Here is a 68,925-nt window from a genome sequence, read left to right as displayed (position 1 = left end):
AAAATAATGGCCAAGAATCCAGCATCCACTTGCCTTCTCTTGCCCATGGCAGAGCAATAAACCCAGTTAAGGCATTGCAGCGGGCGAGCACAAGGTTACCCAGCCCAGAGACGAGGCTGATGCTGCCCAGCACCCCAGGCTCCCTCCTGCCCTGCTTTTCTGCTTTTTTCGCCCCAGCTGGGCTGGCAGAGCAGCAGGAGCCTGCCCGTGACTAATGAGCTGTTTGTGCTGCTGCCCGCCGCTGGGGCTCTGAGAGCCGCACTGGTAAACCTAGTGCTGCTCCTGCTGCGGGCATGGCCCCCGCGCCCTCCTATCCAAAGGAGCTCTCCTGCAAGCACTGCTCCTCCTCTTCTATGCAAAAGCCTGCTCACTGCTGGGCTGGTGCTGAGGCAAGGCTGAGGGATGCTGAGGGGTTCTGAGTCTGAGTACTGTCTGAGGGCAAGGGCTGGTCTGCTGAGGCGGGTCTGTCTGCTAGGCGGCCTCCGAGGCCTGCTGGCAAATACCACAAGCAAGCCTCCGCCTTAAGTAATGAAAACAACTAAATTACAAAAGGCTATTGCACCACACCACGTCCAAGAAAAGGACCAGCTAGCATGGCAGAGCTCAGAAAATGCAAAAGGCTTAAGTCCTTTAACTCAGAGGTTCAAATCCTCTCCCTAACTTAACTCAAATCATCTCCCATGACTAACTACTCTCTCTTAATCAATCTTAATCAACCTCATCATAGCCCTCTCCTATGCCCTCCCAATCTTAATTGCAGGAGGCTGAGGGCCGGTCCTGCTGCCAACTGAGGGCTGGTCCCGCTGAGAGATGGTCCTGCTGCCCGGCAGTGTAAGATGGGGATGACAGAGTGTGGTAGTCCCGAGCACAGCCATGGGCTCCAGGAACCTTCTGACCACCCCTGTGCTGTACACATGACAGCCTGGTCAGAGAGCAAGAAAACAAGATAAGTTTTCCCAGAATCGGCCTGGGAGAATTTAGGGAGCTGGAGATAAACAATGTGTCCAATTATTAAAAACAACCTGCAAGTGTTGTTTTCCTAATGTCTGTTTTCTTGTTATTCTCATTGTTTCTAAATGGGCATCTTGTTAATTAGCCCATCAGGTGAAATGCATTGATTAAATGACCAACCAAGTCCACCTGTATTGGAGCAGCGTAATAAAAGAAGTGGTTCAAAGTAAAGACTTGTGCTTGTGCCACTCAGCCTTCTGATTGGCTTTTTGTCGTTTCTTACTAAACAGTGACACTGTTGGTGTGGCTGTCAGCTTCACAGAGAGGGTCTGAGCTTTGAGCTTGGGCTCTGGGAAATGCTGCAGGAGCAGCACCATCCCTCGGGGAGGCACATACCCCTCCTTTGGCTGTGAGAAGAGAACAAGCAGCTTGGAAGGATAGATTTTGTTGATGCTGCTGAACAGGAAAGGGAAGGGGGCTTTGGGAGCAGGACCTCGTGTCCCTCAGCCCCGTGTGGGGTGATGCCATCCCAGCAGGAGATCTGCAGGGCTGGGTTGGAGCAGCATGAACAGTGCAGAGGGCATGGGTGCCTGCCTCTGCCCCGTTATTTATTGTGCCATAAATCCGAGGCAAGGAGCAGCAGGGAGTGCTCTGAAGGGTTTCACACATCACACGTGTGAGTGTGATGGAGCAGATGCTCCTCCAAGCCCAGGGGCTCTGTGAGCAGGGGCTGCTGATGGATGAGGCAGCCTTCAGCTGCCTGTGCAGTGACATGGACCTGCTTCCCCATGAGCTGGGACAGCAGGGACCCTCCAGGAGCAGTGTCCCACCTGTGGGGGCACCTTCTGTGAGGGTGCTTTGTGGCTGATGCCATCCCAGGGAGGCAGGGACCACTGAGTGGTTTTCTTCGAGGAGCTGCTGTTGATTTTGTGTGTGTGCTCATCTGGGAGCCCCTGAGCCCCTCGGATGGTCCTGGCCGTGTGTGACAGCAGAGCTGTCACCGGTGCTGACAGTAGGTGCTCCTGCATGGAGCTGTTCCTGTGGGACATGCAGCCAGCTGGGAGAGGCTGGGTGACACCTCTGCAGGGGGACAGGCCAGCACACAAACCCCCAGGACGTGCAGGGATGAGTCTGATGTGTGTGGCCCACTCGTGGGTGAGAGGCTGAGCACGCACTGACAAGCTGGACATCAAACCTGGGTCAGCCAGGAGACATAAATCCTGGTATTTGGGATTAGTGCAGGTAATTTGTTTTAAAGACAGACAAATCCCTTTCCTGGAGGTGCCTGCCTGTCATGGAGATGTTCCTTGTCTCCAGAGGAGTTACTCCAGCTGAACAGCTCCTGCTCTTTCAAGGGCAATGGACTCTGGAGTTGCTAATCACTGGGCTGGAGGATTTTTTCCCCTAGCACTTGTTGGTGATTGCTTTCTCCTCCTCCCTTTTGTGTTTCTGCAACACCCCAGGCTTGGGAAGAACCATCTGCTGATTTGATTAATGGCCCTCTTCTGAAAAAGCAACAGAGACAAATGTCCTCCTGAACATGGCAGAGAGAAATGGAGAAACAGGCTGGCTAATTTTCAGCCATTATTTTGGAACCCAAACTCCTTCCCAGTATCAATTTAGCTATTATTTCAAAAACTAATTAATTTTCACTCAGGCAGCTCCAAGAGACCTCAATTTAGATAATTAAGAACCCATAGATTATGAAATTCCTGCTTTTGGATCCCACTGCAGTGCTTGCCTTCAACAACACTCCTGCCATCGTCCTGCTTACCAACTCCTTTCATCAATCCATCTCTTTTTTTTTTGACAATCAAGAGTAAATAATTAGCTATGATGGATTTTGCTGCTCTCTTGCAGCTCCATTCCATGTTTGTTTTTTTTTTTTTAGTCCTTAAAGGTTCTTCATCCAGGCAATTTTTGAGGTGGTTTTGCAGCTAATTACAGCCAAGCAGAGCAAATTGCTGCTGCTGCCTTGAAGAGCTGGGGAAAAGTTGGATTTGGCTTACAGAAAAGCTGGGAGATAAGGTATGAGAAAGTAGATCCTAGAAAGTTAGGGATGGGATATTTTTCTTCTCTTTTTCAGTGTTGCATGATGTAACCTGAATTTAAAACATGAATTGCTGGGCTGGGGCTGGGCCGACCTCCCCTGCTGGCCTCTTGCTGTCACAGCTCTGATCCTCTGGGACACCCAGTCCCCGGGAGATTTATCTCACCTTTCCAGAGTCAGAGTGATCGATTTCCCTGGAAGTGAGCCATAGGGAGAGGGCTTTGGGCGTGGGAAGGACAGGGAGGTGCTGGTGCAGCGAGGCTGTGAGGTGGGGATGCTTCTCCCACACCGGCCGGGGTTTATCTCTCCAGACCGCGGGTTTAACACGGCCCTGCCTAGGGAAGATCGCTAACGATTTCATTTCCAGCGAGCTGTGAATTAGGGGACAGCCTGCACAACAATGCCGAGCAGGAACAGGTTCGTCAGCTAATTACTGTCCCCGTGTCCCCGCAGTGCCACCGCTGCTGCCTGTCCTGGCTGCATTCCGCTGCTGGCTCATGCACGGCTCTTGCCTGGCTCTCAGCGGCGGCTGCTGCTCTCTCTGCCTCCCCCACCTCCCTAAAGTTTATTAATGAAAACCTTATCTGTCTGCGCAGATAATGCCGGGAATAATTAGTACTCAGTGAGCTCTATCGGGCTTCTCAGCTCTGCCGCTCCCTGCCCTCACCTCCTTCCTATTTGCAGTTTCCCACGTGCTTGGTTAGTGCTGGGGATGTTTTGGTTTGGGGTTTTTTTGGGGGAGGGGGGAGAAGGGGTTTAGATCTTCCTCACCCTGTGCAGTTTTCAGTCTTCCTGGCTGCATCCACAATCCCCATTTAAAATCTGTGACTGTGGGATTGGTGTCTGTGCTCTCCACCCAGTGCACCCTGAAGCAAAAGCAGTCCCGTGGTGGGCTGGGATCAGGTGATCCTTTCCAGCCCATTCCATGATTCTGTGGAAACCATCTGAGTTTTCCTTGCTCAGGGCGCACCTGGCGGATGTGGGGAGCTGCAGCCAGGGATTCTGGAAGGGTTCAGTCCCCAGAGACCCGGCTGGCTCACAGCTGCCCCCGGGTCCCATCCCTGCAGGGGAGCAAGGGACAGCCCCACCTCTGCATCAGTGACCCATCCCAGCTCTGCTCCAGCTCCTTTTTTTTTATTTTTGTGTTTATATTCGTTGTTTCTTGGCTCAAATCTTTCAGCCTGATAAAGGATGACAGCACTTCTTGAGTGCCTGGGATGGCATAAATAATTCTGGTGCTGAGAGCGAGATTTACAGTGATATAAATGTCAGGAGTGAGCCCACTTTGTATTAATGGCCTTATTAGTTATGTTGCTGTAAAATACTGATACTCCAGTTGTTAAGCAGCCATGGCTTTGCTCTGCAGCATTAATTCAATAAATTGGGCCTTTTTTGATATAAATCTTAGAGTCTGCTGAGCCCCATTAGAAAATCCTTCATGACGTGTGGGAGATCTTCAAATGGCTTTGGCTGAGGCACACCTGGGAATAAAAAAGCTGCTTGGTGTGCAAGTGTGCGGTGAAGACACTGGATCCTGTGCTTGGGTTGCAGCTCAGCTTCTCCTGTGTGCTGGGGACGTGGCACAGGGTGTCACACAAACACCTCAGGGGCAGCCCCTGGAGGTCTGGGGGTTTCCAGCCACCAGCTCCGTGTCCAGCTGTGTCTCAGAGGCCAGGCTGGGTGTCACCTGTCACCCAAAGCTTGACTCGGCTGCAAACCCAAGCTCTGGCTCACCCAGGCACCGAGAGCAGGTCCCTGGAGGAGAGAAGGGGCTGGGAGGGTGGCACTGGAGGGAGGAGACGCCCCTAGCCCTGCTCTCATCGCTCTTTGTGCCCTCCCCGCCGTGTCCCTGTCACCGCCTCTGCTCCGCTCGCTGCTGTCACCTCCTCCCCGTTAATCCGGAGGTGAGCTGACAGCCGGGACACCTCTCCTCGCCTGACCCCAGCCCCGGGGTGTCCCTCCCTCCTCCCTGCCCCAGCCGGGCTGCCAGCCTCCTCCCGGCCCTTGGGACAGGTGCCACTGCTGTCCCCATCTGTCCCTTCTCTGGAGCCGCCGCTCCTGCCAAGGCTCTTTTGTAACTCTGCAAACTTTCCACCAGCGAGAGGCGCAGGGACGGGGGAAAGCACCACGATAATTGAAAATAAATGATGCATTCTATGAAAGAAATGTTCTGGTGCAGCCAGCTTGCTGCAGAGGGGTAGTTATTTATTTATTTATTTATTTATTTAGTTAGTTAGTTAGTTAGTTAGTTTGTTTATGCTTCCTAGAGGTCAGAGGTGCCTGGGAAAAGGGGGCTTGGTAGGAAAGGAATGGCACTCCCTGAGGAATGGCACTCCCAGGCTGGTGGGGATTGGGTTTCCAGTTGGGGTTTGGGCTGTAGCCTGCAGTGGTGGCCTCTGGAGTGGGATGTGAGCCTCGGGTGGGAGTCCAGAGCAGGAAGGGCCTGGTTCTGAGCCATGGCAGAGGTGCCTGGGCTCAGTGCCCACATCAGGATGAGGCAATGGCCGTCCTTTCTCCTCCAGTCAGCATGTCCCAGGTCTGACACAGTGTCCCTGTATTTCACGTCCATCCTCAGGCCATGGCCAGGCCTCTGCTGAGCCTCCTGCCCCTGCAGCAGCTCTGACCCACCAGGAGCTGTTCTCCAACCCACTGGTGGGAATTTGGGGTGGCCCTCAGTGACCAGAGCTCTGCTGCTGCCCTGCCCAAGGTTAACACAGGTGAAGCACACAGCCCCTCTGCCCCAGGTGAATGTGGTTTGAAATGCTCCTCTGGTGAGGCTTGACTCTTGACACAGCTGTTTGTTATGGGAAGAGGCTGCATTTTCCTGGGAGATGTTGGATTTAACCAGGAACATGAAACTCTCTCCTGCCTTGGATCCTGCACATCACTGCTGACCATGTCGTGGTTCTTATGCCTTGGTAAGACTTATCCTGGATTATTATTTAGCTGCTAATTAATCTTGAGAGCGATGTAAAGGCTTTGAACTGCTGTTTGAAGATTTGAGTGGATGGTTTTTGCTCTTGTCAAGGAAGGAGGGATTTGGAGGTGAGATCCCAGCTCTGAATGACATTAAGTTGCTCTGCCCTGACAGGTGGGAACAGCTCCTGACTCCCTCCTGCCAGCACCTGCAGGGGCCCTGCAAGACAAATCCCCTTGGGAATCAGGAGCACAAAGGTGCCTGGGGAGGGATGGCAGCCGGGGTGACACTGCCTGGGGATGGGACACTCCCTGTCCAAAGAGTCAGTCAGCAACAGGAGCATCCGGGAGAGGTCTGGAGTTACCAGCCCAGCCCATTTCTTCTCCCACAGGCATTTCCCCTGCTATCTCTTGGTGCTGAAGGACAGCTCAGACGCCTCGTTAATCGCTGCTGATGACGGGGCTGTGGCACTCACACTTCCCCAGCCAGGGATGTTTTGCCGATGCTGCTCCCTGAAAACTCCAGCTGAAAACTGGGGGGAAAATTGCGTCCCCCTCAGAGTTGTAGCTTGTGGAAGATACTCCTACTCTGTTCCAGCCTCCAATTCCTGCCCATGGGGCACACAGTGAGTTGTGCCCTTGCAAACCTGCATCTTTTTACAATACATTTTTCCTTTCTCCGTGCTTGTCAGGATCGAGGGCAGCTCCATGGTGGGCTGATCTGCTGCTGCATTGATCCGGCAAAGGCTGGGGGTGAAAACCCCACAGCCTCCAGATGAGGCCATAGAGCTTTTAGGATGCAGTTTTCCTGAATCTGTCCATCACAAAGCAAACACACACCCGCAACCTGGAGGCAGCTGGCTCAGGGGCGAGCATCGATTGCTGGCTGCTGGGTGAGACCCACCAGAACCCCACTGGTGTCAGGAGGCAGCTCCAGCCCTCCCAGCTTCCAATCACAGGGCTGGGAAGGAAAGCCAGCCTGCTCAGGAATCAATCATTTGACATCTGCTGTCAGCCTTCTGACACCCAGCCCCGCCGGTGAGGACCCCAGCAGGAAGCCTGGTAGATCTCGGCTTGTTTTGGTCTTAATCTGACCTGGTTTTGTGATAATGTCATCATCCATCACTGCCTGGGCTTGTGGGGAGGGGAGGTTAAACTCCTCCCTCACACTCCACTGCTCCCCTGCCACTGCTTTATCTCTGCAGAAGCTGCATTCGAGTGCAATTCACTTTGTTATTAATTTCTTTTACACAGAGGCTTTTCAAGTGCCCGGCAGCGGGGCTGGTGTCAGGAAAGGCTGCACAGCCCAGCAGCTGCAGTGCTGGAGTGGATTTGAACAGGCAGCTCCTCCAAGGGCAGCAGGCAGAGAGCTGAGAGCCTGCTGGGGCAGCCCCTGACACCTGCATGGTGAAACTTCCCCAAGGAGACGGCTCTGGACTGCAGCAGTTCTTCCTCAGAGCTGGATCAGGATGGGATTGCATCACCCTGGCACCCATGGAGAGCTGCTGCCCCAAGGACAGTCCAGCTTCAGTGACAGGGGCACATCAGGGCTGGCTGGCCGTGGCCCGTGGGTGTCCCTTCAGCAGGTGACATGTCTCAGTGAGCCCAGTGCTAGAGGAGGGTCTGCAGTGCTGCTCAGCCCTTTCCCAGCTGCATGGATCCCCCTGCCTGCCATTCCCAGGGAACCCACCCACACAGGGCTGCACTCCCAGCTGCAGAAATTGCTGGAGGGCCAGCCTGGGTCCCTGTGTCCCCCCCAGGCCACCCTGGCATGGCTTGTGCTGCTCTGGGGACTGGGTGTGCTGGGACCCTTCCCGTGGGTTTGCTGTGAGTTTAATCTGGTAGTGAAACTATATTGCAAAATGTAATAAATGAGAGGTTTAATCAAACCCAGCCAGCCAGCACTGATGGAAACTTGGTGGCGGAAGAAAATATTGCATTTGTGTTTGTTTATCTCCCCCTGTGCTCCTGAGGCCATGTCCTGAGTCTGGTGGCGAGCTCCTCGTGCTTGGTGGCACCGGGGGGCACAGGCTGGATGTGGGGCCACTGCAGTGGGGTCGCTGCCAGCCACTGGCTCCCAGCCCACCAGCTCCCAGCAGTGGGATTTCCTCCTGCCACTGCCCTCCACAGCCCCTTTCTCTTCAGGAAGAGGGTCTCCCATTCCAGGAGCTGGTGTGGGGCTCAAGCCCTCCATCCCACATTTCCGATCTCCCATGAGGGCACCAGGATCTGATCTTAGGGTGTCTCCAGGTCTTGTCTGCCTAAATCTTGGGCATCACATGGGAAGGTTGAGCATCTCCCCACGGTGGGAACAGCCCTGCCAAGGGTGGGAGTGAGGATAAAACCACCAGGTTTCTCTGGCTCTGAACTGGGGACAAAACATCCCAATATACAGTCAGTCGACGTGGCTGGGAATGAGGAAAGACTCCGCATTTTCCCTGTGCATCACAGCCCTGGGAACGCAGCGGATCCCGGAGCTGCGGGGCCAGCTGCTCCCGGCGCCGCGGCTCCGCTGCCGCCTCTCTCCAGATGGCTTTTCTCAATGAAGCCTCTCCCAGAAATAGCTGAGCACCCGCTCTGCAAATAGCTCCTCTCCTGAGCAGGGGAGGCAGCGCGCTCGGAGCAGCGTCCTCTGTGTCCCTTGCACCCTCCGGAGTGCCTGACTCTGACTGCAATTCCCCTGCGGCCCCTCTGCCCCGGGGATGAGCTGGATCCTGCCTTTGAGGGGCGGGCAGGCTGCTCGCTGAGCCCCGGGCATCCCACAGCCCACGGGGAGGGATGGCTGGTGGCCTCCAGGGCAGGGGAGGTGGCCCTGGGGACACAGCACATGGCCCGTGTGCCCCTGGCCAGGCAGCATCACCCGCAGCTGCTGTGCTGCCTTACGGCCCTTTTTATGTGCTTATTGTGCCGGGGGGGAACACAATCTTCTCTGTAGGTTTAACCGATTTATTAATAGTCTGTGATGTCAGTAATAGCTCATCCATAAATCTGATCTTAAGAATTTATGGGGCAAATATTCCAGCGCCGTATTAAAGACACAATTCATAAATGCCTCTAAGTACCAGCTCGGCGGCAGCAGGAGAGACTTATCCTGGGGGAGGGAAAGGTGGTGAGCTCAGCGCACCACACAGAGCCTCCGCAGCCTTTGGGAAGAAAATGATGTGAGGGACTGTCCCCTCCAGCTGGAAGGTGCCTGTAGCCCCCGAGGATCCCATCCCTGCAGGCTCCCGGGGACCCCAGAATGTGCCATCACCCCGTGCCCAGCCCAGGGTGATGGTATTTACCCTGAAGTGTAATTGCTAATCAGCTGCAGGCAATCAATCCCGCTGCCGTCGCTGGGGAGGGGCTGCTTCCCTGCTGAAGGTGACTCCTGCGGGAATTCAGATTTAAAAATAAAGGCGATAGTCATCAGCAGTTCATTAAATTGGCATCAGGCTCATTTGCACTCAATGAGGGGATGAGGCAGAGGTGGCTCTGCCGCCTCCCCTGCCCTCCCTCTGGGCTGTCCGCAGGGATAAGGCTCCTGGGAGCCCTCTCTGATTTATTCCTGCTGTCCCGGTGTCGCTGCAGTCATGAGTCAACAGAACGGTGCATTTGGGTGCAGACCACCATTATCTCTCATTAAAAGCTCTGTCACCCCCCAGCCTGCACGGAGTGGGTCACGGTGCCACTCCAGTCCGGGGACACGCGGCATTCCCGGCCCTCCTGCACCGAGGGACGCGCCCCGGCCGGGCCGGTGCTGCGGGGGCTCTCCGGGTCAGGCGGTGACATCCGAGTGTCCCTTCGTGCTGGCCGCAGAGCGGGGAGGGCAGGTGCGGGCGAGCAGGCCTGGAGGGCAGGGGGTGCCGTGGAGCAGGAGGGGTGCGGGGATCGATGGTTCCTTAGCACCACACATGCCAAGGATGCTCGGGGGTGGGCTGAGATCCCGGAGCCGGTGGGGGCTGCAGGCCCTCTGTGGTCTCACAGCCCACCGTTCCCAAAGAGGGACCATCCCAGCAGGGCCCTGTTTCCAGCAGGGTTTCCCTTCCCTGAGAGCGGGCACAGGCAGAAGGGTGATGCCTCTCCAGCTGCCCCATGTCCTCCATCACCTGCCAGGCCCAAAACTGGCTGTGAAATCATCCCCCAGCATCGCTCCCTGCTCCACACCTGGGCCTGGGGTTCATGTTTTCTCTCTGTGAGCCCGACAGGATGCAGCCCCTGTGCTCTCACGGAATCCCAGCATGAGCAGAGCCGCTGTTTGCCTGTCACTCTTGGCGATTCTTGTCGGAGGAGGGAAGTGAGTGAGGCAGAGCAGCTTTGGAAGTGGTGTTGATTCACGGCTGGTTATTTAATTAAGAGAGAAACGAGATCAAAAGGGGACGGTGTTAAAAAATAAATCAGGTGAAGGGAGTGGAGTTCCTTCCTTTAATTAAAGCGTGGATTTGTAACAGAGAGAGGCTCAATCACAAAGGAAAGAAAAGGTGTCAAGTGGAGAGACACCTTCCCTGGGTTAATTACTGCTAACGGGGAGGGGATGGTTGGGCTGCGTGCTGGTGAGCTGGACATCCCCAGTGATGCTTACGGTGCCTGGGGGTGCAGCCGAGGATCCTCGGGGTGCTGGGCAGTGAAATGGGGGGGATAAGCTGAGAACTGTGGGGACAAACAGCTCCCAGCCGGGCCAGGCATGGCCTAGGGCAGCGGTGGCCAGGGCTGTCCTGGTTTTGGGGACCTCGGGCTGTGCCACCGGCAGCGCCATCAGGGACAGGGGCCGGGCTGTCAGCAGCCCGATTTGTGCAATAATTAATTCTCCTTTGATCATCTGCTGTGTAAATCATCAGTGGCCAGGAGTTAATCATGCATATGAAATGAATCCTTCTCCTGCCTTAATGAGCGCTGAATCGTGACCGGCATCTGTTTACTCCTGACACTTCCATCTCTTTGACAGTCTGAACAATCAGTTGTTTCCAATAATCTCCTTTTTATTCTATTCTATATATATATATATATACACACACACGTCTGAGAGCAAGCAAGCAGCCTTTTACTTCATACTCCTGCTCCCACCTTTGTCCCCCTAATCTTTGCTTTTTTAGGCAAGGATTTGTTTCTGGGAGCAGCGCTGGGGCTCTGCAGGCACCCAGCTCCTCGCTGCGCCACCGAGGATGATGCTGGTGGCAGGACTCCTTCCTCCCCAGCTCTTCGAGGCCGGGCTTGGCACAGTTAACCGCAAACAAGAAGCCAGTTTGAGCGTTTCCGCCTCCATCTACCTGGAACGAACCGCAATTAATCCACCGGTTGCGCCGCCAACGCAGTGTTGTAATTGGATTAATTAGAGCGGAGCTGGCGGCCGCACTGGGGAGGTTTGGCCTGGCTGCAGCTTCCAGAGCTGGGATCCTGGGGATCGATCCGTGGGATCCGAGCCTGCCGGGCGCTGGACCAGCAGCACCGGGGGATGCCGAGGCTCACCGGCCGCGGGTGATGGAGCTGCCTGAGGCTCAGCAACGACCGGCCCGCTAATTGGAGCTGATGAGGCGTGGCCTGGTTAACGGGGCTTGTTAGAGGCAGCAGGAGCAGAGGGGGCTGCGGGTGGCTCTGCTGTCACCCATCCCAGGTGGGTGTTAAGGCATGGGGGCACACAGTGACCTTCCCCAGCAGCCCCGGCTGTCTGAGGGGCAGTGGGTGGTGTTCCCTCTGCCCCAGGGGTTGGGGAGAGGCACGGAGGGAGATGAAAGGGGAGTGTGAGTCCTGCAGCAAGGCTGAGTAGGACAATCCTGGCCAGGCTGGGCCCTGCCGTGCTGCTCTGCTGCTCCTGTGCCAAGCCTGCCCATCTGCCTGGAGGAGAGGTAGGGGACAGATCTGCAGGGACATGGTGCTCCTAGGCACCAGGAGCATCCCTAAAGGCTGTGGGAGGATGTCAGCCCTGCTCTCCCTGAGCTGAATTGGGTCTAACCTGGCTCAGCTGGAAACCAGTGGCCACGGGGGATTGACAGCAATTGCCTAAATCAACTGGAAAAGCCCTTGGGAGAGCAGCAGTTCCTGTGCTGGGGGCTGCAGGAGCCCTGAGCTGGCTGCTGGTGCTTTTGAAACCCTCAGAGCAATCCTCAGCTAACCAGAGCAGTAAAAAGCACCCCCAAACTGCTGAGAACAGGCTCTGCACCCTAAAACATGCAGGACCCGAGGCTGTGGGACTCCATCCCTGCTGAGGGGAGCCAGGACCCAGCAGTGCAGCCAGCAGCTCTGGATGCTAGGGAGGTGATACCAGCAGGCAGAACACAGCCTCTAGGTATTCTATTCCTCAAAATGAGATGCTCTTTTCATTCTCCAGAATAATTAGATTTTTGGTTTTTTGGGTTTTTTTTTTCCTGAGGTGAATCAGCCTCCCCAGGAGGAAGCTGAGGTGAGGTGTGGGATGCAGCCTCAGCATTCACCAGGTAATTGGGGGCTGAGGAGATGTCCCAGGAAGGACATCAGGGCTGCTGCAAGGGGGAGTGGGGCTCTCTGGCCAAGCAGGAAGGGTTTGCTACAGCCCTGGGCTCATCCAAGCTCCCAACAACAGGGAAGAGGATCTTTCCAAGATCCAGGCACACCCAGATACCCCCAACAGCTCTGGAGCACTTCCCACCCTGGCTGCAAGATCCCATTGTCCTCAGGGATCCGCTGTGACCTTTGGGCAAGCTCCAGGAGCTGTCAGTTCTTGCCCCAGCCTGCAAAGCAGCCTGAACGGTGACAGCAAGGTCAGCAAGATTTGGGGCCCCTGGACATGTCCCTTGTCACATCAGTTCCTGCAGTTACTTGGCAGTAATTTAGCCTGGTTTAATTGTGCTTAAATTAGCCACAAATGGAACAGCACTGCAGCTGCTCTCAAAAATATATAAAATTACAGCACACTAAAACATTTTCACGTTTCATTAGTGCATCTTAATGGGAAGTGTCTGCTCCCCAAACTCTCTGTTTACCCTCCAGAGCAGTAAAAGTTTACACATTAGCAGTTGTGCTGCCCATTAACACTGCAAAATGCTCTGTGTGTTTTACAGGGGCAGTGCTGCTCTCCACACGGGTGGGAAACCTAAAATTTAGGGTTCTCCTGAGGCACCTCGGCATGGGTGGGAGGGAGCTGAGCAAGGAGCACCCTGAATGCCAGCTGGGAGCAATCCCACCCTCAGGAGAAGCACCAGAGCCCCTTTCCCACGATGGGGCTGCCTGTCCCCCTGGCTTTATCAGAGCTCCAGCTTTCTCCCAAGCAGGGTAATGCCTCCAATCCAAATCAGGGAGCTTTTTCAGTGGAAGCAGCATTTTAGCAGAAGCCTATTTAACGCTTAGGCTGACGCCCTCGAGTGCTTTATTTTAAAGCCTTTTTGTTCTTCTCCATTATCAGTAATAGTCTATAAAAGCCAAAATGCAGCACTTTGCTCCCTCCTGCTCCATCCCCCTGTGGTGTGGGCAGCCCTGCGTGGCAGGGGCTGAGGAGGCTCCTCTGTCCATTGCTCCCTCTGCCCCAGCACAGTAATCCAGAGGGGGAAAAATCCAGGGAAAAAACTCAGTAAGAGGTGATTGCATGGGATCAAACCACTTGTCCCATCAGTGTTCCCCAGGCAGATTTGGTTAAATACCTTTGGTCCTGGGCAGCATCTTCCTGGGGGCTCATGAAATGAGTTTTAAGATCTGAATCCCAAGTGACAGGGTGGGGATTTTGCCCCTTGTCTCTCTCCCACCTTACCCAGATCTCAGCTTTCCCAGGGAGATGGACTTTTGTGCAAGGGGTGGCCAAGGAAGGGTGAGCTCGAGCAGTTTGGGAAATTCAGACCTTCTCCTGCCCCTGGCTTGGTTCAGTGCAGGGAGATGATGGAAGAAGGGAGCTTGTGCTGAGCATCCCCAACCTCCAGCCAGACCCGAGCCGAGGCCGGGACCCGGCCGAGCTGCCAGCGATTCCTGCAACATCCAGCGGTGCTGTCCGTGCGATTGGAGGCTGCTAATTGCCAGCGGGGAGGGCACAGAGAGCCGAGCAGCCCCCCCAGCTCCGGGGAGAATCCTCGGCGCCCCGGGACCCTCTGCCCGCGCTCGGGGGCTGCCTGTGCCCCCGCAGCCCAGCGAGGAGCTCTGCAAAGCCGGGCCCTGTCTCTTGTGCTCGGACACATGTGGCTGCGGGCTCTGTCCCCTCGGGCCCCCTGTGCCAGCCCTGTCTGACCTCCCGGCGGTGGCGCTCGGGGAGCAGCGGCTGCGCAGCTTTGCCGCAAGGTCCCCGGGGCCGGCTCTCCTCCGCGGCCACTGCCACTCACAGGGGAACAATCATATCTTCAGCTCCAAGCCTCCATCCCCCTTTCCAGTCTGGAGCTTTTTTAGAGCCAAAGGGAAGAAAAGGACGTGGCCTGGCTTCTCTGCCTCCCTCTGCCCCTGCTCTTTCATTCCGTTCTTCCCGGCAGCTTTGCCTGGGAGTGCTCACAGCGCCTGTCCCTGCGCCCTTTTTTCTCCTTCTGCCTAAATATCTGGGCCGGGCGGCCTCGCTGGGTAAGCAGCAAGGGAAAAAGGCATTTTTTTGTGGGCAGGTGAGCTGCAGAGCCCCCTCCTGCCCACAGAGAAGCCAGCTGCTTCCACAGAGGCCAGCACAGAAAGCCAGGGTGGGACACACCTGGTCCTGGGGAGGGGGACACAGGCTTGGCAGGTCCCTGATGTCCACCTGGAGATGATGGAGAGGCATCCAGTGCCCGTCTGGAGATGATGGAGAGGTATCCTGAGATCCAGGGGCTGGCTGGGGGTGTCCCACCCTGGGCTGGTCCCACTCCCATCGTGGTTTCTCACACTCAGACCCCACAGGTTTCCCTCTTCCCTGCCAGGCACAGTGGAGCCAGCACTGATGGAGGGGACATGGGCATCCCCATCTTTTATTAACCCAAGGGATGCACATGTCCTGACCCCAGTATCAGCCCCAGCAGCCCCCTCACACCAGGTCCAGCATCCTGAAGCTCCCGAGGTGGGCACTGATGGTTGGCCCTTGTGGGCAGTGGATGCAGCCACAGCCTTGGCCCTCTGCTGGGAAAGCTGCAGCTCCACTTCCCACTGCCCTTATTTACTGCCTGGAGAAACTTGGGCAGGGTGATGGAGGCAGGGGACAGGGTGGTCGCTGCCACCATCCTGTGCCCAAGGGGCCAGCACAGCCTTGCAGCTGCTCCAGGGCTGTGGGCATTCCTGGGTTTTCTGTGGGTAGAAATGGCTTTTATGTGGGCAGAGAAAGGAAGAAAAAAAAAAAAAAAGAAAACAAAAAAAGAACTTTGGCAAGTACCTTGACCTTGGATGCACCTGGATAGGTGCTGGGCTCTGCCCTGAGGGATCAGCCTTGCAGGGAAAATGGCCATAAACCAGGCATTTGCCCCTAGAAAGGTGGTGAATTCCCTCTTGCAACAGTTTCATTCTGCAAAATGCATTTTCCAGGCTAAAGGTGCTCCAGCAGCAGCATCCTGCCACCATCTGAGGGTTGGCACACAGCACACGTTGTCCTGTGGCTGTTCCTGCTGCTTCTCCTCCTCCTCCTCCTCCTCCCTGGCCAAAGCAGGCAGTGTGCTGCAGGACCCCCCTCCTGCCAGGCAGGGCAGAGCCAAGGGAATAATTGGTAGGTGCTTCTGGAGTGCCATGAGCAGAGGGCACTCACAGCCTTTGTTTATTGACTCTTGATGTAATGAATACTTCCAGAGATAATTACTGACTTTCTGCCCTCCCAGTAAATCTGTCTGGGGAATGGGTGGAATGGTACCATGCCAATGGCATGGGGAGGTGGGAATGGGGTGCATTGAGCAAAACCAGGTTCTGGCTCTTCCCACTGGGTACAAGCCAAATAAGAAGAAAAACCAAACCAAAACAACACTCAACATTTATAGAAAAATATTTATGTAGCTCCAGGACAAGCCCAGCTTTCTTCTCCCTGCTAGGGGGAACAGATTAAAACTTAATCCTAGCTAAACACATTTTCTCCTTTCCCTCCCTTGGGGTACCTCCTGCACACACACAGCTTCTTCCTGCCGATCCCTGCTTCCCTTGGGCTTGTCCTCCTCAGCAGCAGCCCAGTGGGTGTTCACCAGAGCAGGGACCCCTCTCTTCTCTCCATACCCTCAAAATCAAAGCCTGTGTGTGGCAGGGGATGAGGACCCAGGGCCCTTTAAATGTGGAAGAGGGAAAAAGCAGGAGAAGGCATGGCTGGAGTTCCTCTGTCCCTGAGCCAGGTGGGTACCACTCACATTTCCCAGGGGGGTTTGGATGCTGAGGGGAGGTTTGGGAGGTCAGGAGGGTTCTGGGTGTTTAATTGTGGGGTACAGAGGGTTGTAGGGCTGCAGAACCAGGTGTGCCAAGCAGGGCTGGGGGCCAGCAGCCTTGGGGAGAGCCTGGTGTGCAGCACCCTATGCACAGGGGGGAAGCCCTTTGTGTCACTCAAAAAACCCCCAAATAATGAGAGAAGAGCTCTTTAAAGAAGACAGTTTTTCGATTATATTTTATTAATGGGTCCTGATTAAGAGGAAAAAGTGCAATTATTCTTTAAGTCCCAGTTTCCCTGTTCCCATCCCAGGACTCACTTGCTCTGCTACGGTTTATAGCAAACATTTGAACCTGGCAGAGCCCCATGTTACTGCTGCAGCTGTAAATAACCCAGGCTGGCATTTATGGCACTCCCATGGGTGGCTGACTGAGGGCTCTGTGCTGCTGGCAGCACCTGCAGGGGCTCCAGGGATGCTGTGGCCATGCCCACCACCATGGGACCAGTCCCACAGCCCCCAGAGGGACACCAGCCCCAGCTCAGAGAAGTGTTGGCAACGCCGCGGGTTAACAGACACACCAGATGCACACAGCATCCTTTCTGCTTGTGATATAGTGCTTTTCCTGGGTATCTTGTAATGCTTTCTCAGGCTGTTTATTTATGGGACAATTTATTACTGCGCAGTTATTCTCTAGCAGGGGAGTCTATTCCTGGGAGCCTCCGTTAACCGAGCCAATTGCTTAATTGGCTCACTGATGTCTCCACAAGGTGCGCCAGGAGAGAGGCTCTTGTAATGATGGCAGCCTTCCTCCTGCCCACACACCACCCGTGCTGCTAATTTAATAGTGCAAACATTTATTATTCCTTTTATTTGGGACTTAATGTTAGGGTGATCTGAGAGAGCGCTGGTGGAAGGGGGTGGAATGCCCCGGAGCGCAGCTGGGGTTGGTTGGGCTCATCCTGCAAAGCCCAGGGGATGGTGATGCCTTGCAGGGTGTGTGGTTAATGAGGCACCAGAGGAGGGTTGGGGCTGACAGTGCTGCTGGGGCTCCTGCCTGACCCTCACCCCACGTTTGGGTCATTTACCAACAAATCAGAGCAACACTGGGGGGGTGTGTACTTAACACCTGATCTCTATTTATTGAGTTTAATGTGCTCTAAGGGGAAATAGGTTCCTAATGAACAGCCTGTGTTCAACAGCCTGTGGGAATGACTGCAAGGGCTAGAGGAAAGCCAAGGTTGGATTTGCTCGGGTGGGGAGTCCCTGTCCCTGCCCAGCTGCAGGACAAGAGCACTGGGCCCCTGGTGGCTGTCCTGGGGCTGCTGTGTGTGCCCTCCCCAGCCGTGCTTTCACAGCCTGGCAGCTCTAGCCCTCTCAAACCCTTTCTCCTGCTCCTTCTGCCCTTTCCTGCCTGTGACTGTCCCTGGAGGATCCCCGCTCTGACATCTGCGCCCGGCATGTGCAGCGTGCCCTGGGCTGGAGCAGCAGCTCCGAGCCGGCCTTTCCCTTGGGCGGTTTCCCGGGGGGAGCAGCCTCGCAGCGAGCATCTCTGCGCCGTGCATGAGCGCTGTCCTTCTCTGTCGGGTTTTTAGGCATTGTTTGGCAGAGCTGACAGTGTTTCTATAAGCCCTGCTGGATCCGTGCCCGCTCTCGCTGCTGCCCTTCCCCAGCATCCCCGTCCAGCCGCCCGTGCCCGCGGCACAAAGCCCGGCCCGCGTGTGCCGCCGCTGCTGCGGGGACACCGCTGCTGACCCCGGCTCCCGGCGGCACAGACGGGGCAGGGAACGAGGAGTTTGCAAACAACGCCGCCAGAACGAGCCTTCTGCTGGTGTTGTGTTTGTCGCAAAGAAGAGATTAAGTTTCCCCATGATTTTCCTTCTTCTCCGGCTCCCACCGCCTATTGTTCCCGGCTCCATTATCCCCCCGCCGCTTACATAAGCGCATCGTGCGGGTTTCTGAGGCACAATAGAGACAGTCTCATTCATCCAAGGTCACCAGCTTTTACTTGCGCTTCAAAGCATGTGGTAGAAGAAGCGTTTTCTCCTAAAGACGTTTTTCTTGTACTCAGCTCAGAGGCTGAGGGAAATCGCAGCGCCGCACTTGCACCGCCCCAGCTCTTCTTCCCTCCCCACGCGTCCGGTCCTGGCGGGTCAAATCCTGCCTGGAAGGCGAGGAATTGTTTTCTGTGCTGGTTGGAATCCCACTGTAGGATTCCAAGCCTGCCACTGCGCTGGAACTGCATGCTCCATCGCTGCCCCTTCCCAGTTAAATGGGAAGGGAGGTGGACAGGGGCGGAAAAGCGGTTGTATTTCGAATTCTCCGTCCCATATAGGTCTCGGTGTGGATGAGTTATGGAGCGGTCTCTACGGCCTCCTGCTGCTTTGTCCCTCAGCTGTGGCTCCAGGCTCTCCCTTTCTTGTGTCTGGTCGGGACTGGGCAAACACGGAGGCTACTGGGAGCCTCTGCGGGGGCCGGGGACTCGCTGTGCCCTGGAGGCTCTGTGCCCCGCAAAGGGCAAAGTGCAGCGGTGATCCCGCAGCGAGCTGGAAGCGGCCTCTCGGCTGGGGAAGGAAATTATGGGGATGGCGCACGGACGGTCCTGGGGGCTGCGAGGGGGTGGAAACCCCCTCAGGATTCACCCAGGCGGGGCGAGCGGTGCGCGGGGCAGCTGCAGGACCCGAGCGGGTCGCGGGTGCCCCGGAGCCGCCCCCTCCCCGGGCTGGGCTCCGCCGCTCCGGGCGCAGCTGCGGCGGGGGCGGTACCGGGGAGGGGACGGCGGCGGGTCCGGCCCCTCTGCCCGCCCCGCCGGCACAAAACGGGAGGCGGGGGCGGCCGGCGCCGCACTCCCCGCAGCGGGCCGGGCCGCGGGCCGGGCCGGGCGGAGCGGGGGATGTAGCGCTCAGCACCGCGGACAGCGGCGGGGCCGGCCGGGGCTGGCCGTGGGTCCCGGGGCCATGGCAGGCGTGCAGCAGGGCGAGAAGCAGCTCTTCGAGAAGTTCTGGAGAGGCACCTTCAAAGCCGTGGCCACGCCGCGACCCGAGAGCATCATCGTGGCCAGTATCACCGCCCGCAAGCCGCTGCCCAGGTAAGGGCTAGCGGGGCAAGGGAGGGGGGCTCTGGGAGATCCCGCATCCTTCTCCACCTCTAGTCCTCTTCCCACCATAAGGAGAGTCCTGAGTGTGTCTCCCTGCCACCAGCTGTTCGTGGCTGGAGGAGCCGGGGCACCCTCCCCATGCCTGAGGCTGGGGTGCTGGCTGGCTGAGCCCCCTCCCTGGGCAGGTGCTGTGCTCCAGAGCTGAGCAGGTTTGGGAAACTTTGGAGCCTGGGAGCAGGATGAGGGGCTGCAAAGCTCTAGCTGGGCTACAAAGAGGGGGCAGTGGTGGAGGGGCAGCAGCTGGAAAGTGTGACCAGCTCCATCCCCGCTGTGCAGAGCCCTGGGCCGTGTTTCCTGCTGGTGGCCTTTTCTCTATGTCAGCCCTTCACCTCGGACCCTTGGGAAGGTGAAGCCTGGCGAGGGAAACAGGGGTGGACCCTGCCTTTTCACTGTGGGGAGGCTGGTGACCCCCAGGGACACACAGCACAAGCAGCCTGGTCAGTGCCACGGACAGGGACAGCTCTGGGGATGGTGTCCCCCATGTCCCACAGCCAAGCAGCCTTGACTTTGCTCACCCAGTACCTGTTCTGTCCTCCTGCTCCAGGAAAGTCAATGCCCCCATGTTTGCCAGAGGCTGAGCAAAAGAGAAACCTGTGAAAACAGGCAAGGGGGCTGCAGGTACCCCTTGAGCCACTCTGCCAGGCTGTCACACAGGCAAAGGTCCGTGTGGCTTCCCCACAGCTATGCACACTCTGATTTAGACCAGCTTAATTTTGCTGATTGTCTCAGTATTTGTTAATAATATCCTATTTGTGCTGCTTTTATAAACAAAGGACTTTTTTGCTGGCTCTCCTCTCTCTTTGCTCTGTTTTTCCTCTGCCGGGTTCTGCCCAGCTGGTGTGGGGAACCAGCCAAAGTTCCAAAGGTGCTGTGTCTGTAGAGGAGAGGGGCTCAGTCTGCAGGAGGCTGGGTGCTGGGGGCTCAGCCTGTACTAGCGAGAAGGGAAATCCTTTGAAATGAGCCTTTTCAGATGTTTCCCATGCCAGTGGAGGCTGTGAGCCACAGCAGCAGTGGGGATGGGGTCCCTTCTGCCCTGCAGCCCAGCTGCTGAGCGTGAATTTTTCCAATCTCTCTGATTTCCATTAATCTGGGTAGAAAAATGGGAAAGGGCATGGGTTCAGCCTCCAGTTGAGAAGAGCAACTCTTGTTTCCACAGGCAGTGTTTGCAGGGCTTCAGCCTTTGTGGCAGAGAGGAACCTCTGTGTTTTTCTCCATCCCTGCATCGGGTATGGTCGGCACCTGAAGGGCTGAGGGCTGGCTCACACACACACTCCTGCCTGGAGGTTCCTGAGTGAGCTTAAATATCTTGCAGTTGGAGGTGTAATAAGGCAACAATTTCAGGTTTTGGGGAAATACAGCTAGCCTGGGTGCCAGGAATGATGCCTGGCTCTATCTAACCAGCAGTTTGGATGGCGCAGACATCGTGGTGGGGCTGAGCACCACAGCTTGGGGTGTTTGCAGATCCATTAAAAAGTTCCCAAATGTGAGCACCGCTCCGTGCTGCTGGTAGTGACAGCTCTGGTGGCAGTGAAACAGTGCAGAGCTCTTGGCACAGAGCACAGCAGCCCTGCCAGCTCGGCTTTGCTGTGGTTTGTGGTGGGCACCAGCAGATCCAGGTGCCCACGCCGGGCTGTGCTCCCCTGCCGGGTCAGCGCAGCCCGGCTCCTTTTGTCCCCTGGCCGTGTGTCCTGCCGGCCCTGGGGCTGTTCCCTGTGGAGTGGCAGCCGCACAGAGCGGGGCCAGCCCCGCCGGGCTCTGCGGGGCACTCGCTGCGCTCGCCCTGCCCCGGGCACGGAGGGGCTCTGCCGCTCCAGGGGCTGCCACCAAAGCTGCAGGGACAGAGATGCTGCGGTTCCCAGCTCTTCTCATCCGTGCTGCCGGCTCGGCTCGCATCCCAGGGGGCTCTGCCAGGAGCCCGAGCTGCCGTCTGGGCAGGATCGCACCTCTGAGTGCCAGATCTCACAGCCCCAGGGGCTTTGCAGCGGGTCCTTTGGCTGCACAGTGATGTCCATGGAGAGAACAGACCCAAGGCTCGCAGCAGCTCCTGTTGTAGTGGTCTCCGTGCCTGGCTCCGCTCTGGGTTTGTTTTTCCGGAAGGTTTCGCTGCGCCACTGCTTGGACCAGCCTCTCTTCCCTGACGATACTCCCGACTAATTTAAGAGCAAATGACTGTGGTGCCAGAGAGGAGATGGGGAAACCAGTTAGCCAAATGAAATATTAAGATGACCATCTGGATTCCTGTTTTCTCCCACACTTGACAGCTGGTCCCCTGCAAACACCCTGCCCTGGATCCGGCCCCATGCTTCCCACAGCAGTGGGGACGCTGCCATGGTTTCCAGGCCAGCACTGCCCACCTCCCATCAGTTTTCCTGGCTGGGCCTGTGCCCTTGTGGAGTGTCAAGGGGCTCAGCTGCACCATGGGGGTCCTGCCAGGAACCCCCACCACAGTGTCCATAGCCTGAAGCATCCTGCAGGGTGCCTGAGAGGGCTAAGGGCCCAATCCTGCATCCTTGTGGGGCAGCAATGGGGTTACCTGGACAGAAAGTGATGCTTCTTCCCCTTGCCCCATCCCTCACCACTCCCTTCCTGCTGCTTCTGCAGGTAAAGCATCTTCCATCTAAATTCCCATCAAGCTGTCTTGGAGGTTGGGAGGGTTAAAGCTTTGCTAAACCCACGGTTCATCCTGGAACAAAAGAGTACATTAATACCTTCCCTCCTGCTGGGGCTGGGGGGGCATGAAATCCAGCCCCCCAGACAGCTTTGTGCCCAGAGCAGAGCTCTGCCAAAGTAAATGGATTATTGACCAGTTTGCAGAGTGAAAGGAAAAACCGAGGTGATGGGGAAAGGGGCTTTTCCAATTAACCTCTGCCCACACAGGGCCTGGTGGGGCTTTGCTGTGCAGCTGAGGGTGAGGGACTGCGTGGTGAGGGGAGGCTGGGGCTGACCCAGAGCTTGCCTTTGCAGGGGAATTGCTCCAGTATGTGCAAAATCCCAGTGTGATTTGAGAGGGTTTTGTGCCCAGTGTGGAGAGGGATGGGCTCAGGGACTGGGACCACCTACCCTGCCCTGAGCCCCTCTGCCAAACCAGGGTGCCCTCAGTGTCTCTCACTGGGCCATGAGGATGGGATTTTGGCTCTGGTGAACTGAAAATGCTTCTAAAATCTGCTGCATTAAGGTGCCTCTGGCCTCTGGGGATGAGTATGAGCACCATGCTCTGGCCCCGGCCCCAGAGCAGGATCAGCTTCCCTCCCTCTGGGCTGGGCTTTTGTCTGCGTCTCTTCCCTGGCCGTGACCTCTGGCACAGCACGGGGCTGGGAGCCCTGTCCCACTTGGAAGCCTGACTTCTCCAGCGCTGCTGAGAATTCCATCAGCACCAGTGCTGGGACTTGGGGACATCCAGGTGGGAGATGCTCCAGGGAACTGGAGCTGGTGGGAGTGTGGGGGCTTGTGGGGTGACTCTGGGGGTGGTTTAGTTCTCTGCCAGCCACAGTGCTGTTGGCAGAGCTGCCCTGTCTCTGCCCTGTCCCCAGAAACTCAGCCAAAATCCACTTTGGGGCCTGCGGGTGCTGGTGTCAGCTCCTGGGGCAGCTGGTGATGCCGAGTGAGCGCTGGGGAGGGAGAGGAGGCTCCTGCATCCCTCCCTGCCAGATGGTCTAAGTGGGTCACATCAGGGCAGCGCTGGGGATTTGTGCTTTAACCCTTAATCCCCCGGGATGCGCCGTGCGTGGAGGGGGAGGGTTGTGCTGCTGAGGTGGGATTAAGCCGTGGTTTGCCATCGCGGGTGATGTTGGAGACGAGTCTGGGTGCTGCCGGGACAAGGGTGACGTGTCCTGCCCGCTGCGCAGGGCCAAGGCAGGAGCAGCCACGGCACCGCGGTGTCGGAGGTCTCGGTACCCCAGCGAGCGCGCAAAGCAGCTGCGGTTCTCCTGTGGCCTCTGCAGCGACTTTTGGCCATCCCAACCTCTGGCTCCCTTTGGCGGCCGCGAGTCCCCAGCGTGCCGGCAGCCCCTCGGCAGGGATGTGCGGTGTTCTGCCGGGAGGGAGCCCCGCTGGCAGCCCTGCCGTGCCGCTGCCCCCCAGCCCCGTTAATCTCCCCTGGCTGGCCGGGCATCTGTTCCGCGGGGCCGCCTGGCTGCCATCTGCTGCTCCATCCAGCGAGCCCCAGTGCTAATGAGCCCGTGGCCCCGGCCCAAGGAGGGGGGAGAGGGGCTTGAAAAGAAAAGCGAGGGGGAGAAGAAAAGCCCCTTCCTCGGAGGGGCTGTCAATAGCGAGGCTTTTGTCTGCCCCTGCCCTCCGGCTCCAGCTGGACGGCGCTGGGAGCGGGGAGAGCTAATTAGGCAGCTCGGAACTGCCGGGGGGCTGGGGGCGGCTGAGTGAGGGGAAGAGCTGGGAATGCCCGCAGGACCCACTCCCTGCTGCTCGCAGAGCCTTCATCATCCTCATCCTCCTCCTTTCCCCCGGCCCTGTCCATCTGCCTCTGCTCTGGACTGCTGCTGGGCGCCGTGACCCTGCTGGCCTCTCTGCTGGGAAATGCTGTGATTCGGGGGACAGGTGATTTCTCACCTGTGAAAGTCCACTTGAGAGCTTTGCTGAGCTCTGCTTGGGGCCCAAACCGGGGGTCCAGCTCCCACACTCACCAGAAAGAACACTGGCACTACCTGGCCCTGCTGCTGTGTGTGAAGAGCCACAGCAGCTGCTGAGGAAACATGGGATAAGGATCTCCCCAAATCCAGGATTTGCTGCTGCCCCACCTCTGGCCAAGGGGGAGCCTGTGGTGTCCCTGCTGTGCCAGGGAAGCACCGTATCCGATCTCTTTAGATGAGGGATGAAATCAGGTGGAAGGAAGCAAAAGGGAGGACAGTTCCACTGGCTGGCTGGAGGATGGTTTTGTAGAAATATTTGATTTCACCCTTGATCAAACCCACTGGAGACATTGGCCTGGCTGCCAGGCTGCCCCATGTCTGCAGATGTTGGGGGTGCTGGGCTTGTGAGGGGAGCACTGGTGGGGTCTGTGCTGACCGTGGCGTCCCTCCCTGCCTCAGCAGCATCCCCACACTCGTGAGGCTGTTTCATGGAGTGTGGAGAACCAGGCCAGGGTGAAATATGACAGTTTAGGGTCTTGCAGGGCTGGAGTTCATCCTTGCCTGGCTCAGGTAGCAGCACCAGCTCCAGCCAGTCCCCATCCCTGGAGAGGCAGGAGAGCAGGACACTTGAACCCCATGCACATGTCCACACCCCTCCCACAAAGTCCTGCTAATGAATATTTAGGGCTGTGAGGCCCTAAATAATAAATAGCAGTGATGACCTCGATGACAGGGATTGCTAAGGAGCTTCTGCCCAGCGCCAGGTCCTGTGGCTGCTCGTGTCTCCTTGCTGTCACCATCCTGCCCCCATCATCTGGGACAGCCTGTCCTGCTGCAGCTTGACCCCAAAAGAGCCTCTGTGGTGTCTCAGGGGTCCCTTGTCTCACCAGGCTCCCTGGGCTTGGGAGATTTCCCTGGCTTTCTCTGCTCAGCCCCATTCCTACCCCTTCCCACCTCTCCATGGCTGGTGGCTGTACCTTTCCATACTTCCATTTCTCTATAAGTTGGACTTATCAAATGCACCCCCTGTGTCACTGAAATGAAATAATTTCGTGCATGACCACCCTTTCCTTTTCTCTCCTTTTTTTTTTTTTTTTTTTTTTTTTCATTTTCTACCTGTGGGCACTGAAACCTCCTTCATCACTGCAAAGCCTGGCCCAGGTCAGAAAATCCCACCAGTGTTTCAGTGCAGAGGGTGCCAGGGCTTTTGCCACAGCCCCTGCTCTGGCATGAGCCCTCAGAGGCTCTTTGCTGTCCTGAGACTGGGTCTGCTGTGACCCACAGTTCTTCCCTGTGACCCACACACAGCTCCCACCCCCTTGGGTCCTCCTCTGGCCCCACATCCCTGGTGGTGCCACCAGCTGGAAAACAGGCCTGGGTTTGATGCCTGGATTGGCATTCCCAGCAAAGGGCAGGGAGAAATGGAGCCAGCTTGTGTTTGCAGCCTTGCTTGCTGATTTCATAGGTGTCTGCAAAGGCACAGAGGTTGTGATGCCTGAAATCTGGTGGCAGTGGTGGGTCCCAGCAGCACAGCATCCCGAACAGGCTTTGGTGTGTGCCAGGGATGAGCGGGCTGGACCATCACCCCTGGCAGCATGGCCAGGCACCGTGCCCACGTCTGTGCCACCATCTCCTGGCAAAGGCCACTGGACCCTCTGCGGGACACCGGGTGCTGCAGAACTGGCTTCTCCAGCAGGCACTCGAGCTGAAAGCGCTGACAAACACGGGCAGTTTAAAAATAGCCGTTTCTTTCGCACGCGGCGGGAACGCTTTCCCTGCCAACGCAGCAGGGACTGCAGGAAGGGCTTACGAAAAATAATGCAAGTGGCAAAATAAACTCTATTAAAAACTGTGCTGGTGTTTGAGGCGGGCTGAAATGAGGCTCTGGTCTGGAGGCAGCGAGGCTGGGGCTCCACTGATGACCCGTTTAACTCTGCGTGTTTAATTTATGAATTGTCATTAATGGGAGAAGAAGCAGCTGCTGCCCAGCCCCAGCTGGGGGAATCTCCTTGTTCACCCCGGGTGGGCAGAGGGGACACTGTGGGCAGGGTCCTGCTGCCTGAGGTGCTGCTCTTCTCTCTCCTCCCTGGGGCAGGGGAGGCTGTCACTTGCTGCTGTGAGGGCTTCCTGCTGCTGGGTTCCAGGGCTGGGGGCAGGTGCCCATCTCACAGCCCACAGGGTGGCTGAAATGCTCTGAGACCCACGGGCAACGATGAGAAAATGGGTTTGCACTGCCACTAACATCAAATTCCAGCAGGAACTTGATGGCACTTTGGCAATGGGCTGGTTGTATTGGATTTATCTCTGTGCCCACGTGTGTTGGAGGGTGACTGGAGCAGAGTGGGGCAGGAGGCTGGGATCTGAGCTACATTGCCATCAGGATGAAGAACTAGCTACTGCCCAGCAAGAGAAATATTTTTGCATTAAGAGAGATTTCACAGTTAAAGAGCTCCTGCTGCATTAATCTGTGGGTCAGCTGGAGCTGCCCTACAATCCCCTGCCCACCAAAGCTGTGCAAGTGTAACACCAATCTGTAAGAGCATGTAAATATAACAGAAGTCATTCTCCACAGCTCCATCAGCTGCAGCCAGCAGAGCAGCCCTGCTCTGCCAGGGCATGGACGTGGCTGTGGCCCAGAGGGTGCAGGAGGCAGTTTGGGGTTTGGGCAGATCTGCTCCTGAGGCTGGTGCTTTAACTTAGAGAACTTATTTCCCATAAAGCATTTGCCCTCTTCAAACCTCCCTGCTCTGATCAGAGCCTGGTCAGGATTGTTATGATGAGGACAAGCAAGACAACTGGCTTCAGCACTTCTTTGAAGGGATGGGGTTTTTATTCTCCAAAAAATTCCAAGACTGGCAACTTACAGACAGTAAAACCCCAAAGCAACAAAACGTGCCATGTGTCACCTGCCCTTCCCTGTGTGTGGGACAGCCTCCATGGTTATCCCTCACCTGCACCCCATCCCTGCCTTTGTGTGCCCATCAGCCACGCCTTGGCAGGGTTAGAGGGTGATGGTGCAGGGCCAACACAACCGAGGGGTAAGAGAATAATGCCACGGCGAGGGAGGTGCAGGGGGTCTGGGTGGGCACCACCAGTGGAGGAGGAACAAAGGGAGCTGTGGTGTAACCCCTGAAACAGGGAGCTTTGCAGCCTGACCTGCTGGGGAGCAGTGAGACCCACGGGCTGTGGGCCTGGCTGTGCCCTGTGTCTCCTAATCTTGGTCTCCTGGTGACCTCCTCTGGCCCCTGGGAGTCCCTGTGTGGGGCTGAGCTCTGCAGGGGACAGGGTGTGTTGGCTGCATCTCCCCTAGGATCCCTGGACATCCCCAGATGAAGGGATTCAGTTCTGTCTGGTGGCTGGAGAAGTTGTTGGTGTGGTTTTGGACCAGTCATTGTGCCGTCTCAAACACTTCCCACATGAGGATCAGCAGCCAGTGAAAGTGAAGGATGTTCCTCATGTCTTTTGGAGGGGTTTTGGATGTTTTGGTGAGTCCAGGCTGCCAGGGTCCCTGTCTCTATCCCTGCCCTCACTGTGAGTGTGGAGCATCTCTGCATCTGCAGGGCCAGAGCCAAAGGCACAACGCTGGCAGCACGTGCCAGGGGAAGGTTTAGCTCCTGCTGTGTGCTGCCTTGTGGCACTAGTTACTCCCCCATCGCCTCAGGAGTTCACCACAAGTGCTTTTTTCCACCCAGAGCCCCAATTTCCCCATCCCCCCTGAAGAGCTCAGATGCCCAAGGGCTCTGGGCACGGGAGCTGTGCCATGGGGATGGGTGGGTTAATTTTGCAGTGGAGGCTCGTGGTCCAAAGTGCTGGCTGCCTGCTCTCTGGGCTGTGAATGCCACCCAGGGCACATCCATCCCTGATCAATGGAAGCTAAAAAGCAGGATCCTAGGGACCTGTGGCTCCCTCCCCACTGCTGGCTGCCACAGCCAGCCCTCAGCCTGTGTCACTGCCAGGTTTGTCCTGCACAGAGCAGAGAACAGGGGTCTCACCTCGCCTGCCCATGGTGGAAAAGCAGGCAATGGAGCCCCTGGACACAGCCTGTGCCCTGCCTGCAGAGCTGGCACTGGGGCTCAGCCACTGCCCCGCTCCCCCTGCTCACCCTCCCCAGCACTTTGGTATTGATTTGACCTGAACTCCCTTTAATGTGCTGTGATTCCTTTCAATTAGGCTTTGAGTGAGGTCTGTGCCACGTTCAATAGAACTGGACCAGTGCCTGGACTGCCCAGAGGGAGATGCTTGCAGATGCTTCCCCATCCCCAGCAAGAGCATCCCCTGTGTCCTGTTTTCCCCATGTCCCATGAGGATAATCCCAGTGCTTCAAGGTTGCTCCTTGTCCCCTCTGCATTTCCTGACCCTTTGCATCCACTGGGCTGGTGGCTTTGCCAAAGGGCAGATTCAGGGTGATTCCTGCTGTGTGCAGGAGCAGCCCCACTGCAAACAGGAGCTGAACCAACCCTGAGCACTCATTTTCACCTGCCCAGCAAAGCTTTTCCCATTCTCCTTGGTGGCTGTCATCTCCTCAGGGCTGCACTCAGCCAAGGCAGGGCTTGGGTCACATTGTTTGCAGCAAACTGATGGGCAGGGTGCTTGTTTCCAGAGATTGTGTGGAGCAGAAATCCCTGCCCTTCATCTCCAGCTGCAATTACCGAAGCCAAGTCGATGAAGTTGATGGTAATAGGATGGTAACACTGTCTGAATTTGTATTTAATGCTGATTCCAAGGGTCTATAATCTTCATCAGCACCACATGACTTTTTATAGAACAGAAAAATGTGAGAGCGGTTAATGAGCTGTAATTCTGGAGAGCTTCTGCCTTGATTGGGACTAATTATTTTCTTTATAAAAATAATTAACCATCCACACAACCTATAGAGTGAAAGGCATGTGGCATTAATTAAACCATGCAGTATTTTCAGTGCACCTTTATCTCCCATTTCCCAGCACATCCCAAACAGATGGTCACACGCTGCAGAAAGCCAGGCTGGGCACAAGCTGGCATCGTGTGAGGGCTTGTGCTGGGCACAAAGGGCAGGCCCTGGGTGAGGGGGCTGCCTCCAGATCCCAAATCCACAGCCCCTTGGCCCTGCATGTGCTGTGGAAGGCCTCATTTGGGAAGGGAAGGCTGGTTTGGGGGGTAAGGTGATGGTGCTCACACGTGGGGGTACAGAGGGGACACTGGGGGTGTCAGTGGGGCAGCCAGGGGACCCTGGCAGGGCACAGAGCTCTGTGCTGTGTGCTCTCATTTGCTGTGGGGCATCAGGATATCCAAAATTGAGGTGGTGGCTTTGTACAGGCCAAACCTTTGTTCTCCAGCCCTCTGGGATCCCGGGATGAGTCCCAGGTGAGCGTGCCCCAGCACTGGGGCTGTGCGTGCTTAGACACACACTTACATAATACATAATTGTTAACAAAACTAATTCCCCTATTTTCCTGGAGGTATTCTGAGAACTAATGAATATATTTGCATAATCTTGATTTTGTTTATGAATAATTCTGGATTATCCAAATGTGAATAACACCAGAACTTTGCCACTCTAGATTGCCTTTGAGTTGAGGATAGCAAAGCATTTTACAAATATTAGTTCAGCCTCACAAATCCCAGCAAGCAATGAAATTATTATTACACCCAATTAAAGATGGATGGGATGGAAACTGAAATGATTCTCTGCAGCCCCTCCTGGCAGGGTCTGCCATAGGGACTCACCTGCCTCTTCCAAATCTTCCCCCTAGGGAGAGGCAAGTGGACAAATATCTCCCCTTTTTTCTTTTTTGGGATGATTTAAAACAATGGCCAGAGTTGCAGGGTGGTGTGGATGGCTGGAGACCTAAGAGCAGGCAGGAGGTTTCTCTCTGGCTCGGACTCCCACACAGCACTGAGCACCCCACAGCCCTGTGTGTGGCAGGGATGGCACAGCTGTACCAGCCTTTTCCACCCTGGAGCACAGTGAGAGGAGAAAAGGCCCTGTCTTCCCTTTCAGAAACTCTCCTTTATTCAAAACCTCCTGACTAGGAACTGTCCTTCCTGGGCAGGCAGCCTGGCCACTGAGGTGTTTCCCACAGGCCCAGGGGGTGTTACAGGAAAAGAGGATTGGAGTCAAACCAAACACTGCCACCCATGAAGCTGCAGTTCAGGAGCTTCCCAGCTCAGCTGTCACTGCACACACAGGGAGGAAAAGGCCCTTTTTGGCCATTAAAAAACCCCTGTCAGCAAGTGAGGGTGGGAGTTTAGAGTCCACTTTCCACACCCCCTGCTGGGCTGGGGTCGTTGCAGGCGCATTGCTCAGCAGCAGAAATCTCTTGGTTAATTCCTTTCCACGGGAGCTAATTTCTGCCCACGCTTCTCTGTGTGGGGACATCTGCTCCTCACGGTGTCATGGGGCCCTCCTGGCCCCAGGGTGGCCCTGGCAGTGCAGCCCTGTACATCACAGGGGCCTGGATGTTCAGGAGACAAGTCCCAAAGAGAAGGGTGGCCAGGGAACCCCTCCTCACCAGACCCTGCCCTGGCTGGGGACACCCATTTGGCACCCAAGTTGGGGACACCCATTTGTCTGCACTCCTGACTCTGTTCTAGGGGGATTTGAGCATTTTTTTAATGTTGGAGTCATTTCAAGCTGAGCCCTTGGGAATCTCTGTTCCCTAGGGAGCACCATGCCTGTGTTGTGGCACATGGGGTGGCTCAGGGTTTGTGAACAGCATCTGGTGACCTGGGTGTCCCCGTCCCCAGCCTGGGTGGATGGATGGGGCAGCAGAGAGACTCAGCCAGGCATTTCCAGGGCAGCTCTGCAGGCAGGTGGCAGCTGCATGAACAGGTTGTGTTCTTGGAGTTACCGGAGTGTTGGGACCTCCAGTGTGTTCTCCCCTTTTCCAGTGATAATTCAAAGGAAGAAAATTAAGGGAGAGGAAGAAAAACTTATTGTGTGTGGCAAAGAAAGCATTGCTGCTCCAAGTGGATCTTCTCCAGCCACCTTCTCCTTGCTGCTTTCTAAGTGCCTAATTACTAATTTATTTTTAAAGTGATCTCTCAGTGCTCCCAGGAGCTGCGGGTAACTGTGTGCTTACCATTCCCTATTTGATTAAAATTTAACGAGTTGTTATTGGCAAATTCACTATTTCTCTGCTCTTTGCCATGCCAAATAGCACGGGGTTTGGACAATGGGGGGAGCAGGCACATCTGATGGTCCCAGGAGCAGAGGCTGGCACTGTGCATCCCTTTGGGTGTGAAGGTGCTCTCCAGCCTGGCCATATTGCAGGGAGTGCCAAAGCACTTCTTTTCTAGGACATCCACGAGCTCATTTTTTTTTTGTTAAACCCTTCCTAAAGCATTAAGCATCATCCTCAGCTTCTGGCTCCTCGTGCTGTTTTGAGAAATGCCCAACCACACCTCTGGACTCCCTCCCATCCCCTTGGTCCTGACCTTTGCTTGGTTTTGCCCTGTGCTGCTTGTGGGCAAGTGTTTCATGGGAAACGAGCTCAGATCCAGACTTCTCCTAATCCCAAGCTCTGCAAGGGCTGTTCCAGGTTGCCCCCGTGCCTGGCTGTCAGCTCACCCCTGCTGCAGGCTGCTGGGGGTGATGGCAAGGAAAGGATCTGGGAGTGCTGTGTGGAGCCAGCTGGGAGGAGAGTGGCTGTGGGGTTTTGGTGTGGTTTAGCACAATCTCTCAGCCCCAGGCCTCTGGGTCACCCAGGAGCCTGGTGTCCCCCAAAACATGGATCAGGGACGTGCCAGATCGCTGTGCCGTGGGGCAGCACATCAGCACTTCCATCTGCATTTGCGGGCACCTGAAACAGCCAAAGCTCCTCTCGTCGTATTTCCTGATGGAGGAGAAAACTGGCTGCTGTACAGACATGGGAACCCGCCGGGTGTTTGTCTAAGGAGGAGGATTTGAGGACAGGAAAGGCACAGGATTGTCCCCCCGAGAGCAAGGCTGGCCCGGCAGTGTGCAGGGGCTGGGGGCAGGAAGCTCCGCAGGGACCCCGCGCCGAGCCGGCAGCGTGGGAGGCACAAGATGCCGCAGGAACCGTTCGAGATGGGGCAGCAGGCCAGGTTTTCTTTAGAAACAATGTGACCATGTGCCATATTCCTCAGGTTTCTCGCTGTTATCGCTGGCGGGCAGTCAGCAGAGCCATCCTGGGTCGCTGGAAGCGATGGAGATGGACAGCGAGCCCTGCAAGGAAGGGGGACAGGGGATGGGGCTCCTTGTGGCCCTGGGGAGGAGGAGACCGAGCCGTGGGGAGCAGGGAGATGCTGTGCTCAGCCTCCTGCCCGAGCCTGCCTAAGAAGGCGATTCACAGAGGGCTGGCTTTCCCCGTGCAGCTTTCCCTCTGCAGGGATTGTCCATCCCCGGCCGCACAGCAGGAGCCGCTGCCAGCTGGTGCCCGGGACAGAGCCCTCCCCGTGGGCTGCCACCTCTCAGCATCCCCCGGAGCATCTGGCGCTGATCCCGCGCCGCCAGCGGGGCCTCTTCCAGCAGGGAAGCTCCTCTGTTCTGATCCAGCCATGCATAGTAAATCAACTGCTGGAAAAGAAAGAGCCAAGCTGCTTTTTTGGCCCGGGATGTGCTGAGAGCGGTCGTTAAACCTTTCTGGAGTGCAAGAAGGAAAAGGAGCCGCATCCAGGCTTGTGCCAGGACACAGGGTTCCCGGGAGCAGGAGGGGGAGGAGAGTCACAACTGGCAAAAATCTTATGAAAAATGTATGGTACAGAATTGTGTTTCTCTTGTGCGTTTGAACTGCCTCAAGAAACCCACGTGTCTTTCTGCAGCTGGTGCCTCTGCTGATACACAGAAAAAAATAGCAGGGAGAAGATTAAAATTGAACTGGCTTGGAGTCTGTGTAATCAAGGAAAATATCTCGGTGATTTGCTATTATAATTTTCAATAACAAACTGCAGGGCTCCTGCTGCACTAATAATAACGGGTTGAATGAGGTGGGCAAAGAACCTGCCATGGGTGTTTGTGTGTGTGTGTGAGTGCTTGTGGGAAGCACTCACAATATTCCCCATCTCCTAATTTTGAAGAGGTATTTTTAGTGCGTATTTCAAAGAGCTTTACATAAACACATCTGCTGGAGTTTTTGCTGGGAAATGTCTTTACAACAGTCTTTTCTGTCCCCTCCCTCTCGGGGGACAAGGGAATGGTCTGACCATTTTCTTCTTCAATCAGATAAGCAAAGCCAGAGAGCAAGAGAGAAAATCACAGGCTCATTTTGCTGGTGCCAAAAAGCTTCTCAGCCCAAAGGGTGGATTTTAGAAACACTTTGAGCAGCTCAGATCACCCTCACTAGAGCCCAGGGCAGAAGCACACTTGAAGTGGCTGTGGCAAAGAGCAGAGAGTGCAGGGATATGGGAGAGCAGGGATCCTGACCCATCACTGCCCTCTCTTGCACAGCCAAAACCTCCAGGTGAGGAAAGGAGAGGAAAGATGGGATATTGTGTCACCTGTCCATGCACTTTTTGTATGTTACTCAGGAGAAGTGGCAAGAACATCCCTGGTGCAAGCAGCTGCAGGCACAGGAGTTTCTCCAGCCTCCCCTCAGGATGCCATATCCTGATGTTCCCAGTTCCAGGCAAGGTGTCCATCCTTCATCATTCAATGCCAGTGAAACATTCACAGCTTTTAGGCTCATCAGAGATGTTTTAGCCTTGTTTCTCTGGGGGGTTTGGTTGGCTGAAGCTGCTCCTGCCTTTTCACTGAGGGGTGTAGAGATGATGGGAACATGAAGGCAGCTAGGGCTGAAGCAGGGAATGTAGTAAAGTTTCTGTATTGGCTGTCCCAAATCCTCTGACCTTGGAAGTGCTGCCAAGTGCACTCAGTGCCCAGGGCCTCTGAAGTGCTTCTGCATCCAGCACCCAACCCAGCTGCATGTGCAAAGGAGAATAAAGGATAAAAAAATCCCCAAAAACTGCTTGGTTAGCATGGTCCAGCCCCAGTTTGCTTACACTGCTGCTTGCAGGGCAGCTGGGAAGGACACAGGGGCTGCACAAGGCCACTGACAGCTGTGACTGCTGGGGTCCATCCCGTGGAGGTGAGGGACAGCACAGTTGAGTGGGGAGATGGTCTGGTGCCATGGTCTGGCAGCTGAAAGGTCACAGGGAGACAATTTTCCTGCTTTTGTCTCCTCTTGAGATGAGTTACTGCAGGGAAAGGCTGATTGATGGAAGGTTTGTGGCAGGAGGCAGCTGCAGGGCCAGGGAAGCTGGGCTGGGACACAGGAGCCTGTGGGCAGGGGAGGGCAGCACCCAGGGAATGTCAAGTGCACAACAAAGCTCCCTGAGTGCTGTCACTGCGGGCTGGGGGGCACGGGTGTCACTGGGCTCAGCTCCCCGAGCAGCCTGCGCCACCAAGGGCCACATGTCACGGCCTGATGAGATGGCATTTGGCTGTGGCAGGCAGCATGGCAGCCCAGGATGGAGGGATGGGCATGGTTTGGGAGTTTGCTCCCTGAGGCAGCAAATGCTCTGTGCCTTTGTCCTGTCCGCTGTGGGCAGTGCCAGGATCTGTCCATGGGCAAGGGCAGTCATTAACTGGTCTCCATGGTATCCCCACACACTGGGGGTGACATCCTTTCCCCAGGCAAAGGAGGCAGAGTGGGTTGGCCTCAGGTCACTGCCAGCAGCAAAGAGCCACCCATCCCTTCTCCTCCATGTGGCCACAGTGGTTTATGGTGGTTTCGTCCACCTTCAAATAAGGAATGTTTGGGTTCCTTCCCACCAGTGACCTTTCCTGCTTCATTTGTATTGGGGTAGGCAATAGATCATGATCCTCTGCTGCCAACATGTTCTGTTAGAGAGGGAATACATGTGAGAGCCCAAATCTGACACCACACTGTGGAGGTGGGCAAGCTGGGCTGTGAGAGGCTTGTGCTGGTGCAGAGTTGAGGGCGCTGTGTGCCTGCTGCTTCTCTTCCAGCCACTGCAGCATTGGCAAAATTTGCCATGAGCCCAAAAACCCCTCCTGGATCAGAGACTGCTGGGATGGAAGGGACAGGATGAGCCAGCTCTGTTGGGTGGTTGCACAGGGCATGTTCTGCACTGAGTGGGTGGCAGGCAGCCCACAGGTGCCTTTCTGGGGGGGTCTCCCATCAGGAGCAGCTGTGCTGCTTCTGGACAGGTCTGATGGACAGGCTGGGTTTCTGCACAGGAGAAAGAAAGGGGGAAGAAAAACAAGTGCAAGTGATCGAATTGCCAAGTGGAAATGGAGAAGTTCAGAAGGCAGGTGGGATGGGTGGGCAGCTGCCTTGTCCTGGTCTGACTGGGTGGCCAGGAGTGAGTGCATCCTTAGGGACAAACATGCAACCAAAGGCTGTGTGCCTCACTAGGAGTGCTGGAGCAGTGCTGCCCCCCAGCAGGGCACCCCTCCTGCCCCCTCTTCTTCCTGCCTCCTCTGGCACAGCCCCTGGGCTGAGTGAGTCCCGTGCTCCCAGCAGCATCCTGCTGAGCATCCCCACTGCTCTCCCTGGGCCAGCTCCAGCAAAAACACCCACAGAGGCTTCTTCTTTTCTGCTGCAGGCACAAACAGCAGGGAAAGTGTGATAATCCCTCCTTTGAGGCCACAGAGATCATTCACACCAAACTGCATCACTTTTATATCAGTCACGAAAGACACGAAAGACAATAAGAAAAGAAAATGTTTATATATATATATATATATATATATATATATATATTCAATCAATGTCTATGGAGCTCCACGCCAGGGGATTACCAGCCAGTTTAAAGCATTAGTGACTCTCAGCATCCATCAGAAGAGAACATTTGGTTGAATGGAAGCCAGCCTTTGATGGAATTGGAAAATAATTATTTCCATCAATAATTACTTCCAAGCCCAGAAGAAATGGCTCCTGGCATGTTGCAGGACAGGAGTCCTTGATCGCCTCGAGGCCAATATGTTTTAACCCCAGGACCTGGAAATCCCATTAGAGGCTGGGTGACAAGGATGTCACCTGCTGTGCCCGGGTCCTGGCAGTGCTGTTCCAGCCTGCTGCCAGCCTGGGGAGGATCCCCCCTGCCTCTGCTGCTGCAGTGCATCCAGCTCAGACTTTGCACAGGTCATTAATTTGGGGACGTTTTTAATGGATCCTAATGATTGAGCCTCAGAGGCCTGTTCTTAAAAGGGGTTTGGGAAAGGCCACAAGCCAATTAGCTGGCACACAGAAAATGATTAACCATGTAGCCTCCTGGATGGTTAAAAATAATGGAGATGTTGGGAAGCGACTGGGGGATTTATTACAGACTTTTTAAAGCAAGAGGGATTATTCACCTCCTGCATATTTTGGGCCAGAAACATTTCACCCAGCTTCCCCCCACTGATCCCTGTCTCTTTTATTTGGCTGTGCATATCCTTAAATGTTAAGGCATTACAAAATGGGCTCCAAGGAGGAGCTGGCTGTTAGAGAAAGTGGATGCTTGCAGAGAGAGAAAAAACAGGTGGGAAGAGAGGACTGACCCCTCTACAGGCGCTCCTGTGCCAACTCCAACCCCAAGGAGTGTTATTCATGGCTGAGGCAGGCAGCAGAATGTTCCCTGGGGCATGCAAGGCTCTGGCCATGCCTAACTGGGGCTTTTTTAATGTACCATTGCTCTTTAACCACCCTCCTGCCCACACTTAACAGCCAGATGTGCAGCACACACCTGGCCCTGGCCCTTGTTCCTGTCTCCACAGCCCGTGTGTGATGGCTGTGGTGATCTCTGCAGCCAAAGCTTCTTTCACTGTGGCTGCAGGGCTGGCAGGGGGACATCCCAGCCTCCCCCTGCTCTGCTGGGATCCACATGGCCTGAGGGCTCCAGAGTGTTGTTTCCAAGGAGAGAAGGCAGGCCTGGTGACAGACACAGGCACGGGACTTTGCACAGCTGACGCTAAAGTGGCACCCACAGCCCAGTCCTGGGACTGGCTTTAAAATGGTAATGGAAAAGAAATGGGGACACTTTTAGTGCCAGCTGAGCCCAGCCTACCCTGGGTATCACCCACAGCCTGGCTGGGCCTGGACATGCCCATGTTTGCTTTATCTATTCCATAATGCTCTGGATGACACTAAACCCCAGCGTTTTCAGCAGCCCTGCTGGGGATGGTTTATGGCTTTTCATTAATCTTTTCATTCTTTGAAATAAATATCTGCAGGGCCTAGAAACCTATTTACTTTCCTCCTGAGTGTCTGCACGCAGACTTGTTTGGGTTTGTTTTCTCCATTCAGCGGCTTCTCTTCTCCATTTCAGCTTGCACAAGCCCCAGTGTTTCTTAGAAACGTCTCTGTCCAGGCTTTGCCTGCCTTTGCTCTGCTCCTTGCCAGCTCCCAGGGCTCTTTAAGGCACTGACCTGGCCCAGGTGGTTCCCCTTAACTCTGCTGGGCTGTCCCAGGTTCTCAAGGTGGAGCTGCCAGCAGGATCAGGTGTGTTCACAAGCCCAGCACCTTATTTGTAGGAAGTTTGCTGCCAGTCAAGTATGAGAGGCGAGGTGTTTTTGAGGCATTAGCAGGTTGGGAAAACTACATTTGAAACGGGAAAAGATTTGGGGTTTTTTCCTATCAGAGTGCAAAATCCGTGCTGTCTCTGCAGAGCTGGTGATCTAAACCCCACAGTTCAGGGGAAGATGTCTTGACTGGCTCCTGGTTTTGTTCCCATTGGATTGGATCTGGCCCTGTGCTGTCCAGCTGCATGATGCTTGTGGCATCTCTGCCTGAACAAGGAGCACAGCATGCCTGGGCTGGGGTGCAGCTTGGCTTGGGAACGGGGCATTCCAGAGCCCTGTGGGAGCACTGAGGGCAACCCGCAGCTCTCCTTCCCAGCTGCACAGCTCCAGCCTGCAAAAGGGAAAGGAGATTCCCCAGGACGTGGGAATGACCCCAGCTGAAGGCACAGCTCCTGATGGCTCTTTGTCACCTCTTGCCCTGGCAGTGGGACGCTCGGCTGCCTGCCGTACCCTGCGGAGGACAGACGGCCGGAGAAGCTGAGCAGCTGCGTGGTCAGGGAGCCTGCCAGCACCAATGGCTGTGCCAAGGGGAGGGACAGACGGGACCATGGCCACCGCAGGTCACGCAGGTATGAGCCAGGGCCGTCAGCAGGGCCACCCTAGGACACCAGGGGGTAGCAGGGGAGGTTTCCATGGATGTTTACTCAGCCCTTCTGGGGTCTGTGAGAGCTCTGTGTGTGTGCACAGAAAATGTGTGCAATCACATGAAATCCCTGTTTGAGTTTGCAGGGACAAACCTGCAGTTCATTTCCACTCCAGGGCTTGCTCCTGCAGCCTCCTTCAGAGTCTTCCACGACCTGCCAGCGCTCCTCTGCCTACCAGGTCTGCTGGGAATCACCCTCAGCAATTCCCCTCTCCCCATGCTAGATCAGCTCAGCAGCACTGCCTTCATTAGGACACAGCCTCGTTATCAGCTTGTCGTTAGTCCCTGACCACTTGAGAGGAGAAAAATGAATGAAACGTTGTAAATGAAGCAGCTGGGGTCTCTGAGCCCTGCCTGCTCAACCATCTCTGGGATTAAAGCCTCTCCGCTCAGTTAAAGATGCTGGAAAGAAAGAGCAAGAAAGCACATTTCATATCTTCAGATTTCAGGCCAACCAGAACAATAATCTAAAGCACACTTTTAATTAGACTTTGATTATTATCACGGAGGAACAATTGAAGTCAGATGAGTGCATGGGAGAAAGCTGCCACATCAAAGACAAAAGACTTTATCTGGGGAGAGGGAGAAGGGCTCTGCAGAAAGCGCCTGGGGCTGCATGCTCAGATGTTGCTCTCCTGTGGCTCTGGCAGTGCCCAGCCATATCCCTGGGTGTCTTTGGGCAGGTGTCCGAGCTTGGTGACAATGAGACATCCTGGAAAATGCATGATTTCTGTCTGCATTGAGGTGGAAGGGCCACCAAGGTGTGCCACATCCTCTCATGGTGCTGCTGCTGCTGATCTGTGAAATCCTTGGGAGGAGCAGTGAGGAGGAGGAGGATGTGGGTGCTCCATGGGGCCATGCCACACTTGCACACTGAATTTACTGCACCAGAAGCACTCATTATTCACAGCTCACAACTGAAGCATTAGCCTGCAGTTTCATTTTGCAGAGCTTTTATTTTTTTTTCCAAAGTGTATTAAAAGCACTAAGCAATTGAGTTTTTATGATAGTGTAATTTCAGTGGTAATTCAAGCCCTGGATGATCAAGTGTTGAGGGGTGGTGGAGTCTGAGTGTCCCCCCCCAAAGTGTAGTTTGCTCTGCATTAGTACTTTCATTAGCAATAATGTTTGTTCTTGCTGCAGAAAACTGCTCAATTTTTAGCCTGTTTTCTAGTGAAGATCTCACAGCATTCTCCAGCCATGGGGCTGCTTCTACCCATTCCTTGCTCCTGGCTATTCCCAGGGGCAGGATGAGAAGTGGGGAAACTGAGGCACAAACCCAGCACCCTCAGTGATTTTTCAGAGGCCCTGGGGAGTTCGCTGTACCCCACAAACCTTGGTTGTGGATCCATCTGGGGATTCAGAGGGACCTGTGGATCTGTTTGGAGATGCACGTGGCTGATTTGGGCTGATTTAGGGATGCCACCAGCTGCCTCTGTCTTTACAAGCATTTGCTTTAGTTAATGAGTAGCCACAGAGTATCTGTCATTTTTTTCAGCCCAATGCTCTGAATTAATTAACCACGGTATTTGCTTTTCATTGAAACATTACACGATTCAGCATCATATGTTTAAAGAAGAAATTAATTTGCACGAGGGTGTATTTTCAAGGTTTAACAACTGTATAAGAGATGCATATCTCCTTCAATTACCATAGTGTCTCAATAAATATATATATATTTCTAATCAATTGCTACTTAACACATGTCAAGTCTTTATTATAGTTAGATGCATCTGGTTGCAATAATTACTGTATGCAAATTAAATGCCAATTAATTATTTAAAGCATATTTACAAAGAGCAACAAAACCTATAAATCTGTTTTGGAGTTGTTAACCTCAGCAAACATGTTTTAAATAATCAGCATTGATGTGGTGGAGCTGTCTTGTTATATCTCTATTAGACAGTTCATTTAAACTGTGACTAAATAATTCGTTAGAGGGTAATGAGGCAGCACCCACACCCTTGGCCCACCATGAACACTGACCTTGCTGCCCCTTGTCCCTGTGGTGGTGATGCCAGAGAGTCCCGTGTGAGCCCATTCAGGGTTTATTTTTATTATTTTTAATGTTTATTGGGTCTTGTCCCCTATCCTCAGCCCTTCGTGCGATGGGGAGCGGCCGCTGCCGGCTCGGGGGAAGAAGAAGAAAAAGAAATCTGGCCGCAAGAAGAGAAGGAGGTGAGGGAGCTATGGCGGCGTGAGGGGACAGGCCGGGCAGCCCTTGGCTGGGTGTGGGGGAGGAGGGTCATGAGGGAGCTATGGCGGCGTGAGGGGACAGGCCGGGCAGCCCCTTGGCTGGGTGTGGGGGAGGAGGGTCATGAGGGAGCCATGGTGGCATGAGGGAGCCATGGCGGCGTGAGGGGACAGGCAGGGCAGCCCTTGGCTGGGTGTGAGGGAGCCATGGTAGTGTGAGGGGACAGAAAGGGCCAAGCCCTTGGCTGGGTGTGACGGGAGAGGGTCGTGAGGGAGCCATGGCGGCGTGAGGGGACAGGCAGGGCAGTCCTCAGCTGGGTGTGAGGGAGGAGCATCATGAGGGAGCCATGGTGGCATGAGCCATGGTGGCACGAGGAAGGGCAGCCCTTGGCTGGGTGTGAGGGAGCCATGGCAGCATGAGGGACAGGAAGGGCAGCCCTTGGCTGGGTTTGAGAGAGGAGGGTCATGAAGGAGCCATGGCAGCATGAGGGGGCAGACAGGGTAGCCCTTGGCTGGGTATGGGGGAGCCATGGTGGTATGAGAGACAGGCAGGGCAGCCCTTGGCTGGGCGTGAAGGGAGAGCATCATGAGGGAGCCATGGCGGCGTGAGGGGCCAGGCAGGGCAGCCCTCAACTGGGTGTGAGGGAAAAGGGTCAGTGAAGGATGTGAGGGTGGCCATGGTGGTGTGTGGGATAGGAGGGGATGGCAGTTCTCAGCTGGGTGTGAGGGAAAAGGGTCAGTGTAAGATGGAGGAGTGAGGGCCTGGGGGTTCCACAGCCCAGGGAGGTGCCGCCATCTTCTCGCCCTCCCTTCAGGGCAGCAGAGCTGGGTTGAGGCTCATCCCTGGGTCCATCCCTAGGCTCCTGCCAGGAGCCCCCAGCCCCTCTCTGCCCTCTCTGCCCAGTGGAGATGCCACTGGTGGTGGGGTGAGTGTTGGGGTGGCCAACATGGCTGTGAGCAGCCCTGTGGTCCCTAAAGCCCCTCTGTCCTCCCTCAGGTCTCCTTCCTACAGCCCTTCACCTGTGAAGAAGAAGAAGAAGAAAAGCTCCAAGAAGCGAAAAAGAAACAGGTATTTTTTTTTCTTGAAGATGTAATTCCCAGCTGGCAATGGCTGTTGGGGGTTTGGAGAAGGGGTGGAAGGAACTGCTGCCTGGGCAGCTGTTGGTCCCAGTGGGCTGAGAGGTATGAGGCTCTGAGCAGCCACAGGGAGGCACAGCCCAAGTCCCTCTGGGCTAGGAGGGCATGGAATGGGGTGTCCACCCAGTGCAAACAGAGAAACGTGAACTGTTGGGGTGTGGGGACACTGAGGTGGACAAGCCAAATCACTGAGAGGTCTGTGGAGCCTCAGCCTGCTGTCTTTGCTGTCCTATTCACATGTGTCCATCCTCTGGCATGCCAGTGAGATGAGTGCTCAGGGTTTGTGCTGGTCCCCATCCCTTCCTCCCCACCCCTCCCCAGCCTGCAGAGTGTCAGGACCAGAAAAAGGCTCAGACCAACTCCCCATGCCCACATCCCAGTCTCCTCTCCCAGCCCCAGTGACTGTTTCCACCTTCCCCTTCTGAAGTCCATTTTTAATTCAAAGAGCATGATTAAATTTTAAAATTGCAAATATTTTACTGTTTTCTCTCAGCTGTTAAACCAATATTTGACGAGAACAGTGGATTCCATCTCCCTAAGAAGGTTCATGTATTTATAATATATTGAACCAAAGAGAGAAGCTACCAAAAGTGAATAACAGGGTGAAAAGTTGAGCTTGAATCTTCAAAGAGCAAGGGAGAAGGAGAAACAAAGATATAGGAACTTCTCTAAAAGACTTTCTTCCCAAGGAGGAATTCTTACGCTCTTTTGTGGATGCCATCTCCTGATGGAAGTCCGGGGTCAGAGACTCTGGCTTTGAACCTTTGGTAGCCATTTAGGTGTCTCCTATGTCATCCCAAGGGTGCTCCAGGAGGCAAGACAGGGCCACAAGGCTGATTTGGCTATGAGACTGCTCTGGAGTTACACAGAGAGGATTTTTCCCTTGACTGCTCTTTGGTCTTTCATACAGAAAGTCAGGGAATGGACCCACCTCTACATACAGTGCAAAACTGGAGGCAATAGCAGAGAAAAAGGACCCACCAGAGATAGGAGATGTATCTGATCTCTCTAAAGACTTGTTATCCTGAGGACCATGTTCTCAGTTACTTGTAGGGTGTGCTGGTCCCTTCTGCCACAGCAGCATTTCTCAGCTGCTCCCTCACCAGCTGGCTAAAGGAGAGGCAGGACCATTCTCTCCAGGTGCTGCCTGAGGTCTTCTCTCAGTGCTCAGTCTGAGCCTAAACACATTGTCTTGGACTCAAATTTCCAATTTTGTGAGACCCTATATTCAATGTACATATTTGTGTCTTGCAGGTTGTCATCAAAGAAGAGAAGGCACAGGTAAGAGTTGAGTAAGTGTGGGTGGTCCCTTAGAAATAAGAGTTTATTAGTCTCTTCAAGGTTGGTGTTCAGTGATTGGGGGCAGAAGACATTTCTTTTGTGTTTCCTTGTGGGATTCCCCTGGGTCCCCCCATTCCACGTGGGTGTGGTGACTCCCCAGGTGTGGACTGGAAGAGCTCTTCTGATTCCAGTGTGTGCGTGTGTACATTATCAAGAAATACTCATTTTCTCTATGGAAAAAGGCAAAGTCACCAAGTTGGCTGATCCCTTTGAGGGTTTTGGCCAAGCCCATGAAGCAGATTTGTCAGCAGGCACTCAGACCCCCTGTGCTGTGACAACCATGAATCCCTTTCATTTTTACTGCATGCTCTTGGGCAACTGAGCTGTAACATTGATTGTGTGATTGTGCAGCTTTTTATCAGAACAGAAATCTCCGAATTAATTAGCCATTTCTTATTTAGTTCTTCAAGCCCCAAAAGTAAGAGAAAGGAAGAAAGAAAACACAAAAAACAGTAAGTAGTGGTTCATGGAGTTCTCTGCCCTGCCTGCACAGTGTGGGGCTAGGAAGTGCTTGATGTGGTGGGGCCCCCGGAGCTAACACCTGCGGCACAGCTCTAAGCATTTCTCAGGATTTTTTTGAAGCTAAAACCAGCAATTCTGGTTTTGCTGGAATGGAAAAGGGCTTGTAGAGGCTGGAGATCTTTCCTCTGCCTTTCTTTTGTGACACCCCTTTCTGTACTTTGTGTATCTTGCACAGATGTGCAGAGTCTTGTCCACCCAGTCCAGAGAAAAGGCTTCAGCTTTTCTGGTGGGGGCAGCATGAGAGGCTGAACACTGACCTGCCAAAAGGGCAGGCTGGCACACCCTCACTGGGAAGGGCCTCAGCAACTCCTGGTTTGCTGCTCTAGGAGGTTGCATTAGGACCTACCCATGAGGTACAATACAGCCAAGGATCTGAATGGGGTCAAGGGGAGGAGAAGGGATTGCTTGGAGGGGATGGAGTTTGCAAACATCTGGTGTTGAGGTTCAGCCCTGGAGTGTTAGCAGAGCACAATCCTTGTCCTGTGGGGCACATAATTGAGGGGCAAGGTATAAAATGAGGTTCCTCAGGACTGGAAGGAAGAACTCTTCCTCAGGACTGTAAGCTGCTTCTGTTTTTCCCTTCATTCTGTCTTCTGGGAACTGCAACTTGTGACTTCTGACCTGCTTTCAGAGTAAGGTAACAGTCCTGGGGCTGAACCTTGGGCACTGACCCCTGGTTAGCTTTGCTGGGCCTTGGGATACTGCCTGCACAGGCCATCTCCATTACATGCAGAAAGCCAGTCTCCTTTTCACTAAGATTTCAGCACATTAAGTGGTCAGTTTCAGCTCAGTTTCCCCTCAAGCTAGGCTGCCCTCCACCTAGAAACCTCGGTGGTAAAAGAGAGGCTTTCTAGGTTATCTGTTGCCTTCCTAGGCATCTCCCCAGCCTAACAGAGCAGTACCCTAACAGTGCAGTTAAAGCTAGGATCCATGTCCTGCTGGGGTGCCCTGACCTCAGGGAACCAGAGCTGCTGGAATCGCTCTTTGGGGATAAACCAGCCAAAGCATTTTAGCTTCTTTTTTCTGCTGGCAAATCAGAGCTCAGCCACTCCCAGTTTCTGCAAATCTTTTGCTCCTAGGTGTGGATCAGATGGATCCCATGAGGATTTTTGTATAATCACACTGCTTTGACTTATCTTTGCATCGAGCAACTGGTTATCTAAAACACACAGGACCAGCTTTCCCTTCAGCAGGAAGGGAAGACAAATTGGAGGGACTGGTGCAGGGGGTGAAGGGCAAACATGGGGATTTTTCACATAAATCCACCATATGAGTGAAAGATGTTCAGTGCTGCTGATTTCAGCTGTATGGAAATAAGAAAGGAGGATCCCAAAATGCGAAGTTCAAGAAAAACAGAATCATTGGGTGTGAAAAGCATCAAAGAAAACAGCCAAGCAGAGTTGAAGGAATTGCCCTGGAGGTTGCCCTTTTGTCTTAAAGGAGATGCTGTTCTCAAGCAATTATTTGCTGAGTTTTTATACCAGCAAGTTGCTAAATGCTGTCCAAGCAGGTTGTATTTGTGCTGTCAGTGTCTGTGTAGTGTGGCCATGAAGTCAGGCTGTTCCCACCAGCTCACCCACAGTTAGCTTTGCCTGCTGGCGCAGCCATGCCAGCCTGAGCAGATGGAAACGCCTCCAGACCTAAATTAACTGCTGTGGTGAACAAAGATGGGAGGGATGGGGCACAGAAGGTGGCAGCTAGCCTGTCACCCTGCTCTCTGCACCCAGGACTTCAGCTGTTGGCATGGACAACTACAGCCCTTAGGTAACAGGGCCAGGTAATCCATGAGAAATAGCCTGGTGGTAGAAAGGAACTGCAGCAGGGCACTGGCCCTCTGTCCCCTACACACAGTTTGCTGAGGACTGTCCTCAGGCCCTGTCAGAAGAGGCAGCACCAGTGACTGGGCACCTGTCAGAAGCCAGGGATTTGGTCCTGTCTCTCAAGCAGGAACTGTGCACAAGGCAGGCTGTGCTTAGGAGAGCTGCACTTTGTGCAGCAGCCATGAGAGCTACCCATAGGATTGGTGGGGAAGGCTGGCTGCTACTGAGTGAATTCTATTACTTGGAGCTTGACCTTCTGCACCTGCTTTTTAACAAGGATTAGGGAGAGGGCTGGAGCTTTGTGATGGGTTGCACACAGATATGGTTCTTCCCCCAAAGCTCAGCAACAGGAAGGTCTTGGGCAGTTGCCTGGCTGCTACAGGGTAGGCTGCAGGATGAAAGGCAAGCACATGGCTCTTTAAAGTGTTGAAAGGATTGGTGCTGGCTGCTGCATTCCCACATGCTTGTCCACAAATCTTCCCCCAGCATGCTACAGAGCCAACCTAATAGCTTGTGTGTAAAATGCTAGCAGAGATCTCAGGAAGATGTCACTGCAGCGATGAAGGGATGGAGAATTTCTCATGCCTTGATGTTCTGTGCCACGTTTCATACACCAATCTCTTTGGTTTAAAAGGCATACCTCCCTTCTGATTTGAACATTATCGACCTCAGCCATCAGCTGCTGGCTCTTGCATCCCCCCACTCACTAACCTAATGCTGGTTTTCTTTCTCTGCTTCTTAAAGCTCTCGTGGGCGCACCCGGAAATCCCATCGGCATCGCCGCTGCCACTCTCGCTCAGAGAGCTCCGACTCCCACTCCCCCAGCTGCCGGAGCAGGTAACGGCGCTGCTCCCGAGCTCAGTGTCCTCAGCACTGCCTGCTGGGCTCCAGGATGTGGCTGCCACAGCCTGTGTGACCCCCAGGCTCTCTGTGCACAGCCACTTCCCATTCTGGCAGCAGCAGTGTCACACTGGGGGCTGAGCTGCTTGTGGTCTCAGCCATGGAAGGGTTTTGCCTCAAGAAGCAGTGGCTGCAGCTTTTTGATCTGACAGTCACTTCTAATCCCCATGGCTGATGCTCAGCCCATGACAGCTGATTCCAGTGTAGTGTCCCTTTCCCAGCCCAAGGGTTTTGTACTGCTGATGTCCCAGGAAACCCTTTAACATGGTCTTAGCAATGGAAATATATTTGCCCATGGCAATCTGTAGTCATTGTCTTTGACCTGATTAAAATCTCTCCTCTGGATGACAGATGCGTCCTGGGGCCGGCTAAGTGGATGCTGGTGCTAGGCCCAGCATTGCTGCAATAGCAAGTCATTTATACACATAATAATTTCATTTTTCATGTTCTCTGAAAGCACTTGAACAGCCCACCCCCACTCTCCTACTTCACTCCTCCTAAGTACTGGGAATATTCTTATGAAAAGCCGAGGATCAGTGGGGGGAGGAATGCAATCAGTAATTGGAGGGGTGCTCATGCAAGAGCAGAGTGTGTTTTCTCTTGGAGGTGTGTCACCATAGGAACATTCTGTGGTGCAGGAAGGTCATGGCTTGCCTCGAGCCACCATAAAATCATGCATTGGAGCTGAAATTTGAGGTTAAGGTCCAAAGCCTGGATGCAAAATTATTATTTTTCTTTTAAAGTAGGAAAACAAAACATCCCTTTTCTTTCCCTCATGACTCCACAGAGCAGTCATGTGGAAGGACATTCTCCCATACGCAGAATCCTACACAGACCTGCCAAGGGTTGGTGTGGAGCTGGGAAAGGGCACTACTGCAATCCTAAGGAATAACATTTTGGCTGTTCCTGTCTCCTGGAGGCACAGAGCCAGGTCTCGGGAGGAAGGGCGTAAAACACGACGAAGACACTCCTGGCACCATTCAAAGATCACGGCAAAGAGAAGCTCCTCTGCAGAGGTTCAGGCCAGTCAAAAAGCCAGCCAAACCCTCCCACTCTACAGCTTCCTGTCTTCTAAGGAAGTAGTAAGTATTACACACTGTCCTTCTTTGCTTGAACTAGCCAGAGGAATCTGGGCAAGAACCCTGATATGAAATTTTTATAACTCAATTATAGTGATGTTAGACGAACTTGGTTAAACTGTATTATTAATTCATGGTGCTGTTTTCCAATGTATGTAAAGTCATTCCTTCCTTCAGCACTTTCACACCAAGGGTGGGGCTGGAGAGGGGGAAAACTTGAAAAGTCTTTAGCCTATGAATAATGAATTGAGGACATTTAACCAAAAAAAAAAAAAAAAAAAGTGGCCTCCAGAAACGATGTTTCAAAGAGAAGGGTTTGTTATGCAGTCTTTCCTCAGCTGGATGTGAACTTATTTCACTGGTCTTTACATCCAAAAGTTTAGTCCTTCAGGCTGAAAAAGGGTATCAAACATATACAGAAGGAACATTTACATTTAATGAGCTGGTGATTATTGGCATGGGATGTTTTCTGACTATCAGGATCCTTCTAAGATCACTGTTTCTCTGGACTGACAAGCCCAGGGGCAAAATTTGGAAGTTATGAGCAGCCCTCATTGATGCTAATGGGAACTGCATGTGCATCTGAGGGTAAAATCAGGCTCAGTGCCTTGGGATGTTTTTCCATATACACAGAAAGAGATGATATAATACATGAATTGAGGGAGCAAGAGATGGAGAGAAATATTAGACAGAGATTGATATCAGTCTTCTTTTTCTGTGGCATGCCTCCCCTTTGTTCCTGGCAGCAGTAAAGCAGAGGTGTGATGCCCTAACTGTGGTGTTGGTATCAGATAGGCACTCTGGAGAGAGAAATTGCTACGTAGGACTGGAGGTAGTGCAGGATCTGATAGTCACACGTGTGGATGTGTAATGCTAGAGGTGTTTTGACTAGAGTCCTCCAAGCCCCAAAGTTGTTTTTTCCTTTAGGCCCAGTCATCAGTTGGAAATAGCTCAGGCACACGCAGGAGCTACATCAGATAGGAGAGAGATGGTGCCAGCAAGAGGAGAGACTCTACCCACTCACCCACACAGACAGCATGCCGATCAAAATACCCAGGGATTGTACGTGGGTACAGACAGGCACAAGCTGTCTCTCAACATTATAGATATGCATATTTGCTCTCGTTATAGAGCGTGTGGGGCCCTGTGAGTCACTGCTTGTAAAGCCTTATAAGGCAGCCTGGAGAGCAGAACCTCACACCACACGCTGGTGTGTGCACGCACACGCAGAGGAAGAAAAACAAGGTATGAAGCTCATTGTCATGAACTGGGGGTGTTGCTGAGTTCAGAGCTCCTCCCCCCCCAAAAAAAATAGTGAGCCAAAGACTGCATCATGTCACCAGGGTGTTGTTGAGTTCAAGCGGCGTATTTTTCATAAATGCTTTTGAGCCTAAGCCTAGTTTTTAATTAGTGCTAGGTTTCCTCTCTCGGAAGCCAGGCTTCCTAAGTCCTGTGAGGCCAACTGCCAGCTGTTCTGTTTCCTGAGAAAGAGTAAACTCTAATTTAAAATTTTAAAAGCTTTAAAATGAACTAAACTCAAGCATCCTGCACTTGTTTTTCCATTTGCTTCACTCGAGGTAAATGAGTGAAGCAAATGGAAAAGCTGCAGGGAAGGAAAGACAAGAGCTTGACAGTTCCAGATGCAGGGGGTGGATGCAAAGTAGAAGTCATCAGGATACTCCTGTGTTCTTTCCAGTAAGGGTTAATAACTTAGGCAAATATTTTAATGACTAAAAGGCATAATGACTCATGAAAGCCACTACTGTCCTCCTGTCCCCAAAAGAAGTACGTTCTCTTGGGACACCATTCAAGAGCACATTTAAGCACTTGTTCAAATTGAAGCCCCTGGTTAAGAGCTGCCCCTGAAATTTTGCTGAATAAGGTCATTAAATATCATGTACTCAAAACTGGCAAGAGAAAAATGGAATGGGAACCTTTAGTCTCATTTATTAATGACTATACACAACCCTTTGAAGCCTTTCCTTTTCATGAGTTAAATGGTTGTTCTATGAATAAGCTTCGTTCTGTCAGACTTCGAGAGCAGCCTGAAATGAAAATGTGCTCTTGCAGAATATGTTGATCACATATTAAAAAAAAAAAAAGGCTGGAGAATAAAAGATTTTGTGAAAAAAATCAGAATTAGGATTCAAAAATGCCGTGTTTCAGTCCTCTGTGAGAGTTGGTATGTTGCACTCCCTATCCTTCCATCTGGCATGGGCTTCCAAACCAAATCATCCTTACCTGGGGAGATGCACTGTCATATCTCCAAAGGGACTGTCCAAGGAAGATCAGGGAAAAATACACAGAGATACAGGGAAATATGAGATAATGCTATAGCACTTCCAAAACAAAGGTTTTGCTTTTCAATATGTTTTTTATTCTACATCATTGTGCTTCTGAAAATCTGAAGTGCTTTGTGGTAAATTCTGCTACCCTCCCCACCCTATTTGTCTTCGTTCCTTTGTAATGAAACAGCCACAATTCCTAACTAGGTCTGCCTGGAACTGCTGGGGGATAAAGCACACAAAACAATGCCCTGCCTGTGCATCTACCTTGCTGCTTCTTTCCCTCTTCATGCAAAAGCTGATGCACCCACACATGCATGTACACATGCAGAAACACCTCAAAGTTCCCTGCTACTTTTCGTTGTGGCAGTGAGTTTCCAAGCTTCTCCCTCTCCTTCTCCTTTAATCCCGTGCAGCAGCAAGAGGCACCTGTGGAGAGCAGGACTGTGGGCCTGTGCCTCAGCAGGCACAGAGAAGCTGTGGGTAATGTGCAGCATTTATTTCTGTACAGAATACCCCTGCCCAGCTGCAGGCACTTTATTCCACACCGACACAGATGGATGACTGTGCCACTGTGCTTTCCTTTAGCAGTGCAATATAAATACCTGCAGGGCACGGATCTAATTGCCTTTGTTGTTGCTGATGAAGATAACTGCACCGTGCATACACTTTCCTTGCCAGCTCCTTTGCTTTCACTGTAACTCATTTGTGATGCCACAAATTATCACAGGCTTGAGCCAGATTTCCAGTGAAGCTCAGTGGGGTACAGCTGGTCCAAATGATGCTGTTTGTCTTTGTGCTCGTGTCTGCAGGAAGGTAGAATGGGGAAATGCTGTGCAGGGACTGGGACAGAGAATGCTGGAAGGCTGAGGAAACCTTATGGCAGTTTGCTGCTGCTGTTTTCTAGCCTGGGTTTTGGGTTACATAGGAAAAACTATTCTTTTGAGTGCTAGGCAGCATGTTTTTGACAGCAGACAGGGCCCTTCAAGAGCAGTAAAGCAAAGCCTTCTATAAATATGGAAGTTATACTCTTTTTTTCCTTTACCTATTTTCCCCTCCCAGCCGGGGGACTGAGGTTACCCCTGGTTATTGTGCAACAAATCCACACTCAGCGCTGGGAGCAGCAGCTGGGGGGGAAGGATCATTGGCTGTATCCATTGAAGGGCTGGGCTGTACACCAGGTACCAAAAAGAGGTGATGGAAGACAAACCCTTGCACCAAAGCTGTGCCAGCCTGGCTCAAGCTGAGGTGGGGATACAATGCCAGCACCCCAGCAGGCTATAAAGATCCTTGAAAAGAAACAAACCTTTGCTTGGCATTCTCTGGAGTTTACCCCAGCAGTGTATTGGTGAGCCAGGCTGCTCAGCAGTGTCGCCATCCAGCCCCAAATAACCCAAGCTCAGGGCTTGCAGGGACAGCTGTGTCATTGCTTCCTTGCTCTGGGACTCAGCTTAGCCCTTGTGGTACAGAAAGCCTCACCCAGAACTCCCCCACCCAGCCAAAAAAAGGGGGGATCTTCCCACTCAGTGTTCCTTGAGTCCGGGACTCACAACTGTGCAAAAATACTGAATTCCTACAGAACTTCTGTTTTTTGTACTGTGTCAGAAGTTGGCTTTCCAGCTGGGGCAGGCTCTCAGCAGAGGTGAGGCCGTTTCCCCCGGGCTCTGGCAGGTGGAGGAGCCTCAGGACAGGCGCAGAGCCCCAGCAGGTGCTGGCCCCGTGCCCGCGGCTCTGGCAGGTGTCGGCCAGGGTCACCGACACAAGTGTTTTACTCCTTTCATTAGCACAGTGCCTGGAAAAGGAGAGAAAAGCAGACGTTATGCCCCTCTGAAAGAGAAATTAACTCTGCTTTGAAGTGAGTTGCAAAACAAGAGAAAAAAGGCCCACGGATGAAATCCTGCAGCTCTGAGTGAGGCTGTGCCACGCTGCTGTCCCCGCATGGCTGACACAACTTTGAGCATTGTCATCTCTTGCCCCAGGGCTGTTTGTGGCACAGTAAATGGAGCTGTTCAGTTTAATTGGAAGAAGAGCAGTGATTGTATTTTTGTAACCTATTAGACTGTGCTGCCTCTTGGTCTGGGATTGCACCTGGAATTACAGTCTGGAATATGAGTGAGTGCCTCATTTCTGCTCCCCCCTCATCTTGATTAAATAATGATTTGAAACAAAAAAAATCCAATAAATACATATCCTGGGTTCCCTTGAGGGCAGCAGTATGTTCCCTGCTGAAAGATGGATGAAACAAAGTTCACTGAGATTATTTGATTACTTGTTAGGGGTTTTGTGTGGGGGGAAATCCAAATGTTCACATAGAGAGAATTAGATTTGTGAAAGAGCAGGCTCTTTTAAGCCACCTAGAAAAGTAAAAAGCCATTAGAATTCAGAATCACACAGAATGGTGTGATTCAATTGAGCTCCATGCAGTGTTTTCAGATGTGGTACTCTGTTTCCATCCTGGCTGACTGGTAAGACTTTCAGACACAATGGGACCACGAGCAAAGCCAAGATCATCCAATGGGGAATATGGGGAATTGGTCTGAGCAGGCAGGCAAGCTGAGCACCCTGAGACTTGTCCTGGCTCTTGCTGCAGGGCAGAACCTCCCCCAGAGCCTGCAGGAAGCCACTGGTTACAGCCTGGGGCCCCAGGGTGGTGGGGCTGAGAAGCTGCTGTGTCCCCCCTGGCACCTCCCTTGTCCCACACAGACCCTCCAGCCTCACCCAGACTGTCAGCTCCATATTTCACTGATATCCACGCTGCCTCTTCCCAGAGTGTGCCTGCCACAGATGTTGAACTACAGAGGAGCTTGTTGATCCTCCCGGTCATTTGACAGATTTTGTGATATGCTGACAACAGTTGCTGCTTTGAAGGTAGATGTCAGCCAAGGCAGAGCAGAAACAAGGATGCCAGGTCCTGGAGTCAGTCTGAAAAGCTGGTTTAGAAATGCCAAGAAACTGCTGTATTTCTTGGCAGCAGTAACAGCCTTTCAGTTTAAACTGGGAAGGAACAGAAGGAAGGTATTTCTGTGTGTGATGCCAGGGTCAGTGTCCCTTGGAGCAGCCCTGTGCCCACTCCATGCTCATCCTACCCCTGCAGCCAGGGAGTACCTCACATGCTGATTTTATACCTGCGAGTGAAAGGTGATATAAAGCTGGTTGTCTCTGGGTTAGGATTCAGCTTAAATGCAAACCAAAACCCATCTTTTAAGAAAAATAGCTGGTAACATATTTGAAAGTGCAATCCTGTATCTTCTGGAATGTGGCTGGGGGGAGTGCAGTGGTCCATAGCACAGAGGTCAGATCTCTTGGGGCTCTGGATGTGGCATCAGGGTTTCAGCAAGAGCTGGTGAAAAGCAGAGCTGGCTATGTGGCTCCCTTGGGCTCCTGTTACATTCCAGTTTCTGCTGGAGTAAGCAAGGACCAGTAGAGAATTGCTAGAGCTGAGAAGAAGCAAGGAGCAGTTCCAGATGCTGAAATGAGGACTTGCAATGTGTGTCTCCATTCATTCCTAGCTGGGAGCATTTGGGAGACGTTTTTGCTTTGACCAGGGCTTCTGCATGGAAGGTGCAAGTTGGCTAATGAAGAAGGATCATTTAATTTCCCATGTTTGCTGCTGGGGCTTCTGACTTCTCTGAGCTGGGACTGAGCATCAGTTAGAAGTTAGTGTGGGGTGGAGATGGGGAACTCCATTATGGATCTGCTGGGATGAACCAATCCCTTATCCCAGAAGCAGTAAAGCTTCTCTCCCTGGCAACACAGAAAGTACTTGGAGATCCTCCAGCTCCAGGTGTTTTCAGAGCAGCAGAGTGTTGTGGGCAGCCATCCTTGTGCAGACCGTGCTGAGAGCTGCTGTGGGTGTTGGTAGCTCTGCTCTGGTTTCAGTCACTGCTGGTTCAGCACCTGTGTCCGAGTCAGCTGTCCCTGTCCCAGTTAGCACCTTGAACTGGGTCGGGAGCAGCCCTCCCTGGGGACACAGATTGAATGCCACAGGCAGCAGTGTGGATATGGAGGCACCATCTGATAGGATGAAGGAGATCCATGTGAAACATGACACAGGCTGAGTCTGCAGCCCCTCTGAGGATGAAAAAGTCATCCAATCCAAAGCTAAACTTTCCAAAGGGACTGGCCTGGTGCCTGCTGTGTGACAGCTGATCCAGGTCTCCTCTGCTGCCTGAGATGGCACCAACATTGCAATGTGGTTTTTGGCTCAGAAGGCCCCAGATTGGTGAGGGCATGGCCCAGGTCCCCAGTGTGGAGAGCATGGCATAGATGAGGGCATTGTGTGCCCCAGAGCGTGGCATGAGGGCATGTGCACGTGTTTGAGGGAGCACGGCTTGCTGGGAACATGTTTGGAGGACTGTCCTGAGTGGGGGGAGCCAAACCTGTGTGTCCACACTCTAAGAACCCTGTGCCAAACCTCATGGGTGGGTTTGAGGAGAGTGGAGGCTCTGAGTGAAAGAGGAGGAGGCCACATGAGAGTGTAGATGTGTGCATTGGGCCCTAATTCTCACCCCATTGCAAGGGCAGATGTTAGCACTAGCACAGCCTGACTCCCAGTGCTGCCACATTCCTGAGCTGGTAAATGCCAGTGCAGTTAAAACTGAACTATAAAATACTGAAATGATGTAAATCCCCTTGGTGGTGCTCAGGGTCCCAGAGAATAGCCCTGCCCAGGTCAGTCTGTGTGAGTCTGGGGTCCTTGCTTGCCTTGTTGTGCTCAGCAGCCCAGCCAGGGTGTGGCTGGAGCCCCTTGCAGAGGCTGGCAGGAGCAGGGCTGCTGTGCCCTTCCCGCAGGTCTCTGACACACAGTGGGGATACTTCTCCTCCATTCTTCTGCTTCTTCCCTCACTGAGTTCCCTTTGTCATTTCCATACAACTCAGGGGGATTCAGTGCAAGCTGCAGCTTTCAGCACAAGCCATCAGCCTCCAGGAACAGGCTGGACAGGCTAATTTAAAGCAGAAGGAAACAAAAATGAATAATAAGGGAGACAGTCGAGCAGACAAAAAGCAGTCATGACATTTGCATAGAGGAGGCAGCAAACAGTTGGCAGTGTGGATTGAAGAGAGGGTTTATGTTTTTTTCATGTAATTTGAGACTCTAATGATGGACTTATGTTGCCCGCTCTTCCTTTTTTCTTACACCTTACCTACTAAAGGAGGAGTTCTTGATGGGTAAGTGGATGCTATCCGCAAGACACCAGGGAATTTATTAGAGGTCACTTGAGCGCATTAGCTATATCTTCTTCAGGGGGTAAAAAGCACACAAAGAAGTATCTGTATACCTTTTATTTCCAAAGGGATTTTTCTTTTTTCCCTCACCCTCTTTTTTCTTTTTATTTTTTCTTTTTTTCTTTTTTATTTCAAAGTGATAAGCTTGTTTATTTGCCAGTTTTTGCTTTGTACAGAAGCCCTTAATTTGATTTGATTTGTTTTTTTGTTGCTTATTTTAGTGACATTGGTTCAGCCACTTTATTAAGGAAGCTTTAAAAAATTCACTCATCTAAGTTTTTGTTTCATTTTTGTTTTCTTTGCAAGGATTATGTAGGTTTTTTATATGTATATACCCCCTTTATTTTCCTCCCCTTTTTAAGGTTAAATAAGGGCTTTGTCCTCTGTTACATTTTTTATTTAGTTAGTTATTTTAATTCTTTGGTTGCCCACTTACTTTGTTGAACTCTTTTGTTTAACATGAACCGCATGCTGATACTCTTTGCATGATCTCTAAATCTTCCCGTTATTATAGCAGGGGGAAAATAAGTTTCTTCTTACTGTGGATTTCTTTTAGGGATATGTGCTTTTGTTTTCTTCTCCTTTCTTCTTTTTTTCTTTCTTTCTTACTTTGTTTCTTTCCTTTCCTTTCCTTTTGTTTCAGTGCATCATGATGGTAAAATTTCTGGGTTTATTTGGAAAAAAAAAATCAAAGTAAAACCAAAAACAACCCCCCAAAAAACCATTCAAACAATGCCAAATGGCTTTTTTGCTTTCAGATCTCTCAGTCAGGGTCTTCTGCTGACCTCTTTACCAAAACAGACAGCCCGCCTGGCAACCTAGCCAGCCAGAATGGAGAGTATCATGAATATGACTCAGGAAACGATACTTCCTCCCCTCCCTCCACTCAAACGAGCTCATCCAGGTCAAAGGACAGCCAGGAGAAAAGAAGTCTAGTCCATGATGGCTTTGGCCATGCCTTCTCGTCCGGGAAGCCCAAACTGGCCAACAGCGATAACAGCTCTGATTCAGGAAATTCCTTCACCAGTTGCTTTTCCCAGACCAAGGGAACAGCTTTGGAAAATCTGTCTCCAGATGCCCAGGGACAAGACCGAAGGTCAGTGATTACCAGTGGCTGCTGGTACGTTGTTGCTCTGTGTCTCCTGCCTGCTCCAGTTGCCGTGGTGAGCTGGCAGGGAGCTTTCTGTGCTCTGGAGGCAGGCAGGTACCAACCAGACCCACAGTCTTGCCAGTCTGGAGTCCAGAACTCAGCAAGGACCAGTACTGTAGCCTGAGGAGGAAGTTAAAACCCAGCCATCACATCCCTGGACATTGCTTGTGGCAGTGCTTTGGCATTGCTGTGGCTCATGCAGGGGTTGGGCCTGGGCCAGGCGGTGGTCCCAGCGCATCCCTGCTCACCTGGGCATGGCCATGTCAAAAACAGTCTCTGGCCCTTCTGGGCACAATCTGAAAGAAGCACATGCTAATTCTCCCTCTCTGCCTACTGTGGGGAAGGGAAGTGGGGCTTGTTTCCACTAACATCATTATGGGCTGTTCTTTCACCTGTCCAATGAGCCAAATCCAGCGTGCCCCTTCCTCTTCCCAGCTCAGCCAGCACAGCTCCAGGGTGACAAGATAGCATCTCCTGCCAGTGGGGAGCACAGGGAGGGGCAAGGACTTAGCTGGCTGCAGGATAACACAGCAGTAGCTCTGCACTGGGGCCACAGGGCATCCAACCACCACCCAGTGCCACAGGTCATCTTCAGGAGAGGGGAGTAGCTTCCAGCCTCTGTCACCCGCCTCCCATTCCTGGGTTTTTGCCAGAGGATGTTGGGAATGAGGGCAGTGAAGCATGGTGGCTGGTACCCAGGGCTGTGCTCAGGCAGTGGTTGTAGGGAGCTCTTCCAGCTCAGGCCCTTGGGTCCTAAAGGCTGAAAGTTAGAGCCAGGACATGGTTTGGAGCACTGAATGTGACAGGAGGGAGCCAAGGTAATGGGTTTTAGTAAGAACAAGCCTCATTTTTCAGTCAGAGGGTAAAATTTTAGGTCTGTCTGTACTTTTCACATGGTGACTCCAGTGGGGTAACTCTGCCTTCACATGGGTGGAGCTGGGATTGCAGCTGGCCCTGGGCTGCTGGGCTCTGACCCCAGTTCATTCCAGAGCACTTCTGGAAGAGGAGGAATTCACGCAGCTGTCCAAAGGCAACAGGACGTGCCTGCTCAGTGCCCACTGACGCTGCTCCACAGCCAGGCTGGAGCACAGCCCTTGCCCTGCCATGCTCTGCCTTTCCCCTGCTCCTGCACTTTTTACTTCACTCCCTGCCCAGCACCAGCACTGCTCGCTGGCCTGACCAGGCTCTGCCAGCCTGACACCTCTGGTGTGCTGGGCATGGGGCAGATGAGCTGCTGCTTGTGCCACAGTGCTCTTCCACACCTCTTCTCCCTGGCAGAGCCCGGAGGGTGAGCTCTTGGATTCTGACACACACACATGGGGTCTTCTGCGACAGCAGCCTGGGGAGCTGAGAGGTCCTTTCCACCTCCAGATGGGGAATGGAAGGATGGTTATATTTTATTTGCTGGAGCATGCTGCTCCCCTCAGCCAGGGGTTTCAGCCACAGCTTCAACAGTGTCCAAATGTCTGTTCACAGAGCGTGCCTACCGTCATGTCTGGGCTCCTCAGAGGAGAAGAAGCGAATCCGGCTCTCCTCGGCGGCGCGCAGCTCCCCGCGCAGGCCCGGCTCCCGCAGCGCCTCCTGCAGCAGCACGGGCCGCTCGTCCCCCGCCTCCAGCCGCTCCTCGCACCGCAGGGCCTCGCCCAGCTCCTCCCGAAGCAGGTCCTGCTCCTCGGGAAGGAGGTAAGGCCAGCTGGAACGGTGTCTCTGTGACCCGGGGCAGTGGCTAGTTCTTGGCAGCCGGCAGGCTCCTTGCAGGGGGAGGCGTTAAGAGTTTGGGATCCACAACTGGCCACACAAAGCTGGGCTGAGACCCTGGAGAATGGGACAGTTCTTCCCCCTCGTGATTTGGACTAGTCTGGTACAGCCTCACCCTCTAGCATCTTTAACTCTTTTATGTTTCCTTCCTGTCTCCAGGTCTTCCTCACGTTCCCCCAGCTATTCCTCCAAATCCTGCAAAAAAAGTCCTGGGAGTAGAAGTTCAAGGCCTCGCCGGAGCCCCAGTTACTCCCGCTACAGCCGTAGCAGGTACAGCTGTCTACTTGTGGCATCTGCTGTCCACCCATGTGCTACCTGCTGCCTCACTTTCCCTGCCTGCACCACTGTCACGCTGCTGTGAGTGGTGGGCAGAGCCCGAGGCTCCAGCTGGGTCTGCCCACACAACCAGCAAGCCTGTCAGACATGGATCTGATTGCAGCAGGGAAAGACACTCTACTTTTGAGAGTCACAGCTCTGACAAAGAGTTGTCGGGCTGGGAGAAGGGCCCCTGCTGTGAGGGCAGATGCCAGATACCCTGAGGCTGATACTCACAGCCTTGCAGAGAGAAACACAGTCCAGGCACCTCTACTCGCTCCACACACCATAGGAAACAGTCTCGCTGTTCAACCCTAGAGATGCCTTTGGCAGGTTTTCGTGGTAGCACCTGTGCTGCTGTGAACGTTTTGTAGCCTCAAGATCGTACATTGCCAGGGTCGATTCTTGCAGGCTTTGACAATCCCCGTGCTGGTGAGGAGAACACTTCCTGCATGCAGGGATCAGGCAGGCCCGTTGACCTGTAGCGTGTTGCTTTGCAGATGGCACTGAGCAGGGTGTATGAAATCAGCCACGCTGCACAGAAGGGCCTGTGCTGACGTGTGTGGGAATTTAACAAAAGAGAAAACCATAGCAACACCGGCACTCCTTCTGGCAAGGCTTGCGGAGCCCTGCAGGGCTACCAGGCCCTCAGCTCACGTGGGGCCTGCTGGCAGGGCTGCTCCTGCCAGCTCCAACACACTGCACCCACTGACACAGGGCCCTGGAAGCCATCTTAGCTTGGCAGTGCAAAGCCACTGGAAGACACTGCTGGATGCCATTAGTGTTATCCAGTCTCTCTGTCCAGCTGTGTGAGCGCGCCGAGGTGACACCACCAGAGTGCTTAGAGTTGTCCCTTTTGGAGCTGAGCATTGTCTGCGCATCTGTGCCTCCGTAGGTCGTTGTCTGTCCATCCCTGACCCCCCCCAAGCCCCTGCAGTGACAGTGCCCCTGCTGTGCCTCCGCAGGGACCGCGAGCGGGAGCACAAGTACAGCTCCAGCGAGAAGGAGTCGCACCGGGAGCGGCAGCGGCGCCGCCGCTCCTACTCCCCCCTGAGGAAACGCCGGAGAGACTCTCCCAGCCACCTGGAAGCTCGGCGCATCACAAGGCAAGGGGATGCCGTCCCGTCCTGCGGAGAACAGGCTCAGCTGGCACTCCCCCGGGGGACGAGGGCTGTCCCTGGGTCCCAGCCCTTGCCAGAGGAGGTTTCTCCAGGAGACCGGGTTCCCTGAGCCTGATCAGCAGGCCCTTCCACCCCTCCTCTAGAGCTCGGGGATTTCCAGCTGGAGGCAGAGGGAGGATGGAGAGGGTCTCAATTTACAATAGCTGAAGGGAAAAAAGAAGATGAAATCAGAGCAGGGACTCAGGTGCCAAGAGCATTCCCTCACAGGTTTTTATTTCACCCTGCTCCGTGGTAGATGTCCCACAATGGAAAGAGTCAACTATTGACTCTACCCTTCATGCAGAGGGCTCTTTGGGACATCGTCAAGTAGACTGAGTGGCTGGGATTTCCCCAGGGCTGTGGGGCTGGGTGGTTTGAATCCCAAGGCCCGTCAGCTACCTGATCTCTTTTTCCTTTTAAACAAACACAATCACATTTTTGGGAGTATTGCCCAGAGTGAACAGTGCTTTTTGGAGATTTTGGCAGTAAGTGTGTCCTTGTGCTGCTGGTAACCCGCATCTCTCTGTCCCCACAGTGCTCGCAAACGCCCCATCCCCTACTACCGCCCCAGCCCCTCCTCGTCCAGCAGCGCCGGCAGCTACTCCTCCTGGTACAGCAGCTTCAGCCGCTCCCCGAGCCGCAGCCGCAGCTACTCCAGCTACCGGACGAGCCGGAGCCGAAGCTGGAGCAGCAGCCGGAGCTCGGGCCCCAGGAGCAGCCGCAGCAGGAGCAGGAGCTATGACTCAGGAGCCAGCTCCGACAGCCTGCGTCGTTAGGGAGTGCCACTGCTGGCTGACACCGGGTGCCGGCGTCACCGCCACATTCCTGGCATTCTCCGCTTCCTTCCCACCTACCTGGCCATCGATAGCAATCATCCCCGATACTGACGCGGTGGCATTGCCGGGTCCCCCTTCCCCGGTTGGGAGTAAGAGCCCTGGAGCGCCTGGTGCAGCCCCTCCTCCCCAGCGCGGAGCGGGTGGGTCCGTCCCAGCTCCCCAGGCCAGGCTGGAAGAAGGGCCGGTGCTTTAGAGAGGGTCTGTCAGCACAGACCTGCTCCATCCTCCCCGATGCTCCCATCTCCCCATTGCTACTGCTCCCCAAAGCACTACCAGCGGGTCCAAAGGAAAGAACTCTGCTCCTTGCTCTTCTGACAAACCAGGAACCAACAAATTAACTTCTGCTGGAGAGACAGACCCAGTTGGGGAGGAGTTTGCTGGAAAGCTTCAGTGACAGCTGGGGGGATGGCTGTCCCCACCAAGGCAAATACCAGGTCCTTTGAGTCTCTCCTCCAGAGCTGCTGCCCACTCTGCAGAGAAAATATTTATTTTTTGCCAGTCATCCAATCCCTGCTATAAATAGAAGGCTAGAAATCCCTCCCAATGTACTTCCTGGGGGAAAAAAAGGCTGTTTGCTCTTTCTCCTGCCCTTTCCTACCAGGTAGCAGCACCTTTGCAGGGTTGTTTTATCCCCCCAGCGCTGAATTGCTTGCAAACCACCTGCTGAGGTCTGAAGCAGACCTGGGGCTGGTGGGGTATAAGGCAGAGGGGAGGTGGTGCCATGCTGTGCTCCAAGGGCCAGGCCATGCAGGGGAGACAGGGGCTGGGGGCTTCCCCTCTTGGAGGAAGCCTCAGACAGGTTGGGTTTAGGTTCTTCTTCAGGGAGCATTGCCCTTGTGCATTGCTGGTGGGACCAGAGGGAGGTGCAGAGATAGCAGTTGTGGGGTGCAGTCAGAACACACAGGGTTACAAGGGCATTGCAAGAGCCAGGGGATCCCAATTCCCCTTTCTCAAAACACACAGCAGGATTCCAGGCAATCATTCCTCCTTGAGCCCCTCTGGCTGCCCCGGGGCAGGATCAGCAGCACAGTTGCAGGGCCAGTGCCAGGCTGCAGCAGGATGCCCTGGTGCCCCAGTTTGTTACTGGGAGGCTGGAGCAGTGCAGGGGGACAGGAAGGGCCCCCCACTAATTGCCTGTTTTGCCAGGGAGCCACAGGCTGCCCTGGGCCCTGGGGTTTTGTCTCCCTGCCAGCCCAGCTGCCTGCGCAATTACTGTGTTTTGCCGGGTAACAAAGGCTTCTCCCAGCACAGGCTGAGCTGGTGCTGAGGAGTTTATTTCTCTTACAACACCTGGGTGCTTAGAGACGCTAATTTGGGCTTAAGAGTTCCCTCCCTCCCTTTTTCCATCCCCTCCCCTTCCATCCTGCATGATTATTAACGAGTTTGGGCTTAATGAGTCAAGGAGGTGTGTGTTGTTTAAGTGTTACAGAAAAGGGCTGAGTGCAGCCACCATCTGCAGGAGAAGAGGGGCTAGAAAGGAATGCAACCCACCCCCCACCCCCCATCTACAGAATTACCTACAGGCCCCTGGCAGCTGGAAAAGGGACAAAGCAGCAAGGGGAGGAAGGCTGAGTGCCATGAGCTGCCGTGGTGGAACTGGATGATTGCCTCAGCAAGCCTATAAATCTGTTATCTGTTGTAAAGTACAGCAGCACAGGCAGGGATTCCATCTGGGTGGTACAGGAGGAAGTTTTATGTCAGGGACTCTTTCCCAGGATCTTTCCTGGTGCTGGTCCCCCTTGTCCTGTGCCTTCAATGGCCAAAGCTCCCCCTTTTCCCAGACCCTCATCCCTCACCCCGCTTGCTGCAGGCAGTGTGAGGATGAGGGGGCTGAGGCAGAGAGCTGGGCACTGCTATGGTTGGTGGCTTAGTGGGGATGGGTCCATCCTCTGGAAAGACCCTTTCTGGGATACAGAGAGAAGTGCTCCTGGTAGGGCTGAGCAAATGCTCCAGGGATCAAACACAGGATGCCACTGCCTTCCCTCCTGGCCCCAGCAGCGGCCCCTTGGCCACCCTCTGCAGCAAACTCCCTCTCAAAAGGGCTGAAAACCTCATGCTTCTTCCCCAAAGAGTCTCTCCCAGTTTGATGCTGAAATGCCCCATCCTTCTGCTCCCTGGGAAGATCCAAAGGCAGTGATGGGATCCCAGACCTCCCCAGCTCTCCCAGTGTTTCAGGAGCACCTCCAGCCCCTTGGCACCCCGTAACGCACACGCGGGGCCGCAGCAGGGAAGCAGCGAGCCCGAAGATCCAAAACCAGGGAAGGAAAGAAGAGGGGCTTTGTGCAACTGGTGTAAATACCAAACTCACACTGACTGCAGTCCTCGTGGCTGGGGACAGAGGATGGAAGCACCACACCAGGGTTGGTAGCACCCACCCCGTGTGGGTCAGGAGATCCCAGGGGTTGTGTGGGGCAGCTCCTGCACTCGTCCAGCTGATCCCTCCATCAAGGACTGCCTCTGCCTGTACAGTCCGTGGCAGCTAAATGCTCCTGGGGTTTTCCCAAGCAGACTTGCATTGGAGTAAACCTCTCTAAATTATTTATTTATTTATTTATTTAATATTATTATTATTATTCTATTTTTAATTGTATGTCACAATGGACCAGTATTTATTTATTCTAATTTTTTTTTTCTAACGTTAAGTTATTTTTGGATCTGTTTGTTTGTTCAAATGTATCCATGCCGCCGGTCTCGTGTAAAGGTTTACAGCCGTGGCCCCTCTCAGTGAGGTGGCCGGAGTGACAGTCACTCCTGCTGCCACCGTGTCCCTGTGCGCTCTCACGGGACACACGAAGGGACGCGGGGCAGAGCTGCGCGCTTTCACGTTGGAATCTCGGGTTTCTCATTAGATTTGTGCAGGAATGCGATGGGTGTGGCCACAGAAACGGGTCTGGGACGTGTCGCGAGGGTCTGCTGGCCGGCCGAGCCGGGCTGTTGGCGGTGCCACCAGCGAAGTGCCGCCTGCGCGGGCGCCGGCCGGGAGCCAGCTGGCCCCGCGCTGTTTGCCTTGGCTCCGCCGGCAGCGCTCAGCCCGAAACCCGCCCGCTCCGCGCAGCCACCGCCGCTTTCCCTGGGAGGATGCCGTCGCCAGGACTCCCCTGCCCTGTTTATCCCTGCGCGCTGACCCACCCATGGGAAAACAAAAGAGACTGTGAGAAAGCGATCCCCGCGGAAAGTCCTTGCAAAATCCAGCCTCTGGTGAAGGATCTGATCAAGGCTCTGTGTGTGTATGTGCACATGTGCATATACATGTGAGTTTCCCTCGGTGTTATTTATTTTTTAACTTATTTAATATTTTTAGTACAAGCTTTAGTACACCCTTCCTGTTAGTGGACAGATGGGGTTTCTGTGGGTTTGTGTGAAGCTGTGAGTTTTTCTGTCTCTGTGCCTTTTGCCAGTGCTTTTTAATTTTTTTTTTAAGTTTCTCTCATTCACCGCTTTTATGGATTTTTGCTCTGCATCCAACATCTGAGATTGCTGCAGGTGCTGTCTGCAAAGAGCAGGTTCACCTGGAGCAAAGGCAGCTGGGTCACTTTGGTGTTGGTGAATTGCTGCTGTGGTCAGACACACAAGGGGTGTTCAGGGCTGGCCACAACATCAAGATAATATCTGGGCTGGTTTTTGAGAGCCCTGTCCCGCACTCAAAGGCTCTTTCCCAGATGATTTTGAATCATCCCACAAGCACCCCTGCTGCCTTTCCCTGGCAGAGCACAAGTCACAGTGCTCACTCCCAAATTTCCCCTTGACCCTGGAGCCATCAGCTCTCCCATTCACTGGACCTGCCTTGGCTCTGGGTTTGTCCCCCCAAGTGAGGTTTGTCCCACTTGTCCCAACCCCGTGCTCCAGAAAATCCAACACCATTTCTTCAGGTTTGCTGGGAAGCAAAGACAAGGGATGTTTCAAATCACTGTTCTTCTGTTCTTTCTTCATTGGTTGCAGCACTTGGCTGAGCTTTGCTTTATGTTAACTGCAATTTTCTCCATGTTTTTGTTGTTTTGGGGACTGAATTTGTACCAAACTTCTCTGCAACAGCCAATCACTGTTATTTTGCTATGCATTGTACATATATTGAACAGGCTGAGAGAACTTGGCCTCTATTTAATATTTATTTATTTATTGAGCATTACTTTAAAAAAAGCTCTTTGGGTGATGCTGTTGGGTCCATGAAGGCAGGAGCCTTTGAAGTGGTGCCACATATGTTGGAGGGAGGAAGGCAAATTTGGCTCATTTGGACCTCACCACCAGTATTTAGAGAGGAACGTCATTGTGATGGAGGTGGGCAAGGCAGGGGAAAACTCTCCATCTCCTTGAAGCAGCTTCTGTTGACAAATCACATCCCCCTGGAAAGCACTGGGGAATTCAGAGGTGACAGGCCAGCTCTGGTGGAGGAATAACCCTGCTCCTCTTCCTCTGCCACGTGGCATAGGGCTGCCATCACCAAAATTCTCTGGAGTTCTCTGATCTCCCACTGCTGGTCCCCTCTTCCCTCTGGAGGTTGGGGACACTTGTCACCCTTTGGATCAGTGATGAGGAAGGGAATAGGATGGAAGTGACTGGCCGTGGTCTCCACCAGGAAGGAAGAATGTCCACCCTGCCCCATCCTGAGACCCTCATGCTGTGGCCTGCTTTGCCCCCTTCCCCAGGCTTTGTGCCAGTGGCTTTTCCCTGATGTGAGCTCAGTAGCTAGCAGGGCTGGGAGGCCTCCCCTGCTGTGTCCAACACGAGCAGAGCTTGCTGCAGACATCCTCCCCCAGCTTTGAGAAGAGCGAAAATGAGATGTGCTAAAAGTCCCACCCTGCCCCAGCATTGCTCCACCAAGGCTGCAGCTGCTGCTCTGCTCACCCCGGGGAGGTGTTTGTGCTCCTGGGGCAGAGCTGCCTGTGCTGCTGCAGTGTGGACACAGCTCCAGTGCCAGCCAGTGAGTGCCAGTGCTGGGCTGTTCCCACAGAGCTGGCCCAGAGCTGCTGGGTGCTCAGCCTCGGGCTCTTGGGGTATTGGTTTGAGAAAGGGGCAGGTTCAGGTGCCTAAGGGAAGACTCTAGTGTCCACTGGGGTTTTATTACCTCTTCACCAGAGAGTAAATCAGTCTCATCACTTTGCTGCTAGCTGGCAGTTTGCACATGACTGGGATGGTCTCCAAAGCAACAGTGTCATGGTTAAGCACCCCAGCTTTTGGGTTATTGCCTAGAGAACAACACCCTCACCAGCCCAGGGCAGCTGTCCACCTTTGAAACCCAGGGGATGAGCAGAAGATGTAGAACAAAAGCCCAGATGTGAGAAAAGCCATGAGGGAAATGGTGCCTCTGTTCTCTGCCTGTTGGTTGATTCCACCCCCAACGACACCGGCACATCTGTTTGTTTGAGTTCACTGTAAAGCTCCCCTTGCTCTCCATCCACATGTGTTCTGTATCCTTTAGTCTTCCTGGGTGTTTGAGTTGTTAGCCTGGTTAGAAAAAGGTTCCAATAAAGGTTTGGACAGTATTTCCTTTGCATCATGTTCCTTTTGCATACAAGTGCGTGTGGTGGGATATTTCGGGTTGTTTCAGCTGCTCTGCAGGGAAGGGCATGTGCCTCCACTCCCAGCTGCTGAGGACTGGCTCCTCAGGGCACTGGCTGGAGCAAAAAATGTTGTGGGCTAGTATTTCTGGCAGCTCTCCTCTCCCTGCCGGGCCAGGCTCCTGCTCCCTTTGCCAGGCTCTTTGGATCCCCCACCCTGTTCAGGCACTGAGAGCCCGAGCCAGAAATGCGTCCATCTGTCCCTGGAGGTCACACTGGGCTCACCAGTGCTCTCCTCGGGGCTGTGCCCTTCCCTTCCTGCACAGCCCTTGCTCCAAGCCCTGCACAGAGTTCCCAAGCCACACGTCCTGCCATTGTCACCTTCTGGGCAGCAGCCAGGGGCAGTGGGGACTCTCCAGTGCCCTGAAGTCCCCCAGGGGAGCAGCAGCACTGGGCCATGTCCCCGTGCTCCTCAACAGGGCTCAGATGGGCACCCAGGAAAGGTCTGGGTGTGGCACAGGTGGGTCGTGGGGACACGGGGCAGCATCCCCAGGTCACCCAGAGGAGAAGGGGGGCTGCAAGGGCACTTCAGAGCTGATATCTTGGGGTGGCTCGGGGTGGGAGGCAGCCGGGAGGATTGGAATGACAACAGGAGCTAAATTGGGATGGCCCAGAGAGGGTGAGAGCAGGGAGGAGGAGGGGACGTGTGACTAATGGGGATGAACAAGGCGACAGAAGAATTCCTGGCCGGGGAGGGAGGATGGCCTGGAGCTATGTGGGCAATGTGGGATGGGGGATGTTATGAGGCTCCTGGAAACACGGCAGGATCGTGGGACTGCCTGAAACCTCCTCGGAGCTTGTCCCTCTCATCCCGTGCGCTGCTGTTTGCCCAAGGGGGTGGCAGGGCTGGGTGCTGGGGAGATCCTGCTCCCCAGCCAAGCTGTGCCCAGCTGAGCTCAGGCTGTTTGTGACAGTGACCCCCAGGACTGTCCCCATGCTGTCACCCACGGGCGCCAGGACGCCCCAGCCAGGCAGAGGCAGCCGGGCAGGACAAGGGAATGGAGGGGGATGCTCAGTCCCTCCACCAGCAGCTGCCTCCTCGCACCAGGAGTACTCAGCTGGCACCTGGGACCTACTCGGGCACCTCCAGGCATCCCTTCGGACACCAGGGAGACCCCTGTGATGCCCAGGTGTCCCCATGCTCGGGGGGCAGCCCTGCCCTAGCCAAGGAGAGGCAGCTCCCCGTCCCCAGCGTGATTAATGCCACGGAGCCACCAGCGGCTCCATCCCTACACGGCCTGTGCTGCATTAAAGCCTTCCTGCTGCAATTACTTCCACAGAGTCCATTAGAAAAATTGCAGATGCTGGAGAGAAGGAGCATGATGCAGAGCCAGGATGCGGCATGAGGAAGTGGCTCGGTCGCCAACGTCACCCTCATCGATCACATCCCATCCTCCAGCACAGCCCGCTGCCCGCCGGAGCCGTGCCCGGACCGCCCCACGGGGACCCCGTCCGTGCCAGCCGCTCCCCCGCCCGTGGCCGGGCTCGGGGCCGTGTCTCCCGGCGCTGCCGGCTGGGAGCTGCCCCCCCAGTGCTGCTGCCGCGCCCCTTCGCACAGCTCGCAGCCCGCTCCCGCCGCTGCCCTGTAATTACCGGCCCGGCCGCGGCTGTGATTAACGCCTCGCCCTGCCCGCACCGCGATTGCGGCAGGGCCGGGGCATGCGGCGGGGCCAGGAGGAGGAGGAGGAGGAGGAGGAGGCAGGTGCTGAGCAGCGCCGTGAGCGCCCTGCTGCTGCCCGGGGTCCCTCTCCTTCCTGCAGTCAGGGGATGCTCCTCCGGGCCCAGCTGGTGAAGATGGCCGGAGAAGCAGTGCTGGAGAGGCTCATCCTGTGCCCCTGCCCCCAACACTCCGCACACACCCCCGTGGGGTCCCACTGCCGGGGTGCCAGCAGCGAGTGACCCATTTCCCGGCACGGCGGTGCCCTGGGGACACGTGGCTGTACAGTGAGGGGAGCAGCTTGCTCAGCCCCACCGCGGTATTTTTAACAGGTGACAGCGGGGTGAAAGCAGCCAGCCCTGAGTGAGCTTGGGGGCTATTTTGGGCGGGCAGAGCAGCAGGAGGGGGCGGCAGGGGCTGGGGCAGCTGCCGAAGCGCCGTGGCCCCGTGGCAGCCGGGATCCTCAGCAGAGGTCAGCTGCCACTGCCCAAATTCTCCTCGGCTGTTTCATCCTCTCCAAAATACTCGGCTGACAGGGCAGGACTTGCAAAACACACACCCCCCTCCTCCGAAATCCTTATAAATAGTACTCGCCCAACGGCTGGAAGGTTAGAGAAGTTTCTGGGCTCCAGGCTCAGGCATTTATTGCAGCTCTCACCCAGGAGCAGCAGGGAAAGTTGCACATAAAGTGCCGGAGAGTGAGAAGTGAGAGAGAAGCTTTTTAATCTCAGGATATTTGGGTTTATTATTTTTTTTTCTCTCTCCTGACAAGAAGTTTTATTTTCCTCTCCCCAGTCCTGGGATCGCAGCCAGACAGGAAGCGTTTTCTCGCGGCCAGAGAGCTCCCTCCGTCCTTCCTGCGCTCCTCCAGCTCCCGGTGATTCAGCCCGCATTGATTTTCTCCTCGTCCTTCACCTGGTGCCGGGAAGGAGGGACCGTCCCCGCGCACCCGCGTCCCACCCGGGGTGGATGCGTCTCCTCCGGGACAGGCTCCCGGGGGAAGTTTGCAGCCAGGAGCAGCCGCACAGAGGCTGAGGCTCCGTGTGAGAGCCGCGGGGACACGCTCAGACCCCTCCGAAGGAAGCCATGGCCGATAGCCAGATGCCCTTCTCCTGCCATTACCCCGGCAGGCGCAGCCTCCGCGACCCTTTCCGGGAGCCCGGCCTGACCTCGCGCCTGCTGGACGATGACTTCGGCTTGTCGCCCTTCCCCGGGGACCTGACGGCGGACTGGCCCGACTGGGCTCGGCCCCGGCTCACCACCACCTGGCCGGGCCCCCTGCGCGCCGGCCTGGGCCGCACGCCCCCCATGGCCCCCGCCTACGGTGCCCACTTCGGGGGGTACCCCGAGAGCCGCAGCCCCGCGCCCTTCCCCCGCGAGCCCTGGAAGGTGTGTGTCAACGTGCACAGCTTCAAACCCGAGGAGCTGACCGTCAAAACCAAGGATGGCTACGTCGAGGTGTCAGGTGAGAGCCAAGGCAGCAGGGAGGTGGCACTGCCAGCTCAAGGAATTGCTGCAAAATGCCAAAATCGCCTTTGTTTTAAGGTGGTGGCAGAACCCCCCGCTTGGGAGCTTGAGAGGGGTGCAGCAGGGCTTTGGGGCATCTCCAGAGGCAGTTTGGGTGTCACGGGGGAGGATCTGGCTCACAAGCCATGGTGGTTTGCTGCCAAAATGCGAAAGGACACGTGTCCTTTGGGGCAGATCTCCCTGCTTTCTGCCCTGGCTGGCAGCACCCTGAGCCAGCAGCCAAGAGGGGCCCCAGCTCTGCTCGGTTAATTATAGCCAGGGTGAGGTCGGCACGGAGGGAGATTCCCTTTAAAGGGGCCGAGGGACAGGCTGGGAGGAAAGGAGCAGCTGCTCACAGCCCCCAGCCCAGCCTGGCTGAGTCGGCCAGAAACACATCCCTGAAATGTCAGTTAATGTCGGGAACAGTGGGTGGGGGGTCCAGCACTTTGGGGGCGCCCACGACTGCCCTCAGTGTCCCATCAGCCCGGCACTGACATTCCCCA

At 54.3% G+C, this 68,925-nt stretch overlaps 2 protein-coding genes across 5 annotated transcripts in view; both read left to right on the top strand.

The window, feature by feature from the left end:
• The first annotated feature begins 18,998 nt into the window (after positions 1–18,998).
• Positions 18,999–65,174, top strand: SRRM4 (serine/arginine repetitive matrix 4). 4 transcript variants are annotated; one of them, XM_030958955.1, is made up of 14 exons: positions 18,999–19,222; positions 37,765–37,908; positions 40,080–40,160; positions 41,173–41,244; positions 42,567–42,593; positions 43,055–43,105; positions 45,740–45,832; positions 46,815–46,977; positions 54,413–54,428; positions 55,287–55,581; positions 57,112–57,318; positions 57,553–57,663; positions 58,674–58,814; positions 59,404–65,174. In XM_030958955.1, the coding sequence occupies exons 1-14, from the start codon at positions 19,092–19,094 to the stop codon at positions 59,642–59,644; spliced, it is 1,773 nt and encodes a 590-aa protein (XP_030814815.1). In that variant the 5' UTR covers positions 18,999–19,091; the 3' UTR covers positions 59,645–65,174. The 4 variants fall into 4 exon arrangements, with proteins under 4 accessions (XP_030814815.1, XP_030814814.1, XP_030814817.1 ...); XM_030958954.1 differs by lacking the exon at positions 54,413–54,428 and having other exon boundaries at positions 55,244–55,581; XM_030958957.1 differs by lacking the exons at positions 37,765–37,908; positions 54,413–54,428 and having other exon boundaries at positions 55,244–55,581.
• Positions 65,175–67,514: 2,340 nt separating this feature from the next.
• HSPB8 (heat shock protein family B (small) member 8) overlaps positions 67,515–68,925 on the top strand; it is a 3,561-nt gene continuing 2,150 nt past the window's right edge. Inside the window, exons 1-2 of the mRNA XM_030958815.1 lie at positions 67,515–67,621; positions 67,712–68,381. Coding sequence (XP_030814675.1) covers positions 68,003–68,381 — 379 coding nt within the window. The 5' untranslated portion in view covers positions 67,515–67,621; positions 67,712–68,002. The remainder of the gene's footprint in view (positions 67,622–67,711; positions 68,382–68,925) is intronic.

Source organism: Camarhynchus parvulus, chromosome 15, assembly GCF_901933205.1.
Source record: "Camarhynchus parvulus chromosome 15, STF_HiC, whole genome shotgun sequence".
NCBI classification, from domain to species: domain Eukaryota; kingdom Metazoa; phylum Chordata; class Aves; order Passeriformes; family Thraupidae; genus Camarhynchus; species Camarhynchus parvulus.
The sequence above is the reverse complement of the archived record's forward strand: the minus strand, read 5'-3'. Positions and strand labels throughout refer to the sequence as shown.

Excerpts from the sequence above, each read along its gene's own strand:
- SRRM4 (XM_030958954.1), top strand. The coding sequence starts at position 19,092 with ATGGCAGGCGTGCAGCAGGGCGAGAAGCAGCTCTTCGAGAAGTTCTGG. Across the intron at positions 40,161-41,172 it reads GGCCGCAAGAAGAGAAGGAG|GTCTCCTTCCTACAGCCCTT; the intron begins GTGAGGGAGCTA and ends GTCCTCCCTCAG. Across the intron at positions 57,319-57,552 it reads TCCTGCTCCTCGGGAAGGAG|GTCTTCCTCACGTTCCCCCA; the intron begins GTAAGGCCAGCT and ends TCCTGTCTCCAG.